The 72,089-nt window shown below is 46.4% G+C and overlaps 1 protein-coding gene across 1 annotated transcript; it reads right to left on the bottom strand.

Moving 5' to 3' along the window:
- Positions 1–13,178: 13,178 nt before the first annotated feature.
- On the bottom strand, positions 13,179–67,705 carry LOC142563330 (membrane metallo-endopeptidase-like 1). Its single transcript, XM_075673890.1, has 16 exons — positions 67,515–67,705; positions 66,378–66,428; positions 63,022–63,102; positions 57,981–58,025; positions 51,139–51,159; positions 49,722–49,766; positions 46,307–46,333; positions 39,412–39,624; positions 31,932–32,241; positions 29,740–30,049; positions 28,186–28,476; positions 20,677–20,891; positions 17,620–17,764; positions 16,564–16,887; positions 15,638–15,798; positions 13,179–14,145 (listed from the first exon to the last, which is right to left on the bottom strand). The coding sequence occupies exons 1-16, from the start codon at positions 67,564–67,566 to the stop codon at positions 13,791–13,793; spliced, it is 2,646 nt and encodes an 881-aa protein (XP_075530005.1). The 5' UTR covers positions 67,567–67,705; the 3' UTR covers positions 13,179–13,790.
- Between the last annotated feature and the right edge of the window lie 4,384 nt (positions 67,706–72,089).

The raw sequence follows: 72,089 nt of genomic DNA, 5'->3' as shown, positions 1-72,089 counted from the left end.
TCATGTATCGGATCCACCCGACGCTTCAAAGTGCCTAATCTGCGACGTACCAGGCATCCTTGGGCATTTACTGCTCGAGTGCCCGTGGCGACACGGTGATGCCGATACCAAGCCTGCAACGACCGAGACCATCCACCTCCTCGCCGAGACGTGGAAGACCAAGATGTACATCCCGAAACTGCACGAGAAACGACGACTTGTCGCCAGTACCCGGGAAGTGATGGCGGCCAGAGGATTCTTGGAATTTCTCATTGCTAAGACCCGTAGGGTGACCCCGAGCTTAAATGCTCGGGAATAGTGTGTCTGAAATGAGTTAAGGTCATGAGTTAATTAAGTACCCATGAGCATCTAAGGATCATGGGCAATTCACTCATGACATAGGTATGAGGCGTTATTGCACCGACATTCATAAGGAGTCGAACCCGCGACCTGTGGTGTTAATTAAGGCGAAGTTAAATTATTACCCACGACCTTTGTTGGGAGTCGAATCTTTGATCTTTGGTATTAATTAGGGCGAATTAGGCATCAATTTGCTTATAAAATAAGCATGAAGCCGAGGCGACTTGTGGCGGCCTGTGGCGTACTTTAAGGCAACGTTAATTAAGACACAATTAATCAGTCGAGTTAATTAAGGCACTCGAACCGACAACCTTTTGATGGGAGTCGGAACATCGACATTTGGTAGGAGTCAAACTCACTTGGAGACATGGGGGAAGCGGCCATACCTCCGAGTTGGATTACAATTAACATTGTGAAGGTCCAGAGTTGAAACCACTACATTTGATATAAATTAACCGGAACTGAATTAAGGCGCAGGAAATTAAGAAAGACTTAAGTACGACACTCGTGACCACTACCATTGGTGGGAATCGAATCCTCGACCTTGGGTGGGAACCAAATCCACTTGGAGATTTTTGCCAATTTTTAATAAAAAATTGACAACCTAACTCAAAAATTCGAAACCAACAGTCACCATATCTTAAGCTTTTCTTTTAAATGCAACAAACCTCGTCAAATTTGGTGCAGTGGTTGCCTAGAAAACGAATTCTCCTTTTACATGTATTTAGATACCCAAGCTAAAGCTTCCTCTTAAGGTACTAGAGCACACGACCTTTGGTGGGAGAGTGAATTACAACTATATAATTGAAGGGGTGGCTAGGATACGTAGATTGCCAGGCTGTGCTTCTCGATGACGTATTCAGCTCGTGCCGAGAGCTGTGTCACGGATGTCACGATGGCTGGTGAAGATAAGGGCCTAAATTGTTCCTCGGTGGGAGGGGAGGGGGGCGACAAGACGAGGTCAGTGGGCGGGGGATCCTCCGGGCAGTAAAAGAGGATGTGGCTTAGCGAGGCAACGTCACCGCAAAAGCAGCAGCGTGGGATAGATTCGTCAACGTGAAATAGACTGAATAGAATGCTAGAATAATCAGCACGAATAGAATGTCAGCGTGAAATAGATCCGTTGAAGAGCGGCACGTATACGTACACGTTACCACGTACTTAGTGACCCAAGTTCATCCGAGGGTTCGCTTTGAACGTTGTTTCCTCAGCACAGCTGTCTGATGCGCTACCCGTACGACCGCGGAAACTCCCAGTGACCCAAGTAGGCGGGGAATCGGTTAGATAGAGACATGGATGCCAACACAGCCCTCGAAAAGTACGTGGATGCTAGCGCATAAAAAAGATAACGGCACCCACCGCAACAGTGAACGTACCACTGTTTATGTAAGGGTTCCAGACACCAGCACGATATATTGTGATACTGTATAAGTAAATCAGCTGCTCAATTCAGGGCATGTAAATAATGCAGAAAGGAGACTGACAACACCAACTATTTTATAAACATAGAGCTCTGTTTTCCAATCAAATATTATTTTAAGCACGAGAAGGGAATATAAAGGTTAGGTGGAACACAATGCTAAGTCAGCGTTTTATTTATTGTCATTTCTCATCTTCTTCGCATCCATTCTGCTCTAATTGCCTGACATATGTGTGTTATTTTAACTCGTGCAAATTGGTATCTTTTTAAGCAGTTGTTGAGCTTTTCTTGCCAACCCAGCGTACTTAAATACCATGAAAAAGCAATATATGCGCGGCCTCGGTTACGATGACCGGCATTTTGCTCTTTCTGTTTTGAGCATTCACTAGACAGCCTGTGCCTATTTCACAACCTGTTTTCAATATCAACCACGGCAAATCTCTCAGCGGCATCCTTCACAGGTCATGAGCGGAATCTCTTATACAAGCTTTGCCACCGATGAGCGCGCGTGCTCATTGAGTCACGTGATTGTTTTTCTTCGAGGTCACACGTTGTTCGACGGGCGGACTCATATTACGGCTACGCCCTTAGGCAGCACTTTCCATATATATAGCGGCGACCACCGAGAGTGCATTAGTAATTTTCCCGGAAGTGAGAGGCCCGCGTTCCGAAATGTTCGCAGGCTTTTCAACTGATCTGGCATCCCGCTTATTTGTTCAGTTGCACGTGGCCATATAGCTAAAGATGAAGCGGCGAAAAATACCTAGGGCTTGCATAACTCCTCTGTTTGCATCCCCGAATAGATCGCAGATTGAGAAAATGTATCCTGGATTTGTATGAACAAACATAACACTAGAGCAATATTTTATAGCGAGTGTTCGTCTTCTTTCGTTTCGCGTGGTTAAAAATATCCTGCAGCTTGGCAATCTATTTTCGCTTTGTCATCATCTTCACGTGACCATTTTCACATCAGCCAGTAAGCAAATACCATCAATCTAAAGTTTGCCATGCAGCCACTGATGCCGTTTATTTACTTCGTCTGCATTTTTTAAAGGCGGAAGCGACGAACCTAAAAATTATGTAAAATGTACTCCACGTGCTTGCCCAGGAAGGAAATGTTCTAAATGCTGTTAGAATTCCATTAGCCATCGCATTCTAGACAACTTGCTGGCATATACACGATGAAGTGAAGTAACGCAAGATATAGGGGTGATTAAAGGTTGCTGAGAGATGGTCTTAAGCGGCTGATGCTATATTAAGCTCAATGGCAGGACGTTCGCATCCTTCCATCAGGTACATCCTCGATTATTAAAGTCCAGTTGTGTGATTACAACTTCCCCAGCCGCAGCCACTATCACATAGAGTTGCCCTCGTTTTCAAATGAAATAGTACTTTACTATCTATCTATCTATCTATCTATCTATCTATCTATCTATCTATCTATCTATCTATCTATCTATCTATCTATCTATCTTTATTTATTTATTTATCTATCTATCTATTTATCTAACTATCTATTAACTATCTATCTATCCATCTATATTTATTTAATTATTTATTTATTTATTTATTTCTGTTTATCAGCGTTTTCACGCAAATCTGGGTCTCTGGGAAGCGCAGTCGAGAAGGGCAGATAATTGGGTCGTGGGACGGAATTAAGAAATTTGCAGGCCCAACTTATAATCAGCTTGCGCAACACAGGGCTAATTCGATATGACTGGGAAAGGCTCTCGCCCTGCAGTGGTCATAAATATATGATAATGGTGATGATGATAGTGATGCGTAGTCATCAAAAAATTCCTAACGTCTTTTAAGACAGATCACATGATCATGCCAGAGAGAGAGCTGAAAAGGATGGCGGCTTGATAACGCCCGTCTGCCCGGGCGCCCAGTGCCGGATATCACGTGATCTGTGCAGTTTCCGTGGCGCCGCCCAGCCCAAGTGAAACAAAGCGAACGGTCGCACGCAACTTTCGTCCACCATCCCTGTTCAGCTTTTAAGCGAATGTGTACAGAAATTTCCACTACCCGTGAGAATGCCACATTTACTACATGATGTAGTCTAATAATTTGCTACTGCTGTCTTTCATCCGCCTTTTTTGGACTCGCTTCTTCGCAGCGGAAGAACTTCGTCGAAAAACCACACGATTTCTTTCGCGCAATTACAGACTTCAGCAAGGGCACGAATGGAAATTCGAAGTGAATTTCAAATGTGTCTCTATATGCCACTTATTACTCGAAGAGAAAACTAACCTAAAACTCCGAGACAACTAAGGCTATCAAAAAGGAGCCTAGTGAGATTTTTTTTTGATCCTCTTGACAGCTTCCTCTTGACAGGTTCATGCACATGTGTCGTGTAGCAAAAAAAAAATAAATAAACATATAGGCTCAAGCACATGCAGATAGATTCAAAGATGTAGAATTGTTTTTCACGTGATATACAAATGTCGTCTGTTTGTTACAATTTAGTCAGTCAGATTCCGTTACGCGTTACATTTGCGGCCCTTCAGACTCAGTACAAAACAGAATCAAGGGAAGGAATGCAAATGTAGGCTGCGAAGCAGGACGCTCTTTTTCCTGACCTCGCCGGTGCGAGTCCAGTACGTATACCAAGTTCCACCGCGTCTGACACTTCCTACCCCTGCCTTCCGTGCTATCTAACATCCGAGGCGAGACAGGAATGTGATGAATCATCGAACGCAGGACACGTGGTTGCCCATCGATCAAAGTACCCAGTCTTCCGTGATCAATATTTGTCTCTGATGTATGATCGAATGAGATTGAATGCGCAAGTCGCTAGTTTTTTTTTTCTTCATGTACAACGTTGCGTATTGACGCGCTACATTCACGTTGCAGCCCGCAAACGAATGCGTGGAAATCGGGAAGGACCTTAAACAGCGTTCTATAACGGCTGTGAGCTGAAAGAAAGCGCGTATTCTGTAAGAAAATGACACTGCGATTAGTTTTTTTACTCTAATCACAAGGGGAAGCAAATGGATTGAAGTCGAAAAAAAAACAATAGCCCAAACGGCCATCCGCGTATCACCGATGCAGCTGCGCTTCTTTTATTGTCCTGTTCTTTTTATTAGTGGTCCTTCGAGTTTTGCGCTGCGAGTAATGCACCACAGCGGTACATGCTGCACGAGCCAGCGAGCAGCAGAAGCAGCCTGCAGTTCCGGCAAGGGCGCGGCGCGCGCCCGCTTCCGAGAGGGAGAGTGAGGGTGACGTGGCGTCGCGGCGATGCCCTCTCCCATCACGCAGCACCTGGAACGGTAGCCTGCCACCAGGGGTTCCCTTTCGCCCGCTCTGCTGCGTCGAGGCGTGCTCGTGGCCTCACGTCGCAGCCAGTGGGACTTTAGGGTGTCCTTTCGTGGCTACAAGCTACCGACGCCGGCTTTTTCGCTCAATGGGCCATTTGATGCTTTCGCATCAAGGACTTCTGCATGAACTGAAATGTGTGAGCTGCGCTGCCTTGCGCTTTCGCAGCTTACAGTTCTTGATTACGTACGCATGTGCAGAGCGCGCGAACGGCGGCCGCCGGGGCGCTCTGGAACCAGCATGCGACGTCTTGCGGTAGTGGCTGGTCTCGAGATCAGATACGTCGGCCGCGCGTGCCCAGGAACTTATCTTGAGTCCACTAGCTACCGTTGGATGTCACTGGCTGTGGGCAGAGATCCAGGAAGAACACAGCACATGCGCTGTGTCATGTTCTTCCTTTCAGTCCTCGTCTTTTGCGCTGTGCACACATGTCGATATTGAATCATTAACTAGTCCAAGCTTCCACCTATAAGGGTGATGCCGACTTGCGTGCGTGCGTGCGCATGTGCGTGCGTGCGCATCCGCGTGCGCATCCGCGTGTGCGTGCGCGTGTGCGTGTGCGTGCGTGCGTGCGCGCGTGTGTGTGTGTGTGTGTGTGTGTGTGTGCGCGCGTGTGTGTGCGTGTGTGTGTGTGTGTGTGTGTGCGTGTGCGTGTGCGTGCGGTGTGCGTGTACGTGCGGTGCGTGTGTGCGTGTGTGTGTGTGTGCGTGTGTGCGTGTGCGTGTGGTGCGCGTGTGCGTGCGTGTGCGTGCATGTGCGTGCGTGTGCGTGCGTGTGCGTGTGTGTGCGTGTGTGTGCGTGCGTGCGTGGCTGTGTGTGCGTGCGTGTGCGTGTGTGTGTGTGCGTGCGTGTGTGTGTGTGTGTGTGTGCGTGTGTGTCTGTGTGTGTGCGTGCGTGTGTGTCTGTGTGTGTGTGTGCGTGTGTGTGTGTGCGTGTGTGTGTGTGTGTGTGTGTGTGTGTGTGTGTGTGTGTGTGTGTGTGTGTGTGCGTGTGTGTGTGTGCGAGCGTGCGTGTGTGTGTGTGTGTGTGTGTGTGTGCGAGCGTGCGTGTGTGTGTGTGCGAGCGTGCGTGTGTGTGTGTGCGTGCGTGCGTGTGTGTGTGTGTGTGTGTGTGTGTGTGTGCGAGCGTGCGTGTGTGTGTGTGTGTGTGTGCGTGTGTGTGTGTGTGTGTGTGCGTGTGTGCGTGTGCGCGTGTGTGTGTGTGTGTGTGTGTGTGTGTGTGTGTGTGTGTGTGTGTGTGTGTGCGTGTGTGTGTGTGTGTGCGTGTGTGTGTGCGTGTGTGTGTGTGTGTGTGTGTGTGTGTGTGTGTGTGTGTGTGTGTGTGTGTGTGTGCGCGAGCGTGCGTGTGTGTGTGTGTATTCCTCCCCGTCCACGCCACCATTTCTCACACACATTCCTAAAGCGCTGTCAGATCAATGTTCAGGCTTGACAACTATTCGGCGGTCAATATTTCGCTGCCTTTATCACTCCCTTTGGCGGTAGCTATCGGCGTCTCCTGGGATGTGAAGGCCAGTTTCCTCATCAATTTGGTGGCCGCGCGGTTAACTTGAGATGAATTCAGTTGTCACTGTCTATTAAACGGTCACGCCCATCGTTGTTGCTTCGTTAGTTCAGCCTTCTTCGTTTAGACTGATTCAGGGACCAGGAATAGGATTCAGTTCGCGGTCAGCCGGTCTGCATGCACGTGGAACGAGTTGGGGCGAGAGAAAACGCCACTTGTATGTAACTTTTCTTTTTGTTTCATTATTTCCTCGAGTGACGGCTCGTCGCGACGCTGACAGATCCTCAAAACCATATACCCGTGATATGGGCTAGATAAGGTGGACAATAAAATAATGCGAGACAGCGTCCATCATGAAACCCTGCAATAACCCTTAAACTCGTAGGCAATGTGATTGTCACACGTTAACTCGTCTGGTTTTTCCCTAATTGTACAGCTCATTTCGTGCAAAATTGCCAACTGGAAACAAGAGTTGCAAGGATTTGAGAAAGTAAGCGATCTACTAAGGGAGAGAGCCAAGGCAACAGCCAAACAGGAAGAAAAAGCGAAAATTAACAATTTTAACCGTTGTTTATGAAATTGTTTATAAATCAACATCTTTTTATTTAACAAGGAAGTAGAGAAAACGCCGCCGGAACTGGAGGACAATTCCCTGTGCTTCTACAGTTATCGTTCGAGCCACCTAACGTAGCTACTTCTCTGCTGCGCTTATGTAGGTGTTTTTGTAACCTTCGGTGGTGGGCGCAGAACGCGTAGAATTGCAGCTTCCTGCGCCATACGCGTTTGTACGCGACTGGCGGTCCCGCATCGTTGCGTAACTTCCCAAATAACGTACGAGTCGGTTGTGGCACTTCTTAGAGCAGTAAACGAGGGATCCAAAATGACTGTGATTGTTCCGCAAATATATATTTCTGTATAATTCTTCCAGAGCTAATTCAAAAACGCTACTACAGTCACATACAACTTAAGTCTGCCATGAAGCTCCGCCCACGCCCTCATAACCACGAGCCACTGTTCCTCCCGCATGGCTGCAAATAATTCGCACATCAAACTTTTATGTTACCCAAATAAGGTAGTAACTACAAAAATAAAATTATTATCGCGTAATTTTTATACATTTTCACTAGCTTATTATAGTGGAATGGCGAATGCCTCTTTATTGAACTGAAACAACGTGCTTGCTTCACTGCATCTATTTGTTGTGAAGTTTCACTTCGATTGGCCCTGACGTTTCATGAGTAAAACGGGTTCAGCATTGAAATGAACTGCACCGCAGACTTTTGAAGAGTGAAATCGTCAGACTCCGTTCATTTTGCCCAAGTCTGTTGCACACCTCATTGCTTCCACCGTTGAAAAGACTCTTCAAGAACATCAGACGCTCCGGAAGTATCAAGTACGACGCCATTTTTAAAAGGCCGCATGACAACGACCTTGCTTCTATGATTGGCTGGCGGAGTAACACCACTCCGCGCGGTCCGTGTGCCTTTGTTGCCAACTGCAGTTTTTTTTTATTTCTTTTCCGCTAACGTAATCTTTATTTTACCCTTTCGCTTCTTTGCTTGATCTTGGCAGTGTTCTTCCTGCGCGTGTCCATTTGACATGGTTCTTTGTTAGCCAAATAAAGGAGCGGTGTATCTCACCGGCGTAGCTGTAAAGTACACCTTCTTTCATTTCTCGTTTGTGGATTTACGCGTTTTTATGGCGAATAGTGGGCGTTATTCACATTTGTACTAGTAAAAGTACGCCCCTCATTTGCATACAAAAGGGTTTCCCCCTCCGAGAAAGAACCCTGGGTACGTGCCTCATGTGAGAACTAATTATGTGCGTTTGTCATTTGCGGATACCATACTGCTGAACCCCTGCTACTGCACGTAACCCAGGTGCATCCCTCTACAGGTGCATAGATGAATTAATACATGAAATATCGCGCACCACAAAGGAATCCTCTTGCGATCAGCGTTGCCTTGTGCTGCTATGGAGGGCTGCCATAAACTGAAGCTTTAATGCCAATAGCATCGCATTTCGTCTGTCCTCTCCTTGACCACTGCCGCCGCTATTAATTTTTGCCCACCACGAGCACTTTGCAGCACACGCACTTTGCAGTTGCGTCATAAGACGGTATGACCTCCTGGTGCTTTTGAAAGCATCACATCTGCGTCCGCATCCGTAATTTCGTCCCATCCTTGTTCTTTCGCTTTCGCTTTCTCTCACACAGAATTAGCTCGAAGTTACTAAGGCTGGGCGCATTGGTTACTGAATATTATAGCATTAGCTTCGTGTCATGGCACGCCGAATACGCGAGTTGTCAATATCACTGATGCAACAAACCCAGGTAAACCTTGCGTTTGTTGGGTGTTTCGTTCATGGCTGCACGGAGCGCAACGTCCGAGGAGTACGAGGCTGGTGCTAGGCCATTATGTGCCCTCAACGCTTGGAAAGAGGCGTTTGTCTCCAATCCGAAAGCGCCTCCACCTGGAAAATGTCCGCCAAGTGGAAAATGTCCGCCGTGAGAGCGGCTTAAACATTGTGCGTGTGCGTGTGCGCGCGCGTGCGTGTGTGTGTGTGCGCGTGTGTGTGTGCGTGTTTGTGTGTGTGTGCGTGTGTGCGCGTGGGAACCGAACCTTACAACTTCCCGCAGACGAGGCGGCCGCTCTACAACTCGACCACGGCTGCGGTAAAAAAGAAAGGGGAAACGCATGTTTCCTGTTTCGCATCATTCAAGCAAGTAATGCAAGCGAGCTAAGTGTGAGCCGACTATCGCAATCATGGCTTGCATGCTGCCTTATTGGTTCAATGCGTGCATGAGGAGGATCATGCTTACGGAGGGTTTCGAGTGAATGTCCTCTGAAGCTGGGGGGGGGGGGGGCGATATACTGCAGTATTCACCTAGTTGGCATGTCCATTTTGCCTGCTCCTGAAGTTCTGATTGGCTTGGCTGGGATAGGCGTCAGAAGGAGACAGGCGCCGCCAACCAGTCAGCGCTTCAGCAGCAGTCGAATGGACATGTCCACTAGGTGGGCACTCAAATAATAACACACCTGTTGTCAGCGGTAACGCGTGCCCGATGCGCTTTGTCTTGTCAGGAGACGTCAACTAGAAAAACGACCCAGTGGCTATCCTACACTGGATGAGGGGAAGATGAGAATAGTAAAATGACGTTCAAGAGGGCGGAACCTTGGGCCAGTTGGCCCGACGACTCAGTTGCTAGTTACCGCTCATGCCGTCCGCTTGTTCGTCTTAGGTCCCGTCTCAAGTGGCGGTTCTTTTCCTCTTTAAATAGCAAAATGAGAGAGGAGTGCGTGGAGGTAGGGGGATGCAGAAGACATGGCGAACGAAAGCGGTGAACAAAAGCGCGCGGGGACGGAGCCAGGCAGTCAGAGACGTTGGCACAGACGCTCTCGAGAAGCACGAAGGTGACTTCAACCGCCGTTTTGGCCTTGTAGACCGGCGAGCCGTGACGACGGTGTTCCAGTATAGCTCCTGCGCGAGCAGCGGGCGATTGTCAGTTCGTCACCGTGCGATGGAAAATGAATGTCTATGTGAGTGAAATTAAGGACAGTGGTGAGATGAGTGGTCCATGTTCTCGTCACAGCCACATACATCCAGTCACTGTCTGGCGCTGCGTGAGCTCTTGTGAAGGCAAGTCCCAACCACAGCCAACGCCAAGACGTTGTCTTGCCTCGGTCGGTAACGTACGGTTGGAGGTAGGAGTTGCAGCAAAGTCCGTGCAGCCTGGGGCGCTTTGGGCAGCGCAGCGTGAGGAGCGGCATTTTGCATATGAGATAAGAGTGGCGTATGAGATACGCCACTCCAGATTTATTTTACCTCCCGTACGTAGTTCTTTGACGGGCACCGAGAAAATGTTGTATACACTTGGTTTAGTCTTTTGTTCCATAGAAATTAGCTCACCATGGGGGGGGGGGGGGGGCGTATATCGAACCCTCGACATCAGGCACAGATTGTCAGAGCCACTGAGTAACTACGGATAGTGATATGTTAGAAAAACAGCTGGTAACGCTGAGCGCTTTTCGATAGTCATATTGCATGCCGTAGCTCAGCTGTCAATACTTCAGCTCCCCCAACAAACGTGGTCTGTTAGTTATAATAAAAACGCAATCAGTTGTTGCAGTTTGGCCGATGTATTCGTGACAGTAATATGGCAACCCAAGAAGCAGTAGTGGCAGAACGTCGCTTACGGTACCCTACGAGGTCGATTTCAAGTGTTAAGACACTAAGACATGCATCAAGACGCCCATGCTGAACCACTACCGACGCAGTCAGCTTTACTGCAAGATGACAAAATGTAGTTGACAGTAGGCTTGTGCGACCTTACAAAATCGCAACCAAATTTCCGGCGAAGTAGTCTGTTTCATTTGTTTTCTTTTTTGGAGCAGTTGGCAATGAATACTTCCGTCAACTGTCAACAACTGCCATAGTTTAAAACGTTGCCTGTATATGGCTGGCGCGTTTGAAATCTTGCCTGCTTATAACGCTCTCGAGTACTAGTAACAAGAAAATTGCAAAGGCAGGAGAGCATAAATACATTATTTCATTAGAGCATTGTCCATTGTGTCCTCCCTCCCTTCATCCGGCCATGTTATCCTAGTTCTCCCAGGGCAGTCTCACAAATAGTGCGTCGTTCGTAATGCACACTTACAGTACTATGGACCTAAGTGCATACGCAATTTAGTGCGACTGCCTTAATTAGTCCATCACTTCGAACTTCGCCTGCGTATTACCTACAACGTACCCCTCCCTTAAACAGAATATAAAAACAAGGTGCCTTATTTAGTTCACCTGGTGCACCAGGGAAACTTACTATGGACTTCGTAGGACGCATAATTAAATATAAACAAGGGCTTCAGGTAAACCTGGCGCTGTTGCACTGTTGTATGCCCGGGAATACCTGGATATGGTGACCGTCCTGCTACGCAACTCGCCTTTGCTTCGGCGTCTGGTGTAATCGTGCCGGTATACCCTCAACGTCGGTCTTCATCCGTCCTGCATCAGCCTCTTGAATCTCAACTCTCGCGTGGAAATCAAATCACTCGCTCTGACACCGTCACCACCATTCTAGGTGTAGATTCGCAGTTCGCGGGGCAATGCTGCCAGTTTGGGCTGCTTGAAGAGCAAGCTATTATTGGGAGCGGGGTATGTTTTTTTTTTTTATTCATTTCGCGTATGTCAAATTGCTTGTGTTACTTCGTAGATGTCTTCATAATGAGTCATAAAACATCCCTGTTCAAGACGTGGTAGCGCTAATGATGGAAGCGGACCCACTGTAACAAATTACCTCCCGTAAAAAAATATACAGCATGCAGAAAAATAAAACTGGAACAAAGTTGCAAATAAGGTCGCTTTATTTCCATCTCTACCCCCTCAAATGCTTGAGAAGCTTGGCGGTCTCTACAGCCTGTCAGACTGCATTGCGCTTGTGAATCCTATCCCCAGTCCATTCTGTCATTCTTTTTAAATCACTCATGTCTGTTGCTCAAGGACCCGGTGGTATTACCGCACAAGACAGGGCGTTGGCCGATCGCACCCACGCCACAGTGGCCTCTTGCAACTACCACTCGAGAATGCAGAGGTAGCTCCTCCTGGCTCCCTTAACACTAATTATTTTTTTATTTCATTTAACGGACATAAACGCAAACACAGACAAAAGGAAGAGAGCTCAATGGCGCATGCGGCAACGCTTACCACCTCCATAAATATGGTAAAAAGAAAAGAACAGTGAATGAAGAACAGGAAATAAACTAAGTGGTAGAGAAAATTTTCAAAAAATGGGGGAGGAGGTAAGAGAAGAACACAAGAACGAAACACGCATGTGGACGGCACTTAACACCCACCGCAAATTGGCAAGAAAGAATTGAAGACACATGGTACGCTATAATCGGGATTCTATAATTGTCCCCTTCAGAAAATGATACCAGGGTTCCGTTTGCTCGCGCAAGTCTGCACGCTTCTCTAGAGCATCGCACACGAGGGCAGACAATAAGTGCAAATAAACAAGCTGCCAAACAACCAGCGCGATATGTGTGGTCGTAGTATGGTCACTACCCGAAGCTTCGGTTTAAAGCGCCAGAGAAAGCTTCTCGCAAAATGCGTCACAAGCACAGCTTATCGCAGGCACCTGTAATAAAACGTTTAAGCTTCCCGAGCAGGCGTTGTAAGCTCAACTCGCTTTTCTTTTTCGCGTTCTCAGAACCTAAACCGAGGCGTTCAGCGACTCGTGGAGCCTTTATTAGCAGAACGCAGCAAAATACTTTTGTTAATGAGGACTTAAAGATAGGTATACTACAGGATCGAAGCGCTTCCTCAAGCAATATCGATTTTTCGGTTCATACACGAGATGATCGGCGCTGCGCCGAAATATAACGTTTTGCCGGTTCCTCCATGATTAGACTCGTCTTTCTATGCTCTTACTCCATTTCGATTCTCAGGGTCAACCGTTCAAGGTTTTCACAGTTATACCTGTAAAAAGATTACGCAAGTGGAGGATGTCACAATCGCTAATTTTGCGAGCAGAAATCCATTTTTGTTCCTAGGCTTCGGCATTTCTCCCGCGCCACGCAAGATTTTTTTTTTCGTTTGTAATAATTTTTGTTCCACGGGTAAATAACATTATAATTCAATGCATTAACTAAACTTCTTGCTGAACACACGAAATCAACATGCCTAGGCCAATACCGTGTTTCAGCTTTCACACAATGAGCACTTTTAATTTCAAAGTACGTTCTGATATACGGACAGCCTGCAGTATCTAGATATAAGCTAGTCAAACGATTTGAATGAACGGTCAAAAATATGCGGTATTTTATTTGTTATTTTGCATAACAGGCACAAGATTTTAGACAGCAGTCCTAAATTACGCTCCAGTCGACGTCACACTAGTGCGTGCGTTGAAAAACCGTTACTGCGGAATATCTCTCAACAGTATTTCGTCCGAATAGAAAAAAAAAGCGAGTAATTACACATTCTAGGCAGGCCAAGTTCAAGAGACACTAAAATCTACAGGCGAAAACTATATTAGTCAAACAGTGTTGCAAACAGTGTGTCGTAAACAGGTGACCGAAGGGCACCCACGGTCAGACACACACGTTGGGAGCGATGCGTCAAGTACCTTCACAAAGACGATACCAAGTCCAAAGCCAAAGCGCTAACTTCGCAGCACAAGCCTTAAACTTATAGGCATGGCGAAGCATCCTGCCGATTACAGGAGCGGACAGCTCTTTTTGGGGTAGAGGGTGTGCGTGTGGTCGCATTCGAACGCTTCGCGGAAGCCTTCGCTGTGCAGCATCGGATACATGCAGGCAAGCTTGACATTGAGGGTACTGCGTGCGTGCGTGTTCTTGAACTGGTTGCTGTTGCAAAACATCTGGCAGAATCGCGTGAAAAACAGCTGCTTGTTCTTGTTGTCCGAAATGTCGGCCATCTTGTAGGCGATCTCGAGGCCCCGGCTGTACGTCATCAAGTACTCCAGGACCTCTTCTGATGGTGGCCCCGAGCTGGTAGAGTTGCCCAACGTAACGGCATCCCTAAGCTGGGCGTACTCACTCTCGTAACAGCTGCACAAGTAGATGCATGGCGTGGTAAACAAACAGGCACACAGGCAGTCAGACTGACAGAAAATTATAACGTCTGCTGTTTGTCGACATTGTTTTGTCTAATGCTCGTTTGTAACCAATTTAACCATAGTGAAATTTTGTTGACGTATAAATTGATGACAAAGTTGATGTAATTGATGCATCATATACCGCTCTGAAATACAACACTAATTTGTGAGCGGATCTTTTTCAAATCCTTCTTAAACACTGGAACGCTTCGCACACCGCACGTAACGAAAACATATTATAATATCGCCTGTATCCTTGCAGCCGTGCTATTCACGAGCCTCACTTCGGGATTGTTGTGCAGAGCAAGGAAGCCACTATTCGATAATGAATAGGTCGCATGCACAGATAGCGCAGTAGTCGTGTCATGCATGACGCTATCGGAGCTAAATTTAGGCTCACGCGTGGCGTTCTCAAAGGCGTTCTCCCACCAGCCTAATTTCGTGTCCACTGCAGGACAGAATCCTCTCCCAGCGATCTCCAATTACCCATGTCTTACGCTAGCTGATCCGAACTTGCACCAGCAAGTTTCCTAACTTCAGGGACCCTCCCCCCTCCCCCTCAACTTCTGCCATCCTAGAACGCGCATCCCTTAGAGAGGCATAGCTCAGCAGTCTTTTCGTCCATCCCAGAAAAATTGGACGCTTTTGAGAGAGCGCACTATCCCACAGTAGGGAAAATTCGTTGAACTCAAACCAGTGCTCAACGGGAATTGGCCTGCAAGTGTGCAATTTGTTGCAGAAATTTCACGCTTGCTCGGCTATGGCGTCCCTGCGCTCCCACACATAAGGTCTATATTAGGCGCCAAGAGACATCAGCTGGAAGAGGCAGGAAGGCTCAACCCCTTCCACGACGGAAACGTGAGCGTCTGCTATCATCTGTCAGCCCGTGGATCGAGCGAAGCAGGGCTGTCTCGGGTGCCACTTTTCGGGAGGTCATTTCTGTATACCTTACTGCCCACTGAAATACAAAAGCACAAACTACGAACAGTGAGCGAGCACGATTACTAAATTAAATCGGAAGATCCCCCGCTTGCTGCAACGTAAGTTTGAATTTGGATTTATTTGCAGCTAACACCGACAAAGGCAACGCTGCCAGTGACCACGAAAAAAGCTGTTTAGGACAGCTTGAGGCGACCTGGCCACCACAACCGCACGAGAACAGTTGGACGTGTAAGCTTTCTAATGCGTAAACAAGTGTCACTGTTGTATTTGTTTGCATCATTTCTGTACCCTAGGACCCATACACCCTCTGCCACACGCACAAGACATTTGCCGTGGCCCCCCTGCGGCTGCGTTCCTGATAGGGCCAGCTCGATTTCACAGCCTACACAAGCATATCGGTGTCCTGTTCTTTGCAATAAGATTCACCCACTTTACTCCCCTTTCTCCCTCCCCGCCCCGTGAGCGCTCGACACAACCGTAGAGTGTTAGAGATGAAGACTCACTTCAAGCGTTTTTGGTAGTTCGTGGCGACGCGCTCGGGCCACCAGTCTATCTTGAGACCACCGGCCGCGAACCTGGAGCCGGACGGCGAGAAGGCCACGGAGACCACCTCGGCTGCCACCACAGTGCCGAGTGCCGAGAGGTTGACGAATTTCTCTTTCGCCTGCGAGTCAGCCCAAGGTTGCCGAGCCACGGTGAGAACTCGTTTAAAACAGCACAGAGCAGTCAATGAAATGTCATTCGCTTTTTGCCGGTGACATTTCTCGGGATCGTCACTGCTATGAGGTTATCAACTGGCGTAAAACGCGTCTAACATATCTGAAATTTATTTAATGTTGTCGCTGATACTGCAGCGCTAGGATCTTGTCTAATGAGATTGCACGCACGACAAGAATAGCGCTGTACATTCCATAGTGAATGCGAGCACCAGTGAAATAATCGGAACGGCTGATGGCAGATGACGCATCTTAGTCGCACACGAGCTCTCAGCCAGCTATCAAAGCGAAACTTTTTTCGCCTCTTCATCCAACATTACCACTGCTACTGCTGCTGCTGTCTTGTGCGATGGCTCCTCTCGAATATGGGGTCATACTGAAAGTGATGTCATTTCAGCGAGATCGTTGCGCCGTTGTCAGCCCTGCTGGCTCTCGGCTCCAATCTCGGACGATTTGACGGTATCGGACATAGTGCAAAGAAACAACGCCTCCGGGTAACCGCCCGGTGCTTGCGTCGGCCGCTACTCAAATTTGACGTCAGGAGATTGGAATAACAACATATTGGAATAGTTTTACGTTTTTCGGCCCCTGTTCGCAGACAGCTTGCGCAACTGGGTATTTTTTTCCCGCATTTCACTTGACGAATTTATTGGCTAAAACCAACAATCATCTCGGTTCAGCAATTGGTTTCTAGCAACCGAGTTACGACGTACGTCCTCGTAGAAAACTGGCTCCAGCAGGTCTCTGGCCGGCACGCTGATCTCGTTGTCCTCGTAGTCCACTTTTACGTTCCCGATGATCAGGTCGAGGTTCTGTTGAAATTTCTGGCTCGGTTCTGGATAGCGGTTGGCACGCTTCTTGTTGTAGCGAGCAATCACCACGTAGTTGGACAGGAAATCCCCGGACATCGGCTCCTCGTCGGGGTTCAACTCTCGAGTAGTGCTCTCCACAGTTCGCAGCCCCACCGTGTTGATCTTGACGCGTGCCTTGATGCGCGTGTTCTGGTCCATCCAGTCGTAGGTGGAAACGCTGTCTTGCTGCACAAGTACGCGAGAAGTTCGTATCGTTAGGGTTCAACGTTTCGGGTGCAATCACTAAATTCGCTGCATTTCAGAGAAACAGATGAGTTCTACCAATTGTGCAGAGCGTGAATTTCTATTTAGGGTTTCGAATGGCTTACAAATACTGCAGGAAAATCGGTAGGTAAGTTGCAGGAAAATCTGATAAACAAAGTTTACAAATCGTTAAGGGTTAGCAGCTTGAGCTGGTTGGTGGGCCATCCATAACTGTGTTTACGGCGCAAGGCTTCACGCAGACGAAAGTAGACTTGACACTGACGGGGTTGATTCACAACGGCGACTGGCAGAGGCCGCGTGACCAAGTTAGTCACAAGAGCCCGCCGAAAAGCTACTCTTTTGGGTCAGTCGCTCGTTGCTCGATTTTCCAGCCGCGCAAATGCAGGCGCCAAACTGCTGAACCAATCACCATCGCAGAAGCAGGACGTCGTAACTGGCCGAGTGTTATTTTACGGGATGATGATGGTGCGAGCAGACGGAAACGGCAGTAATCGCAAGGCATTACGGCGGTGGCAACAGATAGTCGCATTTGCTTTGACGTGAACATCGTTCACCGCGAGTCGCTCTTTGATCGCCAGTCGCCATCGGTAGTGTGACCTCTATCAATCTCGCCGGTGTGAATGCACCCTACCCAGAACAGACAGACCGCGCCGGATCATTGTCACGCTCGATCGAGATATTCATCGTACGCACCACTTCTGTCTTGATGTTTTCGAAGAATATACGAAAGTGGTCGATGACGCTCTTCTTCAGGTGTTTGTTGACAAACAGGCTCCTCAGGGGCTCTGGGAAGTTCTCGTACGAGGACTTCAAGCACGTCGCTATGTACCTGTGTTCTCTGCGAGTAAAGAAAGGACAAATATTTTGCAAAGTAGTAAAGCGCCTTTAAACAAGAGGAAGCTTTAACTCGGGGCCGACTTCAGTTTCCCTATTAAAATACACGTGAAACCCAGAACGCTCTCACTAAACAATTAGGTAAACACTAAATTGATAGTAAAAAAGAACTTGCTGAATATAAAAGAAACACATGAATTTTATCGACTGTAAACAAGCACAATCTTCATTTAGGGACCAGTTTTTAAAGAGAAAGATTCCCGGAAGTAGCGCACTTTCAGAAAAAGAATTCACCGACGATTACGATACTCCATGACGCGAAATTTGAGCGCAGCTCTATACCTGTTTTTTTATCGCAATATATTGGCTTACGCGGAGAGGCTGATTCGTGCGGCACATTGCAAACGGAGCGAAGAGTAACGCGAATGCCTCGCTAATCCGGGGATCATGAGAGGCAGCGCTTGGGTGACGCATGGGCGCGATTTACTGCAGCTGCCGCAGACAGACCTCCGCTCACGCAGCGCTTTTTTCCCCATATAAAGCATCGGTCGACATGCTGGCCACATGCCGTCGGTGAACCGACGACGCTACTCTGGCGCCATCGCGTAGCGGTCGTTGACGCAGAGCCCGTCTTGGACGGCCCTACCCCTTTTCTTCGCACGCTTTCCCCACTCTTTTCGCTTCCACTTCCCGTCTCATACTTTCATTGTAGCCTCCTCCTCCGCTTTCCTCCTTCGCTATCGCCGCCTTTCGTCCCCGGCTGTGCTCCGCGCTTGCGCGTTCATCTTTCGCTGTGCTCGTTCGCCCAGTTACGAGGAACGCCGAGACACGCCGACGCTCAACGCAGGAACGGGCGTCTAAGAGCTGCGCTCTAAAATCAAGATAACAAAGACGTGATAGGCAGCGCGCGAACGCTCATGCGTTTCCTTCCACACAAGTGACGCGAGCGCCACCTCGTGACTCCGCTCCACCAACAGGAAGGCGCCGACCTAGTCGTCTGCCCCTACCCGCCGGTTCAGGTGGTGAAGCAAATGTATGTCGTTATCTTTAGGGGCTCAGTATATGGCCTCCGTTCATAGTGTCTCTGTGTAGAGCCACTTAGCGAGCAGCGGCCATGCATATGGTGTACCATTGTCGCAGTGTACAGGTGCGGCCACTGCTAGCGGGAACACGAGAGCCCGTGGCAGTGCTCTGTGGAGTGCGACCACCGGCACCTCATGAAATCTTGGCAGACGACTCACCATAGCAGATGACTCCTCGGGCTTTTCACCAATTGTTTTGATTGCGCCTGTCTCGCAATACTTCGTGATGGACCGGTGGTGGGGCACTCTGCGGAACGAAACCGTGGGCTCCATGTACCTACTAGCAGTGGCCGCGCCTGTACACTAAGATGTCTTAAAAATATATGGCAAGCTGAAAACAAAACATGCGACACTCATTGGTTCGACTAACCATGGAATGTTCACCGAGGCAATTTCATCGAAGCCGGCCATGTCGCAAGGCACGTCAGTCGTACTGATCTGCTCGCTCCACCGACTAAAGGCTAAACTTGGTCTAGCCGTTCGGAATGGAACGAGTACTTTAGTCGCATCTGCTTCGTATCAAAAAATTTTCTTTATATATTACCACAGAAACAGGCCTAGCTGTCCCACTACAATTGACAATCTATTCATATACATTCTCAGTGCGGTTATGCCCATAACATTTCTCCATGTTTGCGTCGACGAAGCGAAGAACGAATTCCTATTCCTACAAGCTGCTGAGGGGCTGAAAACAAATGCGAGAAATTACAAGACCGGTTGGCGATGCGTGTCTATGGCTCCCAGTAGATGAAGCGTCTGTGCTCCTCTTAAGAGGAAGCTTTAGCTCAGGCCTTACTCCAACGGGGCTTATTCAAATATATGTAAAAGGCAGGAACGCTTTTCAACGATAACAGTTGGACCGATTTGAACGAAGTTTGTTCTATTTGAGAGAGAAAGTCGAATTTCAATGACTGTTGCAAGCGGGAGTTCAATTTAGGGCCTGTATTGTGTTAAAAGAAGATTTTTTTTTGTTTTTTTTTAATTCGGATGTTCGGAAGCTAACAGCTCTGCATCAAGAATAGATGCCACGGTTCTGAAAGCGGCATTTATTATATCAATCAACGCAGACAAATTCGGTATGCCAAGTTATATTTTGCATGAATTCGTTACGTTGCGTACAAGGGTTCTGCAAAAGCTGTATTTTCACATTGCTAAATATTTTGAACTTCATATGTAACATATCGATTTTGTTCCATTTAGATGTACTATTAGATGCGATTCACAGAATTGGAATATTACTTTTTCGTTACTGAGTTACAGAGTAGTAAACTTGTCAGTTTCGTTTTCTGGAAATTTGCGATTTTTTGCCAATTTTGAATAAAAAGATTTGACGTGCTAAATCAAACATTGGAGACTAATAGTCGCTAGATTTTACGTGTTTCTTTTAACTGTGCCGCATTTCGATGGGGGCGAAATGCGAAAACACCCGTGTGCTTAGATTTAGGCGCACGTTAGAAGAACCCCAGGTGGTCAAAATTTCCGGAGTCCTCCACTACGGCGTGCCTCATAATCAGAAAGTGGTTTTGGCACGTAAAACCCCAAATATTATTATTATTATTATCTTTTAACTGCAACAACTCTCGCCAAATTCGGTGCAGTGTATGCCGACAAAAACGAATTGTCCTTTTACATGTATTTACATAGGAGCACCAGAGATACGCGTGGAACACGAGTAATTCTTAACCTCGCATAAGCTGGACGCCTGCGAGGATCGGCAACGCTGCCCATTAGGTGAGTGTTCAGCATAGGGACGATTTTTCTGCATAGTGCGGTGCAGCAACAGCACATGTAACAAAGCACTGTCTTCACGACGCCGTGCGAGAGCAGCCCCAACCTGTTGAAGTCGTAGCGAAGCAGCTCGGCGATGGCCAGCGTGAAGACGTAGGTGACCAGTTCGATCTTGCTCTTGCTGAAGAATTCGCTGATCACTTCCGCGATGTACGTCAGGTTGTGCGTGTCCATGTGCGAGTTGTTCTTTAGGCGCAGCGTCGGCGGCAAGTTGTCGTTGATGGCGTACAACCAGTCCGCTCCAGTCACGTTGCCCTCTCCCTGCGTTGAGAAGACCGAAGGACGTACCCGCCCTGGTTGCTTAGCGACCGTGGTGTTGGGCGGCTATGCACGAGGTAGCGGGACCCAATCCTAGCCACGGCGGCCGCATTTCGTAGGGGGCGAAATGCGGAAGCACCCGTGTACTTCGATTTAGGTGCACAGTCAAGAACCCCCGCTGGTCCAAATTTCCGGAGTCCCCCATTACGGCGTGCGTCATAACCAGATCGTTGTTACGGCACGTAAATCCCCATGATTTCATTTAATTTCATTTAAGTCTCGGGAAAAGCGTCATTCGCGTCTACATTAATCCAAACCCGACGTGGTGGCATAGTGGCTTTGAGGTTGCGTGGCCAAGCCCCAGTGCGGGAGATCAAATCCCGGCCATGGCGGCCGCATTTTGATCGGGGTGCAATGCAAAAAAAAAAACGTGTGTCATGCATTGGGAGGACGTTGAAGAACCCCAAGTGGTCTGTAAGGCCCTCGCTACGGCGTACTTTATAATATTATCATCATTTTGGCATTTAAAACCGCGTAGTTTATTATAATAATATAACAAGCAAAACTGTTCACTGCCAGTTTTGCATAGGTCCAAGTACTGTCTTTGCCATACAAATGTCAAACGTCAAATCTAAATGTATTTGTTGACTTTTTTTAACCTACTGCTATGTAGTACGGTGCTCAGCAACACGGCGAAACCTGTACCATAATAATTAGAAAAGAAAACAGCAATCTAAGCGATAGGAAATCTACCTGACTCAAACCACCGCAGCGTTTCAATATTAGAAAAGAAACTTCGCATATGCGAACGAGGAAGATACAAAATAAAGCTGTAAGTCATAACACTCGGCACTCTATATCCTAATAAAACTCACGCCCACGAACTCAGAAAACGATCGGCATATCAACCACCTTCACGTACAAGAGAGAGAAACAGCTTCATGTAGTCGCCTGCAGAACGACACCCTGACTAAATGGCGCCGTGACGCGGGCCCTGACGTCTTCTCAGCGGGTGGTCCCTACTCAACTCCAGCGCGTGTTACTCCCGCGGTCGGTCGCCCTGAGGGGCAACGTTCCGTCGGTTTCGCTCGGCCTTTGTCTTTCAAGAGCCGCCGAGACCTGCTGGACGGCCCAGGTTTGGCTTTCGTGGTCGTAGCATTCCGCCGCAGCCGCGAGTCGCGGCGGAATCGTTGCACTTGTCGAAGCTTCATCGGGGAACTTGGTGCAATCCCATAGGATGTGCGTCAGGGTGGCCCTCTCCCGCTGGCACAATTGGCACACATCACTCACATATAATTTCGGGTATAGATGAATCATTAACACTGGGGTGGGTAAAGAACCAGTTTGCAATTGTCTGAACAGCACCGCCTCCGCTCGGCTCAACCCCGGGTGCGGGGGTGGGAAAGTCCTTCGAGCCAGGCGGTGGAACTGTGTAAGTTCGTTGAACGTCGTCATGCGGTCCTTGGCGCTACACCGCGTTGGACGGTCGGTTGCAGCGGCGCGGTTGGTTAGCGCTCGCGCCACTGCGTGTGCCGTCTCGTTGTGGTTATCGTGCTTCTCGGACGCGTCGTTGCCCGCGTGCGCCGGGAACCACTTGATTCTAACATACGTACGTACGTACGTATGTTATATTATTCCAGACACTTTAACCTAGGCCTTTTAAATAAGGCAATACCAGTTACTAAATTCAGCAAGGTAGTGAAAACGTCTTAATTTTTGTGTTTCTTTTCTGGGCATGTCCGCCATGATGCTTAACTTAGTTGTTTCTTCTTATTTCATGTCAACCATGCAACTGCAGTCGTTGTTGTGAAGCAACATTGCTGCTGTTGCTGCGTAGGATAGCTTGACCTCTCGGACAATTGTTGTGCCTTGGCTACGTCCCCCAATACAGTCTATGGGAATTGCAACAAATATACTAGAAAATACGAACACACGCAAAAGCTACGTTATAAAGGTCAATTGCAAGGAAAGTCTGTACCGCGTAAGGAGACTTGGTTCACATAACGTAGATATCGCAGCGCCTCCGTGCGATAACTTACTTTTTAAATTTAGGTAGATGCATACTAACTATAGGCTCGCAAAAAAGAGTCGTTTTTGACACCAAATCTGAAAGAGTGAAAGAAATAATATCCGATGATTACGATACTCCCTAATGAGAAATTTGAGCGCAGCAGTATACGTGTTTTCATTTAGCGATATGTTGAGGCAAAGAATTTGAGGCCGAAATCACTGCACCGACTGCCAGTGGCCTAGTGCTGTCAGCACCTTCGCAGAGGGAGGGGCAGTATATGAACGCTGGCGCGATGAGCGCCATTGGAACTAGCAGTGGAAAAAGACGACCACGAACTTGCGAGCAGTGGAACAAGCTTGTCCTTGCAGTTAAGCTGAGGGACGGCCACGCTCAGCCCAGGAGCGGGTGCTTAAGAACTGCGCTCTGATACTACAGCGCCACCTTGTATCCTCTTGTGCGGCAATCTGCCTTCCTCCCCATCTTTTCGCCACGCTCTCCTCTTCCGCTTTCCGCCTCATGTTTTCACTGTAGCCTCCTCCTCTATTTTCCTCCTCACGCTCTCCCAGCTATGGCCGTCTTTCATCTCCCGCTGCACTCCACGTTCGCTCTTTCATCCTCGGCGTGTTCGTTCGCTCGGCTAGTGGAGGGACGACAGCCCCATCTACATATTGCAGGGCTAACTTCTCTGTGGAAAAAAATGAACATCTGGGGTTCGACGCTCGTTGCGCCAAGTGTTCTACTGCGGCAGCTCACATCACATCGCATATACGAATCACACAACAGTACAAATAAAGCGTAAGTGAGAATATTAGCCACAACGTCGCGTCACAATGTAACATTAATGCACCCATCTGCATTTATGGGCCTCATTCTATAACAGCAGGCCTTACAATGGTACGTATTGCAGTAAAACACGTTGTGGGGTTAGTTGGTGCATAGCTTTCAAAAGATAAAGCTCGCACAGTGATTGCACACTAGGAAGGAACAAAGACAGGACAAGGCGCCTAGTCCTGTCTTTGTTCTTTCCTAGTGTGCCGTCACTGCTGGCGCTTCATCTTTTGGAAACACTGCTGGGCCTTGAGAGTTTTGCATCAATTCATAGTAATGGGTTCATACAGATCTTAAACTAAGTGCCATTTGAAGTTGTCCTTGGTACCAACACACCTGTGTTGTTTCGGTGTTAAGATAAAATCAACATTACAACAAAATAATTCACAATAACCACACTTTAATCTTCATTAGCACAGCACGCTTGCCACCTGTAGTCTTTTTCTTACACTGAAGACGTAGCTAAAGCATAATACTCAGTGAAAGTGCAGTTAAGAATTAAGTGACTGATCAAATCTTATAGAGTTAATGCCATATTTATTACCATTACTTGTTATGGCTACGTGTAAAAGCTTTTTGCTATTACAAAGTTAAATACGATAATACAATCTCGGCATATGTCAGCACGCATCGCCACGCATAGAGTTTCATACAATAATTATTGTATGAAACTCTGTCACGACGAGTACACTTCAGAAAGCCTGCACAGTTTAGTACTCACCATTATTCTTGGATGGAAGAAAACAGCCTCCGATTTCCCATTTTCCTATTCTAATGACACTGTTTGTGCTTCTTTTTTCAATTGTCTCCATTGGCGACGGATTGGATGCGTAATTTTCATCAACGAGTGTTTCGCCCTGCGAGATGTAGTCGAGCTTCAATCGCACGACCATGATTGATGTCGCTGCTCATTGGTTTCCAACCGCATTTCAGCCTTGCCTTCGCGACTATGTGCCTTGTCTTCAGCATGACCTCCGAGATCTGTCGGTGCCCGCGGCGCGCTAAGCATCTCGGAGGACTTACTTCATATCCGATAAAATGATACTAAAGGAAAATATTAAGTGGAGCTAGATAGAGCTAGATAGATCTAGAGGACCATCATTGTTTTCTACATGTCATCATAATCATTTTTCGCGCAGAAATTGCCACCGAAGGTCTCCCTGCTACTCCTCAATTTGAACCGGCCGCGCCAAGACGAAAAAGTTGACGTATTTCCCACGGGATTTCGCGCTTGTTATGTCTTTTAGAAACCCTATTTAGCTCTGCATGCGAAGCGAACTGCTCGCTGGCTGCAGGTATTCTGCTTGCCTGAGTCGCCTTGCGGCTCTACTTGGATTCAGGATACCAGAGACGGTTACTTGAGCCTCGGAGGTCAGAGAGGACGAGTACGGTTGACGCCTCGGCAATTGTGAACAGAGAAAGCGATGCGGCTTGCAGTGGTGGGCCATAGCAGCCGCTCTCAGCGAATCAGCCATGTCGACGTCACGTAAGAGAGCTAGCTGCCAAGTCCAGAGGAGTTGGTGCCACTACGATTTTTTTTCCTTTTCTCAATTGCGAAAGCTGTGTTCGCTGTGAATGACGAATTAGTTATTGCAGAAACCCTAGTCATTCAATCTGGCCCGGTATAAGTCCACTACAATAATGCCTTAATCATCGAGGAAAAAGGTCTGAGAACCACTCGGACCGATGGCAGGAGCAGAAACTTCTTTTTTTCTATTCTTTTTACCTTTTTGGAGAACAGCTCTATGGCGCCCATTCTCGCGTTTCGCATCTCCGTCGGCCTCGCCGCAACCAAGGTAATCACCCCCGCGCTGCTCTAGCTGCGCTAAAGCCTCTTAAAGTTCTTAAAGTAGTGCCACGGTTTGAAGAATGCCGCCTCCGCCTTGCACACTCTGGCCGAGGCCGACGCCGCTTCGCTATTGGCCTAATAGCATCACGTGGGCCCTTGCGCCGTGCATCAGCGCCATTTTTGCTCGAGAAGCGTCTACGGAATGGCGAGGAGTGCATGTTGATGCCGTTGCTACGCTCGAGCAGTGTAGGCGGCGCCACGGTCAAGGAGAGAGCGTGAAAGAGAGGAGAAACGAGGAGTGAAGGCGGAGGAGGGGAGTGTCGCTACTTTACAAAGTTTAAGGGGTTTTAAGCTGCGCGCGCTCCTGCTGCCACCTCTCAAGTGCGGCGCGAGTCTTACTCTCCCCTTGTCCTCCGAAGCCGGATCACGTGTTCTAGCCCATCCTCTCGCCCCCTTCCTCCGCGCAGTACCGTTGCGGTGATTCTCGCCGCTATCGTCCCCTCCATCCTCGCTGTCCCTTCTTTCGCTTTCGCGGCGCGGCCGCGGTGGCCGTGGCGGGCGCTCGTTGCCGCCTCGCGCGTGATCCACGGCTATCAGCTCCTCCGTCTGCGCGCTCGGTGGCTGTACGGCTCTAAGCCGTGTCTCTCGCTTCCCCGTTTGCGGGGCGCGTTCCTCAGTGGCATTTGTTCTCTCGGGCAGTGCTTGCACCTCGCTGTCCTCCTTCCTCCACTCTTGCCCTATACATCCCCTTACCTGGCGCAGTGCCATTGCTGTGACTTGAAGGGCAGTGATAGCGTTTGGTCCCCTTCTACTTCCCGCCCCAACCTTGTGCGGCCACATTAAGGCCTATCTGGAAGTAAATCAGTGCGTCGCCTCTACTCAATACGCCTGTTCTTGACCAGTTTCCTCATCCCACCCCAGAAGAAACATTAAATAATAATTGCTAATCTCCCCCCCTCTCCGCGGCGGTGACCCACAATAAGATGGCGGGATGGCACGTCGCCGGAGCGTTGGCTCGATAGCGGTGGATGGTGGCTCGAGCTGCCCAAACCGGAACGCAGAACCGCCTCCGTTCGGCACTGCGTGTTCTGTATGCAGTTGCCTGTTGTTGAAATAAGGCAGCAGCTGCGCTCAAAGGTAACAGTACCAAGAACCGTCAACGTCGGACAATTTTTTCTCACCTCGAACCTTGCGGGACGAGGCACGGGACACAGAGCCGGAGAGCGCCATAGATAAAAGGTGGCCGAGTAAGATGACGATGGCAGCTAGAGAGCTCCCCTCCCCCCCGCTTGTTTGTTTTTTACGAGAAGAGCAGCGGTGCAGTGGCGCCCAAGAAACAGTCTTGAATGCCAGGTCATCGGGCACATCCTTCATTTCAGCGGTTGTAGTCTTTGAGAGCGTATAATGATGGCGAGGTCGCTAGGGGTAGGCTGGTCTGACACTGTCTATTGCCACAACTTCTTCACGTCCGTCGAGGTCGATGGAAGCAGTTTGTTCTGTCCACTTGAGTACCTTGAAAGGGCCGTCATAGGGAGGCGTAAGAGATGGTCCGATGCCTTCACGTCATACGAAAACGTGGCTCATGGAAGAAGTTTGTTCTGTCCACTTGAGTACCTTGAAAGGGCCGTCATAGGGAGGCGTAAGAGATGGTCCGATGCCTTCACGTCATACGAAAACGTCGCTCACTGTAGCATGCCTTTGCTGCCAAAGACATTACTTGAGGATGCAACCTCGTAGAGCAAGGACGCACTCGGGCCAACAGGAAGCGGAGCTGATGGACATAGCTGTTTGGATCGGGCATCGCAACAGTAGCTGGTGCGAAAATTTTACCACGTAACCACAGCGTAGTGTCATAGGCCAGAACCGCAGCGAAGGTCTTCCTTGAAAGAGGAGCGCACACCTAGCAGTACGAGAGGAAAGCCTTCAGTGAAAACTCCCGATACAGCTTTCTGTTGCCCAATACGTCCTACATACAAGTGTTTTTTCGAGTGTGAAAGAAGCCCGGAAATACACGCAAGATTGATTGATTTGTTGAGTTTATTGGCGCGAGGGCCAGATATGGCCAAAGAGCGCCAAGTCGATGATCTTACACGCAAGATTGCCGCGCGACTATCCATTCGACGCACTTTGCGTGTATTCACTGGCTTTTTCACGCTCGTAAAATCACTTGTATGTAGCACGTATCGAGCAACCGAAAGCTGCATCGGGAGATTTCATGTTCCTCTACACCTCTAATTATATTTTAGAAGTGAAATAATTAAGACTAGTTATTGAATAAGGCCGAATGAAAAAAAATCTAAGTATCTCCAAGCAACGGCAAACCTGGATACTTTGGTTGTGTCCGGCTACGTGGCACTTGCATATTTTTAACGTTTGGCTCAACTTACGTGGGGCACCCTGCATAGCGTCGTTCTACAATCTCCTGCGGGGGTGACTTTTTTTCCTTTTCATAAGCTTTCTTCACTTTACCCGTTTCCCCCAGAATTAATTTGCGGATTGCTTCAACGTTCTCCACAGAGGTACCCCGTCTAATTAACCTGTCAAAATCTGTCCTACAGTTTCTTTTTTCATTTTCCCGCGCCGATATCGGCATGCAGGGGCATCAAATACTCGGCATATCTAAGGTGATGCGTCGGCCAATGGTGTTGTTCGGAGAATCGAGCGCTTACTTGGATCAGATCGTAGACGGTGTGCTCATGGATGAAGTCCTTCATCGCCAGCTTGTGCCTTGTTGTAGTAGCCTCGTCCCAGCTGAGCGTGTGCTGGATGACCTTATCGGTGATGTTGGGGATGTCGAGGCTGAAGAGCGCATCGCTCATGTACAGCTTGTACGTCCTCTCGTCAAACTTACGCGAGGTGGCCGTGGAGAACTTTTGCCACGCCGACATGCCAACCTCCATCACCACGCGCGCCTCCCGGTTCTTCTCGACTACGCGCAGTTTCAGTAACGTGTTGATGCCCTGCGTGGAAGGAAAAACGACGCAATTCTGTTAAAGTCGACTCCCGTTAAGCCCGCGATGGCGGCAACTAAAGTTTTGGTCGAGTTATCTAGAAAGTCGAATTAACAAAGGAAGCCCAAGTGAACGGATACGAGTATATTTCCTTATTTCTTCAAGTATTTCGATGTTCATCTGCAAACTGCTTCACTGCATCAACACAATAATTGAAAGTTGAGTTATCAGGCAGTATCCGGCAAGTTTCAACACTATCGTCGGCCCCGACAAAATTATCAAGACACATCTCCAAAGACTTAGCGCAACTCGTCGTCATCACTGCAGCACAGGCAGCTATTGTCACTGCCATTTCCTATCGAAGTAACGCAAGGAAACACAAGGCGCAGTTTCGCCCGAAAGGCGAAGCATCCCATTGCAATGGCAAATTACTGGACAGCTATACGAAGTAAAGACAGTAGTTTTATCGCACGTTTAACTTGTAAACATAGGCATACTAAATTAACAGTCATGGTATCACGCGGGCCTAAGCAAACAGAAACACATCTCACTCGATGATTTCGGAAACTCGCTATGAAAACGCTGCAGTGAGGAAGTACGGCAGCAGCAGCGAACGAATTGACATCGTACTGCCGCTCGCATCAACGTGAACTAAACCGCGACAACATAGCGCAGCACGGATTCTGTACCCGTTGCTGATGGCTTTCAAGATGCAGCGGCCCGGCCTGGCCGTACGGAGTGGGACGCTCCCCCTCTCCCCTCGGCCCCCTTCCCGCGAAGCCTTCCACGCGACGAAAGGCGGCGCGCTTCCTCCCGCTGTCTTCCGTTGCGTGCGCTAGATTGACCCATGTTCGCCGGCTCACCCTCGCATGATTTCACTCGCAGATGCAGCATATGGCGCGTGACGATGATTTTATCGCCCTTGGACTTCATAGAGGATCTCACGGCAACGCCAACGGCAGAAATGCGCCTGGGGTGACCATGTAAATGCCATCGCAAGAAATGTATCTATATAAAACTATACAAATGTTGGCTGGAACTCGCATCCTAGCGCAATAATCAGCCCCAAAGCTTTGCTCTTGGTGGCATATACTACTAATATATAGCAAATTTAGCCACAGCGAAATTTCGTTGCCGCAGGCCCGTAATGTGCGCTGGCGTTGTCTTCCCCTTTTTTCCCCCGGCTGTCTCCAAGTGTTCTTGCAAATATCTATCAATTAGTTCTGTTGCTATCAAGGAGACAAAGAAAGCTTAGGTTTTCATAGCGAATACCTGGGACAGAGATAGGCGTATCATGAAGTAGAACAGGATTATGGGTTCCTGGTTGTGGTAAAGCCACTCAGTGAAGCTCAAGTCGAGCAGGTAGAGGGCCTTGCGCACGCGCACATCTGTCGGCATGGTCGTCGTGTGAAATTCGATGCAGGATCGGTAGAAGAGGATCATGTTTCGGTACGGCTCGTGCTCCGACGTGTCCAGATTGGCCGTGGACAGAGTTCGGTTCATCATGTTGACCAGTACCTCGTTCAGCGATGTGCGCGTGCTGGTTTCTAGGTTCCTGGCTGCCCAGCCTCCGCACGAGTATCTGTCAACGAGATTCAATGCGACCAGTGTGACAGGTCGGTAAAGTGAGCGAAACTCGCACTCCTCACAACGTTTATTTTCTCGCTTGGGGCCCCTCACTCAGACTCGCCGAAACTCTAGTGAGCCGTTCTCAGTCGGACTCAGATGCACCGAAATTCTGCTCAGCCATGCTCGCTGGGTCTCATATTCATCAAAATTCTGCTCAGTCGCACTCATCCAGACTCTCAGCCCTAGGACACACTCGAGCTCGCTCGCACTAGGACTCGTTGGTCAGTCTGAGTTGACTAATCAGTGATTTCTTAACGTATGATTACTGTCAGTATCTCTTTCTTTTGTACAAAGGAGTCAGTTTGAGGTTTGCTGAGCGTTTAACTCTGGCCAGTGTACAACACCGTGTGGAATATACACAAACGATTAGCAGCAACGCTAGTGTTTGTGCAAATAAGGTTTATTTTAACCACCCTGTTCTTTTGTGCACAACGCTCATGTTGCAACCGAAGGCCTACTGCGCGTCGCTCGCATATCTAAAGATCATCTAACCCTAGGCGCAGCCCGTGAACGCGGCTACGTTTCTTTCTGGGTGAAATCCCGCTAGAGGATTCTAACCAATTTTAAATCTTCACACAAAAAAAAATTTGTCGCTCTGCTGCTTATCTTGATTTCTAACAATAATCATCATCTACTTTCTTGTCCAATGGGCAACACCCCTACCGTTAAGGCTCTGAATAGTTGGATATTGAACGGCAGCGAGCTCTAAATAGACATGCGATGAGAAAAAGCACGGTTGAAAACTGTGTCATGATACTGACAGCTCGCATAAACATCGGAGAGGAGAATTTGACCGCGTGAGCTCTGAATATTTATTTAACGCCCTTTTCGTGTTGTCTGTCACAGCTACTACGATAATTTTTAGCTGCCAGAAGTCGGTAGATATATCTTGGTTCCCACCAACGATTCGATCGACCCCTTAGACGTGAGGATGCTAGCCCCGGGACAACGGAACACCCTTTAAGCACCCATAAAGTTGCACAAATGTGAAGAGTGTATCTCGCCTGCTTTTCGTTTTTATGACGCTACGCTCCCGACACTTTCAGGTCATAAACGGCATGCGAGTAAAATAATATATGAGCGTTTCACAAGCAAGACAAAAGTGGTAATTAAAGGACGCGCAGAAAATCATGATGGTAATTATTTTGGGGGCAAAGATCTGGCTTTAAGCTCGTAAAAGCTTGCTATTATGGTGCCTTCGCCTGCTACACACCGTGATATCGAGTGCTATTCTTTAATTTGACGAACTCAGTCACGTTATCAAATTCGGCAGTTTGTCAGCTTTTATTGTCTGGGAGCGCTGCTGCTGCTTCCATGATTGGCTAAAAAATGTTGTCATTGCATACTTTACTTTGTGGTTCAATTTGAGGCTGTCCAGAATGGCACCCTCAATTCGGTTTGATGCTGCGATACGAGGAGAGACCTTTGCGCAAGCCGATCGTTCAAGCTGGGATGATGTCAAATTCTTCACCTGCTACGGTCTCTCTGGTTGGCTTAAAACACGGAGATGGCGAAGTTTGAAAGTAACCGTACTAAGTAGTACTGCTCCCAGAACAGTCGCAAGAGCAGCATGACTGACATTTCTGTGGCTTCAAGATAGCACACACCACTCGACGGTCAAGGCGCGCCTTCGAACAGGCCGAGTTGGAGCCGCGGACGTTATGAATGAACCGCGTGAATGCGCTCCGCGCGCTGGATTTCGAGGAGCCGAGTGCAAAAGTGCACCGCCAAAGCGCTCTACTAGAGCGCTCGAAACCTTCCGGTCGAATCGGCTACCACTACAGCCCTGTATCAGCTGCGTGGCGCCGCAAAGTGAAAATGACAGCACTCCTTACTCGTAGAACCTGTTGCAGGGGTGCAGGCCTCCCTGCTTGACGTTGGTGGCTTGAAGCATGCTGTCGGAGAGCGCCTTGGCCTTGATGCAGCCGGGCGACGAGCAAGGGCTGACCTTGAGGATGGTGCCGTTGGTGAGGACCTCGAACGGCTTGGCGTACAGGAACAGGCCGCACATCACGATCAGCGCCAGCGTGGCAAGCACGACCAGCGCGGCAATGAGCCAGCGCTGCGCTTCGGGCTCGGCCTCCTTCGTAGGCTCCTGCTTTCCTTCGGCCGGCGCGTCTCCGTACTCGGGAAACATGTCGAAGGCTGCATGCAGCGTACGAGGCCCCCATCATTAAACTGCGGTGCACCGAAGCATCCGAGATCCGCCCCATCACCGACGCTGGCCATATGTGTACTCCTACATAATTCCTGCCAGAACACTGAAATCCAAATATAACGAAGACGAGATTGCTGTTGCACTAGTTGGCCTTGCGCTACTGTTGAGGGGAACTAGCGCCACCATCTATGCGGCTTTCTCGGGGTCAGCGATTTTAGGTAGAAGAGGTAACACACCGCCTGGAAAGAGAGACTGTTGCATAAGCGAGCCGCCTATTGCAGTGACCGCTTCTGAACATGAATTCTTGAGCATCCGCCTTAATTTGATGTGCATTCTTCGTTGCCTGATATTGTTATATACTTTTTGCGCGCACGTGTGGCCATATTATATGTGCAAACCATTCCTACTGATAAACAGTTGACAGTAGCAACCGTGTTCATCTCATTCTTTTTTCTGTGTGCACGCTGTGTCTTTTGTTTCGTGTTAGGTACACTGAACCGAATATACAGAACCTGAATAACCTGAATGAGTGGTTATATCAAACAATCGAGACTTCCTAACTGATATTTATGGGAAATACCTCCCTCATAACGAACTGGAAATTAGGTATACCGAAACACGGATGTCCGCTGCCGGCATCAAAGCCGTTTGCATGTGGCTAACACATCGCAAAGTGGAGTCATTTTAACGCGATAGCGTTAAGGAGCTCGTGTCGCAGAAAAGCCGGTGTCGTCGGCGTCGGTGTCGGCGTCCGCGGCGTTGGCCGTGAGCGATAAATCACGGCAGGCACTTCATAAATAAAAAGCAACTTTTAAGATGGGCTGGGTGGGAATCGAACCAGGGTCTCCGGAGTGTGAGACGGAGACGTTACCACTGAGCCACGAGTTGTATGCTTCAAAGCGGCACAAAAGCGCCTCTAGTGAACGCGGTGTTGCCTTAGAAACGAGCTGTTTCTAAGGCTCAGGCGTGCGTCGCTTGCTAAGGCGCACATTTCGTTGTCGCGCCGAACGCTGCGTTGCTCGACGCTCACCGCGTCCGATGCGGGGCGCGTAGTCGCTGCGCCGTAGCCCATTGTCTTACACCCCTTGGCGGGTCGACGGGAACGCTGTCGCGTTCCACTCTTGAAGGCGAAGCTTAAGCGTCCTCCAATTTTTTATTCGTTTTGTCATGCTCGCGCACTCACAAAAATTACTGCCTACTATTCCTACAGCTTTAGTTTCAATAAATATATTCCTTCCGTCCTTGTTTTCTCTTCTAGAGAAACAGTTTGATATATAAGGGACGCATCACAAAAGTTGATTTCAGTTCGTTATAGGCAAATTATGATATATCGAAATGCCTGATATATGAAGCTGCTTTTGTCGCATATGCCTGTTGGTTATAACCGAGCTCGATCTTACTACGTGGTGAAAAACCTGGGCCACAGTCCGAGCGGGTTTCTTAAAAAGCCTCTCATCACGCTTTCACAGGGCAAACAAAAAGAAATGGTGTCCAAATCCACGCCCCAGCGACAGTTGCATCGAGGTAACACAAGAGGATCTCGAAGGGTGTACTTTTGCTAACTACATGCGCCGGAAGTGATTGCCAAGCTGGAAACACATCATGGCAGCCATGTTTTGAAGATCACTTATTGGGCGGAATTCATGGGAGGATGACTGTCCTAGTCAGGCAGTCGCTTTCGGATAGACTGGCTCAGACATGCTTCATGGGACACGTATTGGTTAGCTCCATTGGTTAAACCATTAAGGCCCATGAAGGATCTGCCAGTTAGAGTTTGTTGATGTTTTGTATCAGGCGTTCTTTTCACACTGCAAATACATTGTGAAAGTTTTGTGAGTAACGCTTTATTGTTTGAAACGCCACGATAGTGTACTTTATAAAGTACGCTGGGCCTTTATGGGAGCAAGACCTGTTGTAGGTCATGAAATGTATATGCTCTATCTTTAAACTTCCAAAAACAAAAAGGGTTGACGTGAAGAGTCGAACCAAATTTTGAGCAAGCCCACATAACCTTCTAGCAGAAAAATTAGCATTCTAGTGGGAAATATTATTTGTTATGGAGGTGCTTTTACTTATCAAGTGTGTAACATGCCCTCATCAAGTAACAAGGAAAGGCTTTGCTGTGACTTTCAGAGGCACGCGCAACGCAAATACACTATTGACGCAGATCTAGACACGATAATTGGCGATGAATACAGGCATTGAAAACTAAAGCATTCAACTTTTGGTTCAGTGGTAATTGAACCATTCAAGAAACGGGTGAAGTCTCCCATGACCGTCGGTTCTTGTATTACAATCCTGTTGTATGATTGCTAGATGTCATTCTCGTTAGAATTTTCCATCATTTCAAGGGGCTGACTCTACATCAGGTTTACCGATTTGTGTTACCCTATTTTTATTGCGTAACTCAGGTCTATTGGCATAGGAATATAGATAGTCTTTGTTGTTTTCTGTTCCCTTCCACTCATTTTATAATTTCTAATAAAGGATGCATGAATCATCTTTCTGTTTAAATGTTCATATCACATCTAAATGGTTTATATTTATCGAAATTTACTGATAACACTGCTCGATATATTATTTACTGAGAGAACAATAGCATCGTCATCTTTGTTGGCAACAAAAAACGAACCCGGTGGAATAATAGCAATGTTGATGTAATTCTAGATACATTTCTTTCCTGCAACAGTTTCTGACGTTCTTGTAGCCAGCAAAAAAATATTTTAAAGAAATAAGGTAAAAATACCATTCTAGATCAAGCACACACCTCTAGCATACACATAGGCCCAGCGTACTTTACAAAGCACACCTGTATTCATTTTTTTGCGACGGTATAAGTATTGTATACGGAATATCATGCGTTCATCGTTTACACCCTTATGTTCTAAAACTTACCGAACTTCGAGAAGCGCATACTATGCTTGACAAAAAACAAAAAATCTGCATGTAGAACAACACCTCCTATGTTCAGCAGTTTTCCAAGTTTGGCGATGAGTAGATCAAACACATCATGCAGCTGAACAAAAAGTGCAATGCGGTCATCTTCGCAGGACTCTTCTTTAAGAAATGGCGTACCAGGAAACATTGTGTTTTGTATTTAATTATTTACTAACGAAAATGGGCATTGTACTGTTAAAAGTACGGTGGGCCCTAATGGGTTAATGCTATGAGGCATGTGGGTGTCGTGACTTTGTACTGCCTCCTGGATCGGTTCATTTTACAAACCACCCCAAAAGCCATTTCGACAACGTATGCCGGGCACTGAAATCAGGATCGCCCCGCTGAATCACTACTTTGGATAACACTGTTCCAGGATCGTAGCACAGATGTTTGGGCTGGTTGCTCAAATTATTTAAATACAATGCTGAGGCATTGCGCTTCAATACCACGTGCTCATCATGAGGCACGCCGTAGCGGGGGACGCTGGGATCATCTGGGCTACTTAGGGTTCGTTTACGTGCGCGTAAATTTGTCCACGCGAGTGTTGTTTTGCACTCCGCTACAATCAAAACTCAGCAGCGCGCGGCGACATAGCCACTGGGTTGCACCGCAGCTGGTGTGGTCTAGTTTGTGCTCCATTGACTTAGTGCAGCGCACAATTGCGCAAACCACAGGAGACGACCAACAACACAGGATTCGAGTCCTTCGTATACCCCGTGAAATTCACCGACCTACCGTGGCTGTCTAGTTTTCTGAACTTAACAGCACACAGCGGCTGCGAGACTTGGGCTCAACCGATGCCGGGGCTCATTAGCTACGATGCTGATCTGCCTCGGACAAGCCCTTGGCTTTGATTTCCACGATCGTGTACCGCACCTTGGGTGCACATTAAGGAGCCCCAAGTGGTCGAAACTGATCGGCCCCGCCATTCCCCCGAGCCTCAACCCACTGTTTAGTTGTGCACGTGAAACTCCACAATTTTCTTTAGCATCCGACAGTAGTTGGATACTAGTCTTTAGTTGGGACTTTTGCTGCACCATCATCTGTGTGGCATTATAACGCAGCTGTTTCTATATACTAGCGTAAGGATTACATCCTTAGGATGTTTGTCGGCCATTACATTATTAAATTAAGTTGTGTGGTTTCACGTGCCAAGGCCACTTTCTGATTATGAGGCACGCCGTAGTGGGGGACTCCGGAAATTTCGACCACCTGGGGTTCTTTACCGTGCGCCTAAATCTAAGTACACGGGTGTTCTCGCATTTCGCCCCCATCTAATGCGGCCGCCCTGGCTGGGATTTGTTCCCGCGACTTCGTGCTCAGCCGCCCAACACAATAGCCACTGAGCAACTACGGCAGGTCCATTACGTTATGCAAACAACCACATGAAATGTCTGTGGGTTTCAATAGACTAGAGAAAATACTTTTAAACGACTTTTCTTTATGTACACGTTTCGTGTATATATTGCAGGGTTTGGAGAAATTTCGCCTGGTCAGGAACAATAGTGTATGTGTAAGTTGCAGACATGGACCATGTCAAGGTGAAAAGGCTGATACAATTTCGGATCGCACAAAGGCGGACAAGAACCGTTTGTCCTCACGTCTTGGCATTTCGTGCATACGTTATACAAACAAAAGGCGAAGTCTTTAAGAACGCAAAATGGCGTACGAGACGTTTATAGGAACGTTCTAAATGCTTAAAGAACGAAAAAAATGTCATCCCTCCGAGTGCAGCATGAAACCGAATAGTTAACCCACACGGGTTTCCATGGCCCGAGGATCGAATCCGGAACTACGCATTTCGGGAGCGGTCGCTCTACCATTGGAGCTAATTGGGAGGCTATTCAATCGCAGGGTGAAGCTGAAATAACCCGTCAAAGCCATACGTATCTTTTTTTTTCATGCTCCGTGTTTGACACCCCAAAATTATAAGTGTGGGAAACATATCATACAGCGTTTTTCGTATGCCATATTCCTTTTTCCCTGTGCAGTGTAGTGAATAAGACTTTTTACCGGTTACCTTCGCTGCAGAATTACTGCAAATTCGGTAAGTGTTTCGTTGGCCGTATGAGATGACTAGACGTGTACGTTTGTTTTACTTCAACAGCCGCACGAACTGTAGTCTTCCTTTTCTGAAGCCGGCGCCTGGAGCCGAAATGAAATTTTCCTTTAGTCAGGGCGTTGCCTCCTTGTTAGTTCTGTTTGTGCCCTCGTCCCCTTTGCGCATTACTTACAACGAATAATCTCCTTGCCTTTCCTTTGTTTTTCTTTCTTGTTTTGTTTTCTGTCTTTCTCACCCTCTAGTACGTTGAAAGCATTTTTCAGCTGGGCAGCGAACCAATTACTAATGGTTGAATACATTAAAAATCAGACTTTATGCATATTTTTAATTGCTTATTTTCGCACTTATGTTATCTAAATGTCCAGAGATAAAAATCAACTTATTCTCATCTTCCTCTCTGTGGAATGGTATTACGACTTTTTTCGGTTAATCGCCAAATCAAAGCGCAGTAACCGTGATTATTAAACGTGGCCTCCGATATTGCACCGGCACACCGGTGCTTTCTCTGAGGCGACATATTCGAAACAAATCAGTTCTGCCGATCTGCGCAAGGTGAACAAAAGATTCTTGATGGGGGAGAAATTGTCGTCAGCGTGAGTTGCTATTATCGCGTTTGGCGTATGACACGCCTCAAGGAGGTGGGAGGGGGAAGATTTGAGTTCATGTTAAAAGGGCCCTGAATTATATAGTGATATCGCTACTAATATCTGCTCGCGAATCTCTTGCCGCGATTTCGTTTTGCAATCCTTCAAACACAACTGAAATTAAACGGACAGTTATCCGATCAGCCAGCGGCATTCTGTTTCCTTTCATTTTCACTAGCGCGCTGGAAGCTACTACATAGGAGAGACGGCAAGGGTGGAAGGGGAGGGGGGTGGGCAAGGGGGCAATGCCCTGCTGGCCCCAACCAGAAGTTGAACGCCAAACGGCTCGTGACGGCTATCCGTAGCGGCAACGTTGCCCACGCTCAATTTTTTATCAAGAACGCCACGCCCTGCAGACGCAACAAAGCGCAACTGTGGTGTTTAAACCAGTCCTGCAAAGCTTAAATTATGTGCCTTCCTTCTTCAGATCGCAGACATGTGTATTTTTCATTCGTTTAACTCACACGAGGAATAACTGTATTACTGAGAACGTTCTCACGATAACGACGTCAGCCAGTAGGTGTTAATGACCTAGCTATTAGCTATGACGCTGCCTGATCACATTGCTGAACCGAGAACAAGTGATTTTTCACTGCTTTTGACACGAGATTGTAAATGCCCTGCTCGCTGCAGTGCAATAACATTTGGCTCACATATTCGCAGAAGCCTCGTCCTTCGTTTCTTTTTTTTTTTTACTATGTTCCAAAAATGTTTGAAGGCCCTTTAAACCTAAATGTTACACCTGATTCTAGCACGAAGCAATTTTTTCCCTTCATGAGACTGCCGCCACCCTGCGGAGTTCCGCAAAACTGCTTTTCCACAGTCCAAATTTAGTTATAGATGGCAAGTCAGCGAACATGGCTATTTAGCATCTGCGACGTTGATCAAATGCGGAGAGTGACTGTGAAACGAAGTCAGAAAGGGGACTGAGCGAGTGAGTGAGGAGTGAGCGAGCGAATAAGTGACACTTATAGATCAGGGTGATGAATTACTGAGTGAGTGAGTGAGTGAGTGAGTGAGTGAGTGAGTGAGTGAGTGAGTGAGTGAGTGAGTGAGTGAGTGAGTGAGTGAGTGAGTGAGTGAGTGAGTGAGTGAGTGAGTGAGTGAGTGAGTGAGTGAGTGAGTGAGTGAGTGAGTGAGTGAGTGAGCGAGCGAGCGAGCGAGCGAGTGAGTGAGTGAGTGAGTGAGTGAGTGAGTGAGTGAGTGAGTGAGTGAGTGAGTGAGTGAGTGAGTGAGTGAGTGAGTGAGTGAGTGAGTGAGCGAGTGAGTGAGTGAGTGAGCGAGCGAGCGAGTGAGTGAGTGAGTGAGTGAGTGAGTGAGTGAGTGAGTGAGTGAGTGAGTGAGTGAGTGAGTGAGTGAGTGAGTGAGTGAGTGAGTGAGTGAGTGAGTGAGTGAGTGAGTGAGTGAGTGAGTGAGTGAGTGAGTGAGTGAGTGAGTGAGTGAGTGAGCGAGCGAGCGAGCGAGTTCAGAAATGACCGATTAAAGAAGGGCTGACCGAATGTCAAGCTCACCTTCCTTCTCAGCTCCACCTTGCTCCGGTCCTTGCTCCCAGGCTCCCTCAACGGGCGCTGGCTCACCCTCCGGTTGTTCTTCAACGGCTTCCTCGGGCTTCGCCTGAGCTTCCGCAGTAGGCGTTCTGGATCCTTTCAGCGAAGCTTCTGGCGTTCTCTTTGCAGACACCGAACTCTTCGCCGAGCTTCGCTTCGATTGAGCGCTCGTCGAACCTTAGGAAAACAATGACAAACAATTCATAATGCTTGTAGATGGGCTGGTTCGCTTGCCACGTTCGACTAAGTCGCTCTGCACACGTTACTGAAAAAACAAGAAGCATGAATGACGGCACAAGCCACGTCGTTTCACACTTCCGTCCGTGTCGTCTTCCACCCTCGAGTCGCTTTGGTTTCCAGCAACCTAAGTAGCGGAACTAACTTGCAGAGCTATTGATTGAATTGGCCACAGAAAGTGATACATTTATCACCATCGTCTGCATGATTATTATCCAATTTATCTCTAATGCAGGACAAAACCCTCTCGCAGTGATCTGCTATTATCTCTGTCTTGCGCCAAGTACTCTTACCCCTGTATATTTCAAACGATCTTCAACTAGCTCTTCCTCCGATCAACCGAGTTGAGCGCAGCCAAACTCATCCAATTAAAAAGTACGCAATGCTTCTCGAAAAATGCCGTGAATCGCCCATGACCAGCAGCGACCACTTCTGTCATGAGGCGGCACTTCCATACGCTTTCTTGTAAAACCCCTTAACCTTCGTAGTGCAGCGACCGTCATGCTCATGGAAAGCAAGTGCCACAGTAGAGTGGGCCGATACCGTAGGCACTGTAGGTAACATGTAGCCGAAGCAACAAACGTCTCTTAAGACTACACATCTTAAATAAACATGGCATCAGCAATACAGCGTAACGCTACATTGCCTTAATTATAATCGCGTTAGCGTCGGTGGTCATCGTGAGACGGGTTCTGCCGTAATTTTTCTATCTACTGTAGCCTTACTTAATAATACTGTTCTAGCGCATAATCTTACAAAACAGCACGAAGGGACACGAACGGGACAAGCACTCACTTCCAACTAACGCTGGCCTGTGCGTTTACCCTTTGTAACGTGCGTAACGTTTACCTCATGTGCTTATTGTTGAATTTTGCGCTAAAACAATATCAAGTATCGATTACCAACTAGCACGAACCAACGCTTTGCTCTGTCGCATATCTATTGCATGACATCGATCCAATGGCCCAAGTTGTCTACCTGGTTGGGCCACTATATATGTGCTTGTGGTCGTGCTGTCGTCACGGTCGTTCCATCATCGTCATGCCAGCTTTGTCACTTCTTTCTCGCTATGCCATCGTCATCACACCTTTTACGCCGACCTAGTACCCAAGTTGTTGAAATAGCTTGGGCTGCTGAACATGTTCTAGCTTTCTTGATGCGGTCGTGGTTGTTGAATCGTCGGCATTTCCACTTCGTCAATTTCCTCTTGTCGTGCCATCATCCTCATAAGGTTTCACACCATCGTCGTCACATAGGCTTCGTGATACAGCCTTAATTACGCCATTGTCGTTGTCATCATCGTCATTGTGTCGGCATCACACAGTCATAGTCACAACCGTAGTCAGATCGTCGTAGTGGTTCCGTCATAGTCGTTGCATCGTCGTCATTATAATTTTGTCATCTTACTATCGTCATCTTCGAAAAACAGTCGTCGTCAACAATTGTAATTGTGTAGTCGTCAAGCTGTCGCTTGAGCGTCGGGACACAGAATGGTAATCGTTACTTCGTGTTCATTGTCATGACCATAAGCACAAAATGAGTAGGACAATGATAAGGACCATGAGCACGTCCTGATCACGATTGTTTTTGTCACGTAAAGCGCTTATGTTTATTGTTCTCGATCAACAAAATGGTAAATTAGATTTGAATTTTTGTAAGGTGGGGGCTCGACTCCGAAATTTATTAAAGCAGAATTTTCGGTACTCCCTTTGGGTCACCTTTGAATATTTCGAAGGCGTCTCTGTCTTCACTGAAACAATAAAATTTAGTTTAAGCAGTCTGAAAATACAGACATCTGACAACCAACAAAGTCAAGCCCTTTTATTTGAATGCGACGGGCTCAAAATCTTGAAAACTACCACCAGAAAAACATTGTAACTGATCCATCGAACATCGCCACCAGAGTTTCAGCGGCGCAAGATTCAGTCTCCAATTGGAAATTTAGAAAATTAGAGGTAAAATTATCTCTTTCGGCAACGTCAAAAATAATGGCTACAGTGTTTCAACTAGAAGTGCTTTCAGCGTGTGTATACAGCTTAGCCGGCTAGATGTCTGATTTTTCCTTTTAATCGTATATGGCTTAGATTTTCTTTACTGGTGTATCGTTCTAAGCAATACTTTTACGCCTATTGAACGACAAAAAGCCTAGCGAGTTACTAAAGCTTAAGGACTTGAGAGCTTAGGCCTATACCGACATGTCCACAAAAGAAATTAACACAATGTAGGCCTTGTTCTTTTCGTTTCTCTCATGCTCAGGCCTTAACGGTTCACCTCAAGAGCAATGAATTTGCACCTGCATTTGTCTCCTTTCATATGGGCGTCTTGCGCTGGAGTTTGAGGTACAGTAGCGGCGCCTGGTGGCGGCGCGCGAAACGTTACCTGGGTAGTACAAGCTTGGATAGTATTGAGCCCTGGCTGTGGCGAAGCACGTTTCTAGACCGAGCGTTGCGTCTATTCGCGCTTTTTTCTGCCCTGTTGCGAGTGCGAAAACACACGTCACTTCTCACAGACCACGTCGACCACGCTGCGAGCTCGCCGCAGCCTATAGTTTAACGAAAACGGACTTTCCGTGAGACGTAATGCTGGAAGCAGAAGGAATCGGCAACGCCGATCCGGAGAGACCTAGCTCAGCCTCGAAGAAGCGTCACCGTGGTTACTTCTTCGTCGTGGGCTGCCATGAACAAGAAGGCCTGAATCCCAACATCAGATTCTACCGTTTTCCTTCAAGGCCTCACGAAGCGGAGCGTCGGGCGCGCTGGATAGCTGCAGTTCGTCGCGATGGTTTGCGTGCTTCGCCTGTCTTGAAGATTGCTTGATTATCTGCGTTCTAAAATCTGGTCTTTAGCACCAACATTCCCGACGGCAGACCAACATAGCAGCAGGCATGGCTCGTGATTCACGATTCGAAACCCGGCCACAGCGACCATTGACAATTCGACCGGGGCGAAGTGGTGAAGTGGCCAGGTGTGTGCAAATGACCACAAATGGTCGGGCTGATTCGGTGACAATTCACTACCACACTACGAGCAGCACAGGTTATATAGTTAAATGTGCTCATCCTTGACCTCAAGCCAGCACGTTGAGGCAGCGCAGCAAGGTAGTATTGATTGCAGCACATCGATGTTCGAGCGCTGTCATTAAAAGCTACATCAAGCGAGCAGCGCACGAGCTCGCGCTGCAGCGCGATTCGCACGTACGTTACTGCGAGCTCATATGTATTGCATCAGTTATTTATCAGTTGCTAAAGGGACAGATGGCCGCTACTACAGTGGAGGCGTAACTACTTGTCTAGCGGCATGCAGTCAACAAAGATTGCAGGAGGCCCGCCGTTTCGCGGCATGTCGAAAGACCGCTGCCGTCGCGGCGCGTACCGTCGTGCGCTCGAGCAGTTCCGTACACATGATGTCTGCTTACCGCTGCTGTGAACTCATTTATAGCAAGCATTTCCTCGCGTTTGTGCGCCTGAATCTAGCAGTGTGCAAACTTACCTGAAATTCAACTTCTTACGCGACTCCCTTCACTTGCGATTGACACCGCGCTAAAACTTCGCCGCTTATTTCTTGAACGATGTACACGTATTCGGCGTTGCATAATTCATTGCCTTTACGCAGCGTGCCACCCCTGAAAACAATCTTCGGCACCCGATATTCGCTACAAGCCGTGGTAGAACAAAACCGCAAGTGGCGGGTCCATATTGTAAACGTGCTTTCCGAAACAGACGACCGAGCTTGGTACTACCCAGTTCAGGACAGAGGGCGCTTTTAAGCACCTTTTTCGCAGCGCCCCCTGGACAAAGCAAGAGCCCCCTACTCCTGTCGGTGATGAAACTGATCGGCGGTCAATATTTAAATGCCCCGTGTAGTGTTCCTAGCGAGAAAAAAAATTTGACCACCCAGACGACACAACCATAACTTAGAAATATAACGACGTCACTCGCATCGGTTAACATGCGCGTGGCATCCGTGATCACTATGGCGCGCCTGTTTGATCTCGGAAGCCCCGGTGTGGGACCGATTGGCCAATTTGAAATCTGTGTTACAGCTCTGCTAGTAATTACAGCTCTGCTGGCCTTAGTCCGGCAGACCATGTTCTACCTTTAGCCTTGCCATCCAAGACCTTCACTGTGTCCTAATCAATGCTGAATAAATAAAAAAATAAAGTAAACATTGTTGTCTTCTTCTTAAATGAAAGAGCGCTTCACCGCATCGCCCATCCACCTACTCTAATTCAAATGAAGAAGTGTGAAATGCGCATGCCAGTGTTAGGCTGTGCCACGTGGCTTCGTTACGGAAGCGCCGTAACCATGTTTTATTTCGTGAAATGCACTAATTGTACGCACACTTTCTTAAACTTTGTATGAGCAATAACTAGTTCGAAAAACTGTCTTTAGAAAAGCTATAATGTTATAATAGGGAAGCAGTCTGTTCAACACTGAATTAGGATATCACAAAATTCTACATTCAAACAAAGATGTTCAATAGCTTAACCTTGTCGCTGCATTCAAGGCTCTTTTTTACGATGAGATTTGTTCTCGTAGCCTAAAGACCGATAAAGTAATAGATGTGGTACGAGAAATATAACAACGAGACGTACAAACAGAGATAAGGAGTTCCTGAAGACTGCAAATGATGTAAAACTTAGATAAATCATTGCATCGATCCAATCAGATTAACCAGAAAGTGATAACTTAATTAACGGTCATGCAGGGAAGCTATTAAATGGTAACAACCCTATAAAAGATCATGTGGCCCATAAATGATTATATCAATAATCCCAGAACTGAAATTTTCTAAATAAGAACCCATATGTTCTCATAAATTGTATAGCGTTGGATACGGCAGTCACCGGGCTTACCGGTTTCTTTTTTTATATATTTAGGATTGGCACATTCGCACAAATGTCTTATGCACAGATACAGGGTCCGCACCTCTTTCTTTCTTTCATGATTGTCAAGAGGTGTGACCTTTACAAAGGGGCGGCTCATTTCACTCCACTTTTTCTTAAGCGTGTGTAAACCTTGTGATCTCTTTGTACCAAAAGAGCGAAAGCTATTGATTTGACAATGCGTCTATTTGTTCACGCATACACGCCACCCACCTGGTGATCTTTTGAGAGGAAGCTTTAGATGGTGCGCTCCTGTCTAAATACATGTAAAAAGAGAGTGCTTTGTTTTCGGCATACATTGCACCGAGTTTGACGCGATTTGTTGCATATAAAAGAGAAATGTAAAAGCTAGTGTCTGCTGGTTTCGGGTTTTTGTTTCAAGTCGTACATTTTTTACTAAAAATTGGCAAAAATCTCAAACTTATAGAAAACGAAACCATCGAGTTTACTACTCTGGAACTCAGCAATGCAAAATTATATTCCAATTCTGTGAAATGCGTCTATAGTGCATCTAAAGCGGACAAAAATGGTATGTTGCATATGAATGTCAAGAAATTTCGCAATATCAAAATATCGCCTTTGCAGAACCCTTGTACACAACATAACGAATCCATGTAAGATGTAAATTGACATGCGGAATTTGTCTGCTTTCAATGATCTATTGAAAGCTAGTTACAGAACCGCGATATGTGTTCGTGATGCAAATCTAATAATTTGTAAACTTGGTGCTTCTATTTTTTTCCCTGCTTTTGATTTTTGGAAAATTCTTTTAGCAATATACAGTCCCTAAATGGAAATTCCGCTTACAACAGTCAGTCCAATTTGACTCTCCCTCTCAAACGTAACAAATTTAATTAATGTCCGCCCAGCGGTTAACTCATAAAAGCGTTTGTGCATTTTATGTGTATTCGAATAAGTCGCGTGAGAGTATGGCCTGTGCTAAAGCTTCCTCTTAAGTCCTCATCACTGCCACTGTCTACGCTGTTGAGGCGCAGTACAGTCGTGCTCCGTGTCATCAATGGCGCTAGATATGCATGTCACTTTAAATCTTTGCGCAACGCGATGTCCTAAAAACACCGCCCAGACTAGCTCGAGTCGGGGCTTGACCTTTATTTTTCAATTTATAAACGCTCTATCTTTTTCGAAATTCGATCCACAAATTTCAGGAGTGCGGCTCTCACACGAGCGTGGCCTTTACTCGAGTGTATACGGTAATGTCGAAGCTCGAAGTTGTTCTTGCTGCATGCATGACGACTCTCTGCAGGGGCGGTTCTCCTTAAAGGTCAACTAGGAATAGTTAAAGAAAAAAAACAGTCACAAAAAACAAAAGACAAGAAGAAAGGTTTACACCACAACGATTGGACTATCAACTGAGCTTTATCATGGAAGCGTTCTGCTAGCCTACTGAAATCCCGGAAGCGTACTACATCAGTTCGTTAGGAAACGACTGCATTAGTACAACCTCGGTGTGCTTACTTGAAAAAGAATTTGTATTTTTAGGTCGGTCACGATAGGTGTGATATCGTGTCTTTTCATGCTCTGTGATTAGCGATACTGTGGTTGCGCATGCTCTGCTGGCGTTGCTGGGATTACGCCGTTTATAATAAAGCTCAGTTGATAGTCCAGTCGTTGTGGTGTGAACCTCTCTTCTTGCCTTTTCTGACTTTTTTTTCCCTTCAACAATGTACCAACTACACCGGATTTCAACCTTTATGCATAGGAATAGTTGGCGGCTTACCTGAGGCCTTCTCTGCTTCAACTGTAGCTGCGCAAAAAAAGAACGTGGGTACAAATTTTGCAAGGTCGCATCTGTTTTCTTCATTTCAAGTCCCCACTCCCGTTCAGTTTAAGCAATCCAAAGGGTCCACGGGAATATGTCGACTTGGGACAAATTTGGTCGAACGAGCGAAGCCTCGGATCGGAGACCACGCTTCGACAAAACAAATTCTCTTTCGCGGAGACGAGTGGCTTTGCCGAAACGCTGGTTCTAGACTGAGGCCTCCCCCGTTTTATGCCAATGTTTGTCACTCCATTTTAGGAGCATTCTAGAAAAAAAAACTAATACACCAGGCTTGCGCTGGGTTAACAGGCAGTCTTTAGCAGAGCATCGCTGACGCTCCGCTGATCCGCTCACATTTCACGCGCACCGGTGGCGGCATGGTCTTCGTTGATTTCGCTCGTTAAAAGCACTTCTTGTTGGGCTATTTGGTAGCTATTCATTATAAAATATGAAGACGACAAATAAACAGACACATTTTCTTTTTGTTTTCTTCTCTTGTGTGTGTCTGTTTATTTGGCGTCTTCATATTTTATAATGAGTTAACAAGCACGTCTCCCAAAAACGCCAGCAACGCACTCTAGTCTTGACTTCAAAAAAAGCGACTAAGGAAACCAAATGGATGCACTCGCACTTCCCACTTAATCGGTTTTGTAGCCGAACGTGGGCAGTGTTCTACTAGAGTCCTTCTATGCTTACCTTCAGAACTATAGAGGGACCCTGGTTCTGCATTATCCTGCCGACATATGACTGCTGTGCGCACGCTCCCCGCTAGCGTTTCGCTGAGCAGCTGTGCGTTAGGATACGCCGATCTCGGCGAAGTGGACAGTAAATGCTTCGCTAAAGCTATCCTGTTACGACGATTTCTGGTTTCCGTATGGTCCTCATAGGATCGTAAGGGCTTTCAGGAAAAACATATCTTACACGGCGGGAAGATGTGCTGTGGGATATCGTGTCAGTAATTGCAATCGTTTGATATACTGTACGTATACTTGGTGTGGCGGATATTTAGATATCGCAGATATTTTGCACAAGTCCGCATGTAGCACTACGTTGAGATTAGAGCTCCATGTCGGATCATTTCAGCTTGCCGCTGAAGGCGTACTACTTGAGTGTGGCAGCATGTACATAATTTTTGGTTCACTCCACATTTCTTGTGACTTTCCCTTCCTCGCCTCTGGCAGGTACCTACCTTTTCACTACTTGATTAGCGGGTTTACATGAGGACACGGTCATAACAAGCACGATAACTCGAAGTGCATAAATGACTCGTGAATAATTTCCACTGATTGCCCATTAAGCGATCTCGTTAGCGCAATTATTACGAGTTATTTACGAATTGCAGCCGGTGAACTCACAAGGCATATCTATCTAAAATTAATTCAGAATCTGGCACCAATTTCCAGATATGCATTCCTAAATCCTGTGACAAAGCAGGTTGGTCTTCCACTCAAGAATGTCCTGCACTGCTTAAGCAAAGACGTCAAATTGCTTCGAGGGTCGCTTCTGGCACTCAACAGCGCATGTTGCCCAGAACTTGACGGTGCTTATTTGAAAACGACAAAGCTGTGCTACTTGCAAATTTTGTTGCATGCACACGTGCCTTGAAGCTCGCCGACCTCAAATCATCAGTTTCGATAGGTTCCCTTTAGTGGTCCGTCCAATGTTGATAAAAGGTTGATTTTTGAATCTGCCATTTCAATTTGCCGTGTAAGTATCGTCAGCCTCTTCCAGTAATCCTGCCCGTGGAGTCAAATATTTTGCTAATTATGACAGAAAATATCAAAATTACAACTTCCTTAGATGGTACATGGGTAAATGACAAATTGCGCCATTTATCAAAGGCATTATTTCGAAGCTGCCGAACGAATATAAGCTCACTACCATCTTCTGGATTCACGACAGCAGGCCTCAAAATTTTGTGAAGAACCACTGTGATTTTTTTTCCTCTTTCTTCCTCAATGTTGTTCAGATAGCGCAATTTTCAAATGTGTGTACAACCTTTTTGCTGTCACGATGTAGTGAAGGTGAACGGTAGTTAATGTTCTGAACGACATCAGAACATGAACATCAAGTTGTTTATTTTGGCAAAGATGCATTCCCGTCATTCTCCTCCCCCCCCCAAAAAAAAAAAGAAAGATAAGTATATACACTTCGACGTCAGAAATATGAGGGCCCTCGTTCGTTGGTCATTGATTACAATGACGCGCTTATCATGATGCCCTCTATTTACATTGCGTCATCGTGCGTTGTATGTTGCGTCCATGTTTCCGAAAACATCCGCTGGTACATTTTTTGACAATTCAGTTTTATCCGAAAATCTCAAATTTTTCTATCGCGACGGGTGTCTAGGTTTTAAAATAAGCGCCATCGCGAGCGTCCCTTTCAGCAACAGCACCTTCGGCACAGAGAGCTTTTAACAGCACTGTTTCCCGTTTTCATGTTCTGTCAGCGCCGTGCAAAGGACGTCAGGTAAAAACATTTTATTTTAAACCGTGCTTCGCGAAACCAGGGCACTTGGATAAAATTTCGAGTTTGAGAAACGCCTAAACTAGGGAAGGAAACGAAAGCACCCTAGCGATTACGTCAAGGTGTTACCAGTGAAGAATCGTCGTCCAATGAGGCGAGCCTTTACTTGCAAGTTCTTTTGTGAGTAATTTCACTTGAATAAAGTTACTTTCAGCATTCTGCATGCGTGTTTGTGTAGTTCGTGTCTCTGTTTATAACTTGCGACCATTGAAAACAAAACAAAAGACTCCAGATTCGGATAAATAGTAAGCAAAAGAAACAACGCTGATAAACACGAAATTTATGAAAGAAAGATAAATGCCAGATAGCATCCGCCGAACTTCGTCAAAAAAATAAACACCCAAAACGTGGCACCTCAGTTAAAGATTACCTTGAGACGATTCCTCAAGTTTGTGGGCTTCCACAAATGACACGCACTCGGAGGTGGGAATCGGTGTCGTAGTTCCGCAGCTACAACGCAAGATGGCGGTAGTGTTTCGATGCTAGCGCCACCGGACGGCGTAGATAGCAGGGAAATCAGAGAAAAGGAGTTTCAAGGATCTACTACAGTAATCGTTTTTTTTTTTCGCGCGTACACTCTTATAGGACGGGCTCATATTTCTGTGCATAGATACAACAGTCGAGACCCCGCGAGCACTCTTGAGATCTCGAGGGCTTCTCGCACGGCGCAGGCGCATAAATGCGAGAACGTGTACCAAGTTTAGTTTCACAAAGCGCAGGCTAGCATGGCTACTAAGATCGAATAAACGCTTTAGTAGTCCAATAAGTGCAGTCCTAATGTCGCTCAGGTTGGGTTATTACGGTGTCGAAGTCGCACTAAATCAAGCTTTCAATTATTGGCACTTACGTTTGGTTGCTTTCGATGACTTGCTTGAAGTCGTCGCCTGATGGACTGCAAGCGTAAATGTCAAACACTCAGAATATATAAGAAAGACGCTTGAAAATAACAGTAAAATGTGTTAACTCCGCTACTATCACTTAATTATTTGTTACACACCGTCATTACACCATGTGTTTCCTTGTTTCCTTTTATTTTTAGCAGAATTTTGTAAAGGGGACTTGTGGCAGCCTATAATTCCACTCCTTCAGAATGTATTACGCGAAAAGACGAACAATTCCACAAAAAGCCGGAATGAAGGCATGAATAATTACCAAAATTCCTCTAGTTAACTTGTTAACTACAATCATAGTATGGGCAAGTATTGCAATTTCCAAACTGAAGCTGGCAAGATACCCAAAGCATGCCCGCTCGGAACAGATTTTAAAGAGTATCACCAGCATTGAGGTTAAGCAGTGTCAGACTCTGGGCCAAATGCAGTTGTTGCACCACTTTTTGTGGAAAAAGCCTTCTTGAGCAGTGCAGGGCAAATTTCATTGCAACATCCATTCATTTCGCCGCACGTATCTCGAGAAGCTCACGCCAACCTCAGCATTTCCGCTAAGTGCACATGCCTCGCGAAATCATCGGTTCAATTTCGTACATTGAAATTCGTACATTGTTGTTTATCGGTGTTAGATTGCTATCTATTCAGCTATGCATTTCGATTTCACTTACACATTAAGCATAACTCGGCATACTCGCTCGCGAGTGAATCGACTCACATTCGCTCCACACTCGTTTCACGAGCGCCAGATGGAGCTATAGTGAGTTGCGAATTAGTGTGGGCGGCCATGAGGGTTAGCTCGAGTGAGCACCGGTGATTTTGAGCGGACTCCAGTGACTAGAATAAAATAAAATACCTTATATATTTCATTACCGTCAAACTAGTTCAAAGATTCGAGTTACTTCTATGCATTTAGGAAAAACAATAGTGTCATGGAAAAAAGAAGGAAAGAGGAAAGCAAACGGCACTCTAGAACGCTTGGCGCATGTCGTATGTTAGAGTGTGCTGTAAACGTGTCTAGAGTATTAATATTAACACTGGTAACGCGGGAAATCTATCAAAATAGATTGCATTATTGCGTAGAGGAGAAATATTGCTTGCAACACCCATTTTGCTTGCAACACCCATTTATCCTCGCTGCAGGATTATGCTTTACGAAAGTGGCTCCAGAAATGTAAGAGCATAATTTAGGAAAAGAACAAACTGAACCGTAGGCAAGGACACGCGCAGGCAAGGACTAGCGCAGTCCTTGTACACGCTTCAGTTTGTGTGTGCATCAAGTCGTGCAGTTACATATTGAATCACGCTGAACCGAATAGTCCCAATCTTTGACGTTACCAAATGCCTGAAAATGGGTGAGAACAAAATATTACATCTTACCTGACGCCCTTTCAGCATCAGCTAGAAGAAAAGTAACAAATAAAAGTATTAATGAAGAATGCGTCGAGTACTAGTGTGCTTTTTTTTCATACCTTCCATGGGGACAAGCGCAAAAACAATCGTGTGCTTAGATTCAGCTGCGCGTTAAGACCAGCAGATAGTTCAAGCTAATTCGAAGCTCTCAAATGTGGCGTCTCGCTCTGTGCAGTTTTGGCACGGGAGCCCCCCCCCCCCCCGCAAGTTATTTAAATTTAGTTTCAAAGATATCCATGCACAATGCCTTCTAGTAAGCACATTCGCAGTCCAGGGAACCTTTTGTCGGAAAGCCATGCGCAGAAACAGTGGAATCAAAACAGCATTCCTTGGCACATTGATCGGCTATGACGATATCAGAAGTGGTGCTAGCCTCAGGAGTTCAGCTAAATGAAGAACTTTTTCCACTTCTACCAATTTTCCCCAACCTCATTTTCTTACTACTCATTTCCTAACATATGTGCTGCCAATCCAATGTCCAGCAGATTTTTTTTTCTTTCTAACCTCAGCTGTCATTACCTTTACCTGGTGCATTTACAGGATGAGTCCTCTGAGGACATGATAATGAATATGCTTATGAGGATTATGTTTGTTTGTATCCCCTTTAAAGTGAGGCGGCGCAAATAGTCCGTTAGCCTGCTTGATTTCATCATCATCGGCTTATTTTTACGTCCACAGGATGACGAACGTGATCTCCAATTACCCCTGTCTTGAGCTGGCTAATTTCAATTGGCGCCGGCAAATTTCCTAATTTCATCACTCCACCTAATTTTCTGCCCTCCTCCATTGGGCTTCCCTTCCCTTGGCGCCCGTTCTTTAACTCTGATGGTCCACCGATCTACCTTACGCATTCAATGGCCGGCCCAGCTCCATTTTTTTTGTCTCTTATTGTCAACTAGAATATCGGCTATCCCCGTTTTGCTCTCAGATCCACATCACTCTCTTCCTGTATCTGAGCGTTACGCATAACACTTTCCGTGGCATCGCTCTTGCGGGGCACTTAATTTTTTTCTCGAGCTTTGTTAACCTCCCAGTTCCTTCCCCATATGTTAGCACCAGTAGAATGTAATGACTGTACAGTTTCTTTATTCAATCACTTTGCTAATGAGGATTTGATAATGCTTGCCGTGTGCACTCTAACCCCATTTTTATTTTCCTGTAAATTTCCTTCTCACCATCACGTTCCCCTGTAAGCAATGGATGTAGGTAAATGTACTCCTGCGCAGACTCAAGAGGCTAGCTTGCGGTTATGAATTCATGAAGTTTGTAACATGAATTCCTAAATTCTTTTCACTCAACAATAAAGTTCGCATTGAAATCTTCAAGCCAGCGCATAAACATTCTGGACACAGTAATATATATTGACAATATATATAATATACAAAGACAGCGCTGTGTAGGAAACCTTTTGACAAACAACACACAAGAATACACAAGCCACTTTACCAAACATTATAAACAAGGTACATTTATAGGTCAAGCCGTACGACTACGTCACATTTGAGTTCAAAACCAGGATTACATAGATAGATTCACTCGCCTTAAAGCAACCCTATCAAACAGGAACCAATGAACACTGCCCTTCAAAGAGCCTACACCAATGCAAGGTAAATTGAGCGAGCCGAGGTCATCAAAAACCGCCCTAAGATCACAAGAACAACGCCTCTTCTTACTACAAAATTCTCAAACGCACTCTCAAACATTAACAGCACCTTCAATAAATACTACTCAGTTATCGCTAGCAACAGAAAATAAGATCTTTCCTCACCCGAGCAGAGCAGTTTTCAGGCGGAACACTAACTTCAAAGACGTTCTTGTACGTGCCATACTAACAACAAAGGCGAAGACAAAATCCGGCCCCTGTGACCACCCAGGGTGCTCGCAGGCAGCCATGTACAATTCGCCACTGCAACTAAATGTACAGCGTCGGATTACCCCCACAAGGTAATCTCGAGCTGCACCTGCACGTCCAAAGAACGTAAACTACTGCCTATGGGTGCCACTTGTAGCAAACCATACACAGGTGAGAATGGACAGCAAATTCATACAGGGTTCAACGGCCAACGCGCAGATGCAAAACACAATTTAGCTAAGGCAGTCGCCAGTCACTTCAATGCTTTTCTGCCGCATTTCAGAGCATATATTAACCATGTGAAATCCTCTTCCCATGCAGTTTTCCTGCCCGTCTTTCTTCTTCTGTAGTTTTCCTTTCCTTTCTTCTTCTTTATTTGTTTCTTCTATAAACCGCCCCCAACGCGTCCCAAAGTCGCAAAACATCAGCTTGCTCATATGTTTTTCGGTGCCTTCACCACCAGGTTCATGCCTGTTTTCCTGTACACTACCGCGATGGCACCTGCACCGATCTTCGGAGGTTAACGTCCCTTGAAAGACCAATCCGCTCATTTCCCACCACCCCCGTTCTTTCCCGCAGACTTAATGTTGCCACCTTAATACCTTCAAAAATTTTCCGGCGCACTGATGCTGGACGACTCACATCATTATTTCAACTCATGTCCCTTTGTTGCTCCCCTCTGACCAACTGTCCGCGCCATTCTTCTAAAACTATACCCGCAAGCCGTCTACGACACATGCGGTTTCCGTTCAGTTCTCTGAAGAGTACCCTTCATCTTTCCCCCAAAGTACCCAAGGCGGCTGTCTTTGACGCTTTTAGCTTTTCCCGTATTCCCTTTTTCCTACCGCCTCCCCACTCCCCCGCTCTCTTCCCCTCATCTTCAAACCCTGTCCTACCCGCAATGACAGAACGGGGAGTACTGGGTTTAAAACCCAGAAACTCCAAATAACAGCGTTCATTTCCTTTCGAGTCTGTTCCTTTACAGCCCGCCGCAATGCGCAATGACCGCTCGTGACGACACCCTACTAACCCGTCAAAGCTAACCTGTCTAGGATGACAGGGCCGCCTATGACAAAGGTCCTCCTGTTGAAAGACAGACCAGCATTTCTGATGCACTTTATTTCATGTAACTTTTATACAACGGTGTGGTACTCCATCTGTCCGCCCCTTGATTTTTGTTCCCTTGTCAATCCGTTGAACATTATTTCTGTTCTCAGTATATTCGTCTGCCACAACACACTCTCACTTACACTCTCTTACACATTCTCAGTTAAAGTGCTTAACCATTTGGTGCAATTCATCCCCAGTGTTGCTAAACAGGACGATGTCATCTGCCAACCAAAAGTTGTTGAAATATCGACCGTTCATCCTCGCTCCTAAGCCTTCTCAGTGAGCTTCAGTACTTCAAAGAACGCAGTGAATAGCATTGGAGGGATTGAGTCTCCTTGCCTGACGCCTTTCTTGGTATGTAGCTGTACTTTCCTTCTAGAGAAACAAGTAACCTGTGGAATCTGTAGATGTTTCCCAAGATATTCATGTATGCCTCGTGTATTCCTTGATCACGCATTGCCTCCACGACTGCTGGTATATCTAGGGATCAAATATGTTTTCCTAATTTATGAAAGTCATAAAGAGAGGTTGATTAGACTCCGCAGATTTCTCAATTACCTGATAGACGTGACATGTACGACACCCACTGTAGAATATCCTTTCCTGAAGCCAACCAGCGCTCTTGGCTCATGGAAGTCATGCGTTGCGGTGCTTCTGTTTGACATTATTTTGGTGAATATCTTATGCAGTGCTCTGAAAGCACAGTAATCAGCTTATCTTTCTTCGATAATTTATCGTCTTCCTTCTTATGCAATAATATATTGGCATTCTTCCACGTCTATGGTACATTTGAAGTCGTCAGGCATTGCGTATGAAGGGTCGCAAGCTTGTCAAGCATAATATATCCTCCGTCCTTCATTATATCGACTCTTATTCCATTTCCTGCAGCTTTGCCCCGGGATATGTCTTGCAAGGCCTTTCTAACTTCATAGCTAGCCAGTTTACAATTTTTCTGCTGCTCTTACTATATATTCTAAATTGCTAATGCCGTCATCCTGCTTATCTCTCGCTGCATACATCTTGCCCTGTCCTATGCCAACTTTTGTTGTGACTGTGTTGCAGTGTTTTTAGTGCTTTGTCAATCTTTGCTATCTCCTAATTTCGAATATCTTTTGTTTTCATCTTGTTTATCAATTTTGACAGTTCAGAGAATTCTATTTAATCGTATGATGTAGACACGTTGTTGCTTTGTCGTTTCATTATAACGTCATTTGTTACTTGGGATGGCTTACCTACGGCTTGCGTTGGTGCCTTACTCCCCGCTTCCAATTGCTGCTTCTGAAATGTTATCTTTGTCTTCATGTTCTAAAGCTACATATTTCCTTACGGTCAACAGCCTCAATTCATATGCTTTTACCCTTACTGCCTATAGGTTGGCTCGTTTCTTCTTGACTAATTTTACTCTTCCTTTCTTCAACTAACGAGCATTCCTAGACTTCACTAGCCTACGATCACTGCCATTTGCCCTGCCTAACACTTCTCCATCCTGCAACATGCTGTATTGGCAGGGAGTACGAAATCTATTTCGTTTCATGTTTATCGGTTAGGGGTTTTCCACGTCCACTTCCTGTAACTGCGCTTCTTCGAGAAGGTTGAAGAACCTGACCTGCTTCATTTAATCATGTTTTACAACGTCTATCACTGCCTAGCCTCTTGCAAACCTAATTTCGATATCGATCTTAAATTTCGTATTGACAAAGGCAAAGGTGCAGTTCCGTGTGGGGCGAGTAACCACTCGTCACATCTTAGCACCATTTTGAAGTTTTGTAGCATACGTTATGCAAATAAGCTTATGCTCTGAGAATAAACAGAATAAGCCTACTTCGTCGTTGTGTACAAATGTCGCAAATGCATTTAGAAGCTGGGCAACTTACCCCTGCAAAAAAGCACTGCATTTTATATAAAATATGGAAGTGGTAAACAAAAGAGGGGGGAGGCACATGAGGTTTCTTTGTGCCGCATTTGTGTGTATTTAGAAGGGTAGCAGTTTGGGCTAGTTGTATTCCATAGTCTAATAGGTTTAAGGCGCGAACAACGATTGGACAAGAGACAAGGGAAGGCGCTTGTCTGTGTCTCTTCTCGTCCCGTCTTCGTTCGTGCGTTAAACCTATTAGCCTCTGTGTTTGTTTCAACGCCAACTGATGATCTTAGTAAAATGTTGTACACAATTTTCTGCACTGCGCTCATTATGTGCATGCGGGCGCCACAATGCAAAGCTGGAATGTCAATGACTGAAATAGTAACACCCAAGAGCGTGTAAGGAATTTAAACTGGCAGTCATTATCTGTGATCTTTTTTAAAATCTCGTTTTCTTTCTTATTGTGCGTCTGCCGTAGCCTTGCTGCTAACTTCGTTCACATCGCGGAAGGGTCTGCTATTATTGAGTTGAGTTGAATTTTTTCCGCAACAAGAAAAAGTTACCAGGAGGACAGGTAAAATCTGTAAGAACAGCTTGAGGAGCCCTGACCCTCTAATCACACGGGGAGGCATAAAAGCGCGCGGCTAAGGGAGTACGACATACTAAGAGGAAAACACTTACAGGAGTTATAAAACGTCACTTAAAAAGGCGATTATACAGTAGTCAAAGAAATAGAAAACCATCGTATCACGTCATTATACAAACAATAAACGCAGTTGTTTTGGTGATGTACTAGATATGTCAACCTTATTTTCTTTTATTATGTGGTTTAGAAGTGTAGGCAATTGAAATTTTAACATTTGATTTCCGTAATTGGTTCTACATTTGGTGACGTACCTCACTTCAGGATGGCGCACACTATAAGCAAGGAAGTTTTCCTCTAGCCTTACTAGGTTTGTCATGGTATCATTATTTTTCAGCAAACCGAGTTTATATAAACGGCATCGCTTGTAATCATACATTGATGGAACCTGAATGATGTGGTGCTTCTTAAACAATTCTGCACTGTGGTAGCGATATGGGACTTTACAGGCTAGGCATAGAGCACTTTTTTCCAAGACGGAAACGTTGCTAACGCTTGAAGCTGTTGTGGTTGACCATAAAAGAAACGCGTAATTCAATAGAGAATAAAATAAAGAGTTATATATAGGTACGTTAACAGAGGTAGGAAAATAGTAGCAGTGGCAGCGCTTAATGCCGGTTGTCCTCGATAGTTTATCAATAATGTACTTCACGTGATCATCCCATGTGATGTTTTGTGACAAATACACGCCCAGTGATTTGAAGCTTTTTACCACTTCAATTTTAGAGGCATTTAACGAAATGGTGGGTAACTGGACATATGTGTGCCGGGGGTGAATAAAACAGCCTTCGTTTTATTAATGTTTAGTTTTAAGGAGTTCATTTGAGCCCATGAATTAACTTCAGACAGTGCACTAATCACTCGACTACCCAAATCGGTCGTTTTCTTATGATTTTTTCTTCGTCGATCAGCTCAATTTAAGTATTTTCAAGCCCTACCACAGGTCGGATTTCAGAAATGCCTGGGAAAATATCACCTGCAAAAAAAGTAAGCTAACAGGAGAACACTATTCCAACATACAAGACGCGTTACGCCCAATTACGTATGTGCATGCATACCATTTACTAAACTAAATCTGGTTCCTCGAGTGTGGAATTAAATAGACATTAGCAAAAGACTGCCTCTCATTTCCTGTTTCAAGCTCACGCCCGCTATAGAGGCGCTGGTTCAGGTTAAAAATTAGCGTGCCTCGATCTCAGCGCTGCCTCCTATTCAGCATCAATGCCTTTGGGACGTCCCGCTGTCAGAATTAACATACACGACATGTCATTTAAGAGGACCGTTTTATCTTCAAATTATAGGTTGTCCGGCTTAGATTCCGTCAAGTTAAGTTGAGTTGTACCCACTTTTGGTTGTCCTTGATGTCTTGCTTGAAAGCGTGTGATGCTTGGCTGAAAAGAAAGAGTGATGGTTCTTGCGATGAAGATGCAAAACAAACACAGAAATGAGCACACTAAAGTTTGATATTGTCGGTACGGAAACAATTAAATATATGCCAAGGCTGTCAGCAAACATGCCTCTTTACCGTCACGTGATGTTAGGCACGGCCAAAAGAAAGTTCTTAACCTAACGAACTTATAGATATTAGGTATCGGCGAATATTCAACATTTCCAATACTGTTCAAACAACGCTCGTTATTTGAATCATCATCGAATGGAGAAATAACTATTCGAAATTGTTGAATATTCGTTCCTGTTCAAATATAAAAGGTAACATATCGCAGAAGCTTGATGTGGGCGAGTTGGTTTTGCCTACTTGAAGAAAAGAGCGCTACGAAGACGCGGACTAAAAGAAGAACATGTACGACGGACAAGGCGCTTTGTCCGTCGTACATGTTCTTTTAGTCCGCGTCTTCGTAGCGCTCTTTTCTTCAAGTAGGTAATATATAACCCTTGATGGCGTCTCGAGAGGGAAAACCCGATGCAAGCTAAAACTGTTTCAAATGGTTCTGCGCTGGAAGAGCAAGGAGGTGTTGAGCAGGAGCACCGGTTTCTGAGTGAACAGATGGGACAGAAAACTGCTGAATAATGTGCAATCATCACAATAAAACCACCCCGCATATAGGCAGCCAACGAACATGTCTCAAATTGGGCAACATCTGTGGCCACTGTCGCCGAGTTTGCATTCCACTGAAGCGATGTTCGGTGCTATCACAAGGCTCTCAAACGGTGCACTATGTCATTGCCATCAGCACACTAACTAACTGAAAGTCACCACTTACCATATATACACCCCTCCGTTAACTGTACGTCCGATTCCGAATCGCGTTACGCGTGTTAAACGATGCAAATGTGTTCCTAATTTTTTCGCCAAGCTAACTCTACACTAACTTTACATTTCACTTTGTTTAAAAATTGAACTAGCATCTGGCATTTCATTCCGCATTCGAGTGGGTTCGGAAATTTTGCTATTCGAACACCCCTAACAAAGAACCAAATAGTCATGGCAAGTCGTATATTTTAGAACAAAAATACACGCGTATTTTATTTTATTTTTTTGCAATTCCCTTTTCAACGATTCGCTATAAAGATGGAAGTTATTGCTACAATACGGGCGACCTTCAGACCTTCAATAACACGCACTTTTGTATAATACGAAACCCGAATATTCCGAACCAGGATAGCGCTAATTCTTCTCTACATCGAAAACCCGAAACTTTATGACCGATACGCATGTAAAGTAACTAACAATAACCCGATAACCTGTGCAAATGCAGTTCGTTTAAATTCATTATAGTAGGGCATATGAAATCACCTAAAGTATCAAACACTATACTGACGGCATAAGCTCGTTCGTTATAACCGGGTTCTACGTTACCTCCTGTCGCTGCGAAAAAATATCTTGGGGTGTTAAAAAAAATGGGGTATTCGAAACAAACAGGTAATATTTACTGGTCAAGCCTCTGTGAAGATGTCACGAGGACCTGGGTTCCATTCCAAGCCACGGCGGGTGCATTTCAATGAGGCCGGGAGGGCACACGCTCGCGTACGTAAACTTAGTGCAGGATTTGCGTTCCATGGAGCTGGCTGGCGCCTGCTAAATTTAAATTCTGCGGTTTTAGGCCCAAAAGCCACGATATAATCATGAAGCGCGTCGTGGTGGAGTGATCCAGATTCCCCTTTCAACACCTGGGTTTCTTTAACGAGCACTTCAATCTAAATAAACGAGCCCTTTTTAATGCGCGAGCATTATATGGCCCATTTGAAGCGGAAAATTTGGAGTCCGTTATCATCTAGTAGTACCAAAACCCACGTGACCAAGTGAGGACGTCACGTTGCCGGCGCTGAACCTCCTGCAGCTCGTACTGCGAAATCCCACGCACAGCAGCCTCGGCGTAAGACGGACGCCATGGCCCACTCCCAAAATTTGCTTAAGCGGGAGGAAAGTAGATTAAGGTGGAATAATGTTGGCACAAATTAGACCAAGGTTAATTAAGGAGGAGTTTTAACTTGAGGCGATAACTTAGACAAGTCCTAATGCTTTCGCATTCAAATCATTTAGGGCATACTTAAGTGACTGTCATTTTTTCTGCATTTCGTTTTATTGAAGTGCGATCGCGGCGGCCGTGATCGAACCTTCGACCTCAAGATCACGAGCGTAATGAGGTAGCCACTAAGCTTCCGCGGCGGGTGGTACACGCTTCAGTCTGAAAAAAACAGTGCTGACGGAGTACAGTCGGCCTGCTTCTTATTTCTTATGCCTTGTGTCCCATCTCCCTGCTATTTTCTTTATTTTTCAAAATAAGCTTCAAATTAACGGCCAAATAAACTACCACAATTGGTCGTAATTAATTCGGAGCCCCCAGTAAGGATGTCCTTCGTAGCCCCGTTAACCCTAATAATTGGACTTCACTTCGAAGCACAGGTGTAAAGCAGAAATTGGAACATTATCGGCGATGCGATTACTCATGAACTTTCTTGGATTGCCTTTTACATATCGACTTTAGGGATCGCTTTGTCATTGCAGAATCGACGCCAGCCAATATTTAAAGCATAGCCATTTGCTACAGGCACTATGTGCCTTGCAGATGTTTCGATATACTTAAGCACTCAAAATCAGAAGCGAAATGCAACGTTGTTCCAGTTAATAATTTTCTACACTGTAGAAAAGTCGTACTACGGAAAACTGTAAACTGGAACCGACTTGCATATCATGGCAGATTGAGTCCGTATTTGCCGACGCTCACGAGGGCACCACGTTTCTAGTAAAACGTCCGGACGTATCACCTGTAAAGGTGTACACGGTTTCTTCAGTACAATAGCCCACACATGTTTTCTCCCGTCTATTTTTCTCCACTGTTACCGGTCGATTTTTCACACAAACCGATATCAAAGTCACTTCAAGCTCACGAGACCTGAGGATAAATCGAAGACACAATCAGTTTTCAAATCGGTTGCTTATCCATTTACTAATATTATGCAGTTGTTGACCTAAATTTTCTTATTACCAGTTAATAGCACATCAGTGTGTTATGGACGTGAACACATACCCTTTGTTAAAATGCAAAGGTCAGATGCTGAATGCAGCACCTTCATATACGTCGACAAAGTAGCTGTCTCTTCATGCTCGACGTAGTAAAAACAACTTTTCGTTGGCTATATATACACATAGAGATGACGATGGCACACCGGGAGATGGGTTTGCATGTTTATGCTGCACCCTCGATTTTCGTCTCGTCGCGGTGTATTAGACAAACACCTCACGGGTATTTTTGTCTTCTATGACGACACAACAGTCCAGAGAAAATCAGTAGAGAGCTTTATATCAGGAGACCCAGCCGGCTTGCGTGCTCAAGCTCAACACAAGCCTCCTGCATATCCTTAATCTTAAAACAGATTTTCATGTAAATGAACGGCAAGAATAAGCCACTTCCGTGGAGCTTCTCATGCGTCTGTGTTGGTTGCGTGGGATAAGTATACTAAGTTATCAATATCGAGTTAGTTTTGAAATCTATTGAAGGCAGTGTACAAGATAACTTCACGGTACCGCTTGTACACTGCAAGGCACAATGTCCTTAAGATCTCTCAACTGTAACTGGGCAGTGGCTGCGTAGCATATTCGCCGATGAGATGAACTAGGATGCATGCATAAATGTATGAGAGTGGTTTGAGCGTAATCTTGCTACCAGCTTTCGAGAAGAAAAATAGGCCTCAATTTGGCATATGGCACACGAATTTGGCATACGTCGTCGCACACTACGAAAAGCAACCATGAGGGGCCTTTCGAACAGTGCCAGATGATATGAAAATCCAATATGTAACCACGGCGTGCCAACAACGGCCAGGCAATTTAGCATCTCTATTGCTGAGTTTGTGCAAAGAAAAACTGTTTTTTTAAGACGAAAGCCTTAAGTGGCACATACCTTCGATGGCCTTGAAAAAAAAGCGTCGTCATATCCAATGGTACAAAAACTGTCGTCATGAGCAATGGCTCATACCCCCCTGCGCCAAGCAAAATATGCAATGGCTCATCCCTCTTGTAACGCAGAGGCTACAAGCACTCAGCAAAGTGAAGCGTACAGTGCATACATTCATTGAAATCACGCATACAACACAAAGAAACGCGGCGTCTGGTCAAGTGGTACAAAAAAAAAGTACGTGAACTTCTCAATAATTCATAGCTCCGTAAGAAATGGCTCGTAACCCGTAAGCAAGCAAAAAATGCAATGGCTCATAACCCCGTAAGGCTGAGGCTACAAGCGCTCAGCAATGTGAAGCGAACGGTGCGTAGATTCATCGAAATCACCCATGCAACACACAGAACAGCGTACGCTTCAATCCCCTGCCGAGAAGATGCAAGGTAAAGTCGAAGAAACGTCGTTGACGCGAGTCTGACCCCGCTATACGAGCGCGCGAAGCCGCAGGTAAGCGTCGAAAACGAGCCGAAGATGCGAAAGAAGCAACGCGACGATGCGAGACGGCAACGTAGAGAGGCGGCCGAAGCTCGCAAACAACGGCTTGTCAAACGTGTACTTCGCAGTGCGGCTAGCTATGTCTTGCAAAAAGTCTGAGCCCTCGGTTCGTATAACTTAATGCGTTACCAAGGCTTGCCTTACCAAGTGTTGCAATGCTGCTGAACTTGTTTTTCTCGCGTTCGTTACATGCGCACCAGTTAGACGAAACTACTCGAAAATCGAATATGTTTTTGAGTTTTCTTCAGATATTGGGGCGACAGTGCACAAGGCGTCTAAGGATGTTAACTCACCCGTAATTAACCCCTGAAAGTACGCGTATTAACACGTAATCGACAGGTTAAGAGGCAAGTGGGGGTTTCTGGCAGGTGGCCTTTACCTGCACGGCACTGTACAATATAGGCTCATGATAAAGACGCTTCCGTAGTCCCATTCTGAAAAGTAATCTGTGCTGTGCGCAGATTCGTGAACTAACCGGCTTGTTCCGCGTCCTCCTGTTGTTGCCCTTGCAGTCCAAGGGCCTCCATTTCCATGCGCACCTGTTCCCGAAGCCTCTCTGCAATAGAAACGACACGGAACGACAAATATTTACTTATTTCAGCCGTCTGTACTAAAGGACCACTAGAGGCAGGGTTGATATGGATTCGTAGCTACACTTGAATTGCGAACAACTCTCGCGTCCTTCACAAGTAAAAACAAAAAATAGATGCAGTAAAGAAAGGTTTACCGACGCCACCGTTCAATTTCCACGCTACTACGCGATTTCCTAAAGTTAGTCGTTCATGCTCGGCGCTAGATAAGCGCTCGTTCGTAAGAAGCATCAAATTTCATTTACGAGGTAGCGAGAGGTCCAGTGAGAGCTCTTCCGCACTTTTTTTGTACAGCTGACACACATACGCTGAAGACACAGAAACACGGGCAGGCCTGTGTTCGCACGGGCAAGCACTTGCAAACAAGGGCTCGCGTTTGGCGTTGAACGTCCAGAGGTCTACAGATACCGATGACGTCACACGCTACTGCAAAGGCGGCAACCTTTACACAAACAAAGTAACATGTTTTCATATATTCTGCATTTGGGTGAATAAAATGTACACCTGTATAAAAAAGCAAAGTGTCATTTCAAGTTGCTTATTCCTAAAGTTCAAGATTACCCGCAACTTCATTGGGCAAATCGAAATTACAAGCGCTGTGCTCTAGAAGTCGGAAAACTAAAACAACTGGGCGTACGGGAGCTTTCCTCCTGTACCCCAGTGTGCGCTCGTTTCCATTGTATCTCATTATTCTGGCACGGCCCCGCAGAAAAGAATGGCACTGCAGAAGCTAAAGCGCATTACATTCCTAAAACGGTCCAGTAGCTACTCCGTATAAATAGGGGCTGTGCTATGGTGTGCGAGATTTCCCGACAGCAGCTGTGTGTCGTCAACGCACTAAACGGACACACTGGGTATCAGCCTCATAGACTCGTCGTTTGTTAGTTTTACAGCAGTACTACAAGCTCCTGGCAAGGGAGCATTCGATGTATATAGCCAGAATTAACGTCCATATAGGCATATCTGTATCACACTCTATGTAGCACGGTAGACTCGAAACCCGCAAACCTAAGTGCTTTCGACCTGTTGAAGGCTAACACCATTTTTCTTTCTTTTACAAGGTCACTGAATTTTGATGGGAGGGAAACGTGCACTTTCACAATCATTTTTCTTTTATCAATCAATAAGAAATTCGAATATATTATACAGCTAGAATCGATAGGGCTAATTATTAGCCCTTGTTGCTGGTCAAGTCGGTTGTAACTTGTTAAGGTTTCATAAGACGCGAAACAAAGAAAAGTGCGGCGACGACAGAAAAGAGCCTCCTATTCGTATTTCAGTTTGTTTCAAGACCTCTTTGATTGCGGTAATTGCTGATAGGTTCTTTCCGGCAGTTAGCTTTTGAAGGAAGACATCCCTCCTCTTTAAATATTTGTCGCTTAGCGTGTGCTCGTTTCCTGTATTTTTTATTTTTATTCGAGAACGAGAAGCCCACGGGACACACCGCTAGCGTTGCGCCCTGTGTGCTCCTCGTTATTCCTTGCATCTGCGGGCGAATGAGAAAGTCTTTGCCCCTACATTTTTTAGCCAAATTACGGCTGTAAATGCGAAGCCAACATATCCATTTCTATCGGTTGACCTTTCTTCGAGCGGCCCAGTCTTATCTGCAGGAAGCTCCATAGCACGGCGCTGCTGTCAGTTGTTGAAGATGGCCGTTGTTCTTCACACGTCCACACGAAGTGTGATTCGTTTTCTATGGACCAAGGGACCAACGCCCATCGAAATCGACAGGGCAATGCAGCCCACGCATGCGGAAAGGCGCCTCGCCTTAAGAAGTGTGAGGTGGTGGTGGTGTTAGTTCGCAGAAAGCCGCGAAGACTTGCATGACAATGAGCGTTCGGGGAGGCCGCGTGCGTCGCTGACTGAAGACAGGGGTACCTCAAATTTAGTGCTGCAATGGGGCAAATGTTTGAGCCTGTGTAGGATATGTGTAAAAATAGAGTAAGGCGCCTACAATAGAACGTATGTTTGTAAATACCTCTATGTACCTTATTTGGTGAACAAAAAATAGAGGAAGAGAGTGATTCGTCCTCTATATTAGGAGTTCTCAAAATTTCGTGACTAAGTTTGTGCATGCGATCTATTCTTTTTTTTTCTCACTGCTGATCTTCTCGATTGTGCAATTTGTGTTTAAAGCCTGGGACTCTAAGCTGGCAGTATTGTAGGGTAAAGAATTGGGCTTCATTAAGATAATCAGGACCCGCCAATTGTTCGCTTGAAAGTAAAGCTGTTTTGCGCAGTTTTTGTAGAGATGCCGGCAGTGGCGTAGCTAGGTCGTCTGGCACCCGGGGCCCATAGGCCTTCTGTCACCCCACTCCCCGGGTGTAGCCGGCGGAAATAGAGGTGTCTTCAGATGTATGACACCCCCCCCCCCTCACTGGCCCCTTGCACCCGGGGCCCACGGCCTCCCGGCCCCCCATGTTGCTACGCCACTGGATGCCGGAGAAAGCCACTCTCTCTATAGCGCAAGATACACCCGAACGGTTCAATGCCCAATACACCCTTCGATTTGTGTCGGGTGCCATGCGCGATAGAGCTTGCTTTGTTCAAATAATGTGAGTGTGGGCGTATTGTTACTTCATTTTAGCCTTTGGCGCACGAAAGCCACAAGTACAGTAAAGGCACAGGGACAGTATAGTCGTCCATGTTTTTCTACACTGTCCGTGCATCTTTTGTGCGCTAAAGGCTAAAATTCTTCTGCATCCCTGACCAGCCAATTTACCCCACCGACGTGACTCTTGTTGCAACTTGGTGTTCTCCACACTGATCAAATTAGCCCCAGCGACCAACTAGCATTTCATGCATGAATAGCTCGCAACAACCGCTGGATGACTGCATACAACATTAAAAGAAGGATCTCCTGCAAAGTGCAAAGGAAATATGCATTGAGCACATTGTACCCGCTGTCCCGGCTCTCTTGATTTGCATATATTTCCCAAACTCCCCATTTATTCCCGCCATCTCACACTTCTAGCGCCGCCTATCGTTATTTGTAGGCGTAGAGAAATTCTTGTCTCGGGGTATTCTCGTCAGAGGGCGATAGTGCAACGCGACAATTCCCTACTGCATGCTCACGCGTATGATAGAGTGCACGTCGTGCCTCGTACACAGAGCCCTGTAAGTTCCATTCGTGAAAAACCTTAGTCTGGTCTAGAAGCACGCGGCTTCTAAATGTCGTAAGCGTAAAAATACATGGCTACGTATGCATGATCGCATGAGCTGAACTTCTGCTTTCGCTTACTCCTTTTTCGCCGAAGCTTTCGACGCTCTTGCTCCAGTTGCTTCTCGACGCCTGAAAAGAAAAACACAGGAATTCATTTTAACAATGGTCACTGATTAATTCCTTCACCGAGTGACAATGTCACCAGTCGAGATGGCATGCACCTCAGCTCCGGACAGAACTGTTACTGGGAGAGTTGCCTTCACGAAAACACTGCAGAAGCAGTAGTTGTATGCAAGCACCGGTTAAGGGCTAATAATATGCTACACAGCATTTTTTAAAGTATTATTGGGGCTTCAAGGTACTCAAATACTGAAAACAGTTCAAACCGTCATCTTCAAACTGCTGTTAAAATGCGTGCACGTGGCACATACTCGAGTTGGTTGAGAATACATACAAAGCAAGCATCAAATGATGCTCACAGGCCAGCTTTCTTTATCAAGCTGGCCTGTGACGCTGGGCTACAGGTATAGTACCGTACTACTTTCTCACCATATTGTGCGGTATAGTACCAATTAGTGGTGCCTGAATTTGCAACACGATATGTCGGCGACACCGCGCCCGACACACTTGTCCACAGGACCGAAGCGGCAGGCCCAGAAACAGGACTGCACCATCTGCCGTAAATCGCTATAGCTAGTAGACAGCCTACTCTGAGCCCGAGCTGCCGGATAGTCATGCCACTGTTGGCCAATTTCTTGGATCCGAATTTGGCTTTGAATGCTTCCTGTTAGCGTTGGATCATACCGATGGTCACCGATGGTCACCGATGGTCACCGATAACCGATGGCCATTAAGGGTTACGGACTGGATTCCAAGGGAAGCGTAGCAGGGGGCAGCAGAAAGTTAGGTGGGCGGATGAGATTAAGAAGTTTGCAGGGACAACATGGCCACAATTACTACATGACCGGGCTAGTTGGAGAAGTATGGGAGTGGCCTTTGCCCTGCAGTGGGCGTAATCAGGCTGATGAAGATACCGGAAGGAGACAGAGCTGCCGCTATAGTTGGCTGCACAGCGGGCTCTTATCGAGCGAAAAACCTGACAAACGCAAGTGTAATCGACGCAGCTGCGGAACAATTTTGTTCCGATCTGATCGGGGACGTGCTCGCGATGACCTTGGTTTATCTACCCTAATACCCGTAGCATGTAAGGCCTACCTTCTTCACCGATGTCGGTGCGCAGGATTGAAAATATGTCCTGTTTCTCCATGGTGAGTGCTCTTTCTGCCGCGTCGACGCAAGTAAGGGTCCGGGAGTTTTCAGGTTCCTATCGCCTGTCGGAGCCTTTCTGGAGCCGGTGTATTCGCTTCGACGAGGACGGCTCCAACGACACGCCGAACGAGGCTAGAGCGTTCTTCTTCTTTTCTCTCTTCTTGTCGCTGCACGCAGCCACGCGTAATGGGTGCGCTTCTTCTTCTGCTTCTACAGTGAACTGCATTTTAAAGCCCAATTTGCCTTGCCTCACCGCAGTTCGGCGCAGGTACGTTAGTTAGTCACGGAAGAGACGACTTATACAGAGTGTTTCACGTTATTCAACCAAGGATTTAAAAAGTGTGGTTAGTCGCACCTGAATGAAACCAATGGCGTATGGTTTGTCATCATGTGGCACTCCTTGGAGTATTTTTTTTATTCCGCTTAATTAGTTAACTGACGAAGTTGAATTGTGCAAGATTTTTGGTATTCAATTTAGAGTCAAGTACGTTTCGTTGCCTTGTAGAGGGGAATTCAGAAATGACCGATGCAATTTTTGGGGGGCAATGTACATGCTGCGTGGTGATTTTTTTCGGCGTTTCAAGGAAGCCCGCGAGACATGAAATAACACCACTGGACTTCGCTCGTGCTCTGTCGTATTGCGGCGGTCTCAACCACGCTTCGTGCCAAAGAACCGTGCGCGCAGACCGTGGCGAAGTGAGTGGCTGTAGGCATCGGCTCCACAGTGCGTCAGCAACCTTGGCAGTGGCACACGGAGAGAAAGCGCCGTTGCCTCTGTCATTTTAGTTAATTAACTGATTAGGCAGAATATTGATAGTACTCCAAGGAGCGCCGCATGATGGCAAACCGTTCGTTTCATGCAGCTGCGGTTAACCACGCTTTTTTTTAAATCTTTGGTTCACGTTACGGGAAGCGCCCTGTATAGGCCTGCGTTAACGGCAAAGTTGTACCAGTGAACACACGTGCGTTCCAGGTAATAAGTTAAATTTCGACATACAGCCTGCACGTGTAATTGGTACATCGGTATCTACAAACAGCGCAGATCTTTTAAAGCAACAGCGCATCATCTTCAGTGGCATTCGTTCTTTTTTTTTCATTTTCTTATATTACATATTTTGGTGTACCTCTTCTTTTTTTGGCCACGAGGTGCGTAACCCTGGTTATGTGCCCAATCTTGGTTAACCCTCCCCATAATGGAAATGTGTCACTATGACACAAGAGTTACAGAAGCCTTAAATGTAATGATACAGGCTATACTTCTCCGGACGCGTTTCTCTCATAACTATTTTTATCTCTGTGTCTACGTCTGTAACCTATCGGGTATAGAGAATCGGGATTTTGTATTGCGGGAGACTGGTATAATCTCCACTGCTGAATGCGCATTTTTTTAGACTGAAGAGATCCGAAACGAGGCCAGAGAAGAAACTATCAACCTATTTACCTACTACTGCAAAGCGCCTGAAATGAGGCGATTGATGCTTCGCATCGAAAAAGGCCAACAGGAATGCATCCGACGAAGCAAGATCAACTCATTACTAAAGTTCGCCAAATTTTGTGGTCTCACTGATGTCATACCGCCTGCAGCAACGATTACAACTGCCTAGGGGTCGCATGAGACATCCCAAGTGAGGAGTGCAGCTGCAGCGACTCTCACACCATCCGGTATTTAAACCTAGAGGTCAATGGCGGCGCTCTACCAGACGACATGTCCCAAGCAACCATATACCCTATGACAATGACAGGTGCTAGACGCCCTTCTTGGCTATGACCTGAGACGAGGGTCGACAGGATGTAGATGCTTGAAGCCGGAAGCAAGGAACGACAAAAATTATGCAGGTCTAACGTGCGCGTTGTAATCTACATGACGCGATATTTAATTGGAGCGATAATCTACATCCTTTAAAAGCAACAGCGATGCGTATGATTTCGTTTACTTTCAGCCTACGCAACCAGATCTCGTGAAGTGATTATACGTTTATTCCATCACCAAGGCCACAAATTTATTCTGGTGCAATTATTCTCTTGGACAGGTGATGTCTTTACGCAATACAGTCATCTCAGTCCACGCCGAAATGCAAACTCCAACTCTGGACGATGCTCCTAATGTTACTTTTTATGTAGCGATACCACGAGGACAGCGACGGCGTACGATCCATGCCAAGGAAAAAATGGGGATGACAGGTGAATGCACAGAGAAGTGGGATATATATCCAGCAACATTTTAAGGATTGTGTACCTCCTGTGTCACAGTGGGACATACTATATCGGGAGCATTGGTCAACAACGGACGCTACGCCACTCGCACCTACCGAGAGCCTAAGTCGAAGAAAATAAAGTAAATGAAAGAATTCCTTAAATATAATCCAGTATCTCATTACCTTGACGGTTCGTTTTAAAGATGCCAGTCAGCTGATAGTCTATGTATAGGATTTATGCTGCAATCTTTTTTTAAAGAGAGCATAGGTGCGTTTACTCGCCCAATTTTATCGGTCAGCCATGCAAGGGCTAGAAAAGCCCGCCCGGTGGTGCTTTCATTCAGTGCACATATAACCTTCGCATCAGCAAATATGAACACAGAGATGCTGACCGGGCCAGCAAACAGCGGCCATGTCAAACCCGAAAACGTAGGCATAGAAAGCTTTAAGAAATGCCACATGCCTAACGGCGATGAATACGATTGCGCTTACACATACATCCCATTCGATGTCTAATCTCAGGCAATGATTATGTTTATGTCACCGCGAGGATCACAACTTCTGTCTTTCTCGTGTCACGTTGGCGCATACACGTTTATAAATGCAAGGTTTCTACAGTGCGCCTCTTGCCACACTGGCCCATTCTCTTTGCGGGAGATTAGCCAACAATGCGCGCACACCCAGTTGCACATACCAGATGACCGAACCATAGAAAGCTTAAATCAAAGAAGCCCCTGAATAAAGTGACTTACTTCTTTAAGAAGATGTGCTTTACAGATGCCTATGAGCCTGCATTGTGCGGTCCTATTTTAGGTATGATTATAATTTTCGATATTCTTAGGCACCACAGAGGTTCGCTGACTCGCACTACTTTGGCGGCCGGCAACAATGTTCACATGAGCCCGTCGGCTAGTACTTACATTCGGAACACATATAACCTTTGTATGTGCTTAAATCGGCAACTATATCCTGCCAGGAAACAAACGAAGGCCAAACACCGAGGGAAAGGTTACGAAAGCTTCTCTTTAATAAGCACTGGGGGGCAAACAGTAACTTTTCACACTCATTCTTCTGGTTCCTGCTTGGCTGCACACTTTGAACAGATATGGCCTTGTTTGTCGTTGTTTTTGTTTTTCATTTCTCCTTATTGCCTTGTGGCGAGACCTACTAACTCAGAGAAAAAGAACAAAAGAAAGCTAAGTCCACCTTTAATCCAGCGTATTACAAGGGACGGATACCAAGTTGCCCACTATAGGGTTGCTGCGTTGTCCATGCATTGGGACTAAAAACACGTTAGATCAAAAGCAAAGAAAGAACAGAAATTCACTCATTTAATGATACCCGGATATTTGATTTGCTGAATGAAAAATTCCATTTCAAGTTAGGCTGAATGATGAAATAAAATTCATTGTTCAAATAAATAAAACTAAATTCACAGGTTCTACGTGCAAAAATCACGGTAGTATGTTCACACATCGTAGTGGGGGGCTGCAGATTAATTTTGAACACACGGTAATAATTAATGAGCACCGAAATCAAAGTGGACAGGCGTTTTCGCCACACTCGATATGTGGCCTCCGCTACAGGGATCGCACCCACGACCTCTAGCTACGCCACACAACGCCGTAGTCAATGGGCTACCGACGGGGGTCACAAAATTTTTTGTTCCATGGGACAATATTGTCGCGCGTGAGCGTTATCCTTGCCTGCCACCTACTAATCTACAATAGAGATAGAAGACCTTTTAGCGGCAGCGCATTGTGGAATTCAGAAAGCCAACAGACTAGCGTGTTTATATTTACATTACCAGCAACTTCACTCACTCAAATTACAGCAATGTACCTGTATTGGTTCTTCTGGATTCAGGCGTGAGATGAATAAGCTAGTGGTGCGCGCGAGAGTAGTCAATTATGCCCTCGCTATATACTGCTGTACCACTATTTGGCAAAAGTAGCGCGGCCATTCGTATCACACAGCAATGCAAAAAAATAATGAACAGAGGATGCATCTTTCCTTTTTTTCTCATGTGTTTCCTTATCAGCATCAACTCCAGTGGAAAACACGAGAGCCGAGCCTGTCCCTAGCAAAGAATCTCTGTGCGGCTGATGCCTTCGTAATAATCGACAACTGGACCATGCTTCGATGAGACTCAATAATGAGAGGACCCAACTGGGCCGCACCGAGCTGTGGCCGGGCACAGGCCGGGCACAGGCCAGGCGTGAGAACATTGGGTAGGCCTCGGGAGGGCGAGCGCCATACACGTTCGGGCTCCATCCGCGCCAGAAAATACGGGCTGTGCAGTGATGTAATGTGCGCCATCTCTCTA

Source organism: Dermacentor variabilis, chromosome 11 (assembly GCF_050947875.1).
Source record: "Dermacentor variabilis isolate Ectoservices chromosome 11, ASM5094787v1, whole genome shotgun sequence".
Lineage (NCBI taxonomy): Eukaryota > Metazoa > Arthropoda > Arachnida > Ixodida > Ixodidae > Dermacentor > Dermacentor variabilis.
Note: the sequence above shows the minus strand (reverse complement) of the source record. Positions and strands in the feature narration are given on the sequence as shown.

Excerpts from the sequence above, each read along its gene's own strand:
- LOC142563330 (XM_075673890.1), bottom strand. The coding sequence starts at position 67,566 with ATGGAGAAACAGGACATATTTTCAATCCTGCGCACCGACATCGGTGAA. Across the intron at positions 58,026-63,021 it reads GGAGGACGCGGAACAAGCCG|CCAAGCATCACACGCTTTCA; the intron begins GTTAGTTCACGA and ends CTTTCTTTTCAG. Across the intron at positions 30,050-31,931 it reads CCCTGCAACAGGTTCTACGA|ATACTCGTGCGGAGGCTGGG; the intron begins GTAAGGAGTGCT and ends TCTCGTTGACAG.